This window comes from Gossypium hirsutum, chromosome D03 (genome assembly GCF_007990345.1).
Source record: "Gossypium hirsutum isolate 1008001.06 chromosome D03, Gossypium_hirsutum_v2.1, whole genome shotgun sequence".
Lineage (NCBI taxonomy): Eukaryota > Viridiplantae > Streptophyta > Magnoliopsida > Malvales > Malvaceae > Gossypium > Gossypium hirsutum.
In genome coordinates, this window is record NC_053439.1 from 26,086,441 (window position 1) to 26,158,529 (window position 72,089).

The following is a 72,089-nucleotide window of genomic DNA, read 5'->3' on the forward strand; positions in this document are numbered from 1 at the left end:
TTATTATTTTGATATAATAAGGTATTATGCATGAATTCTTTTTACAATATTTCTAAATGATCAAAGAAATGTTTTAGTTATTACTAGTCACTACAAATATGAGTTTTAAAAAATAAGTTACATTTCAAATAAATTTTTAACTATAAAGGAACACATGACTCTATAATGAAAAGTACAAGATGCTTTACAAAATAAAATGTTTTCAAAGACATGTGAATTTTCTTTTAAAATCATTTTTTCCATCTTCAAGGCCCATGTAATCGCTCAGATTGGGCCATAGTGTCTAGGCCAGTTTTAGGGGTTACAATTTCAATCATCCCTCATTTCATAATCATTTCTCACTTGTTTCCTTGCTTCCCATGAATAAGAATCCATAATCCCCTTCTCCCTTAGCCAGTAAAACCTTGAGAAGATACTCTCTTGGCCGGCCACCTTTAGAAACAACTTGCAAAGGAGCAATACGAGGATTGGAGGAAACCATTTCGATCAAATTCTACAAAATTGTTGAAACAGTTAGAGTTTATCCTTCCTTATCCTTGGTTACTTTTGATCATGTTTACAGTGTGTTTTATTATCTTGTCATGAACAATGGTAGCTTCAATTTTTTTAGCTAGAATGGTTGCATTAATTTAATAAAGTTCATTTAAATTGTGTTTATGATGTTCTGTGCTTCAATCGTTCATGTTTTCAGTTAAAATCAAGTATGTATTTCATTCATACATGACTAAATTTATTAAAATTAGTTGATCAATCCTAACCAGACAATGACTAATGGATGCATAATTGAAAAGTGCATGCTTAATTTAGATTCTAACTCGACTAAATTGAAGGTTCATAATAACTCAAAAGAGCTCTATTATCTTGTATAGTTTTTAAGTTTATATGATTAAATTATTTCATACCTGACCCGTCCCTATTACTTCACATGAATCTTAAGAAACCCTTAGTTGAATATGATTAGTAAAATGCATGTTTTTCTAAGTAAAAGATTTCGAAAGGACTTAATTTTGATTTCAAACTCATGAAAGATCGAGTTCCCTTGGATTATTTTTCTGAAACATTGTAAGCATGATGAAAATAAACTAAGTTGAATAATGTGACAATTCTTGCTTATGCATTTTATTGTTGTTGAATTTTGTGATTTTGCTGCTAAACTAATCTCATTCATCCTATTGCATACATAGCATTTAGATTAAATTGCATTAGGTATTATCTTGTATCTAGTTACTTCTTCTTTACATTCATCACTCAAAATATTGTGTTTTTATCACCAACTTGTGAACTTTAATTTTATAATTAATTGATTAACTCACACAGTCCCTATGGAGACAATAACTCTTTTACTTACTTATTACTTGGCAACTATTGTGTACACTTGCACAAACCACGCATTACATCTAATAATACAAAATTTAAAATAATCTACTATCATGCCAAATTTATAGTAAATACAATCAATTTATATACATGCTCCTAACTAAATCACTTGTATTTCTACAAGCTCAAGAAGACAATTAACAATAAAAATAAAAAAAAACATAAAAATTAAAACAAATTTCCTATGTTACCCCCTACACACACACACTTTAGAAAACACATTGTCCTTAATGTGTAACCCTTAAAGGATAAGGAAAGAAGTTACCCGATTGATCATGGTGGTTCCATAAGCTATTGGTGGGTGCTTCCTCCTTTGATCGTTGAAACTCAAAATTATTGTGCTTCTTTCATGTGAGGTTCCTACATAGAAAGTTTTGAAACAGAAACAAATAAAAATTTATTGTTGCTCCTACTCCTAATTACAATTTAAAATTGTCCACAAAATGAAAACAATTCTTATATGCAATATTTAGAGGTTCAATCCTCCTCCTCAAAATCCATCTCCTCGTCCTCTTCTCCTTCTTCTTCACTTTCATGCTCCTCTTTTTCCTGCTCAGGATGTGTTCGCCCAAACATAGCCAACATATAATTAGGTACTCTAATATTGTTTTCTCGTGCAAATTCTTGAAAAAATAGACTTCATTCTTGCATCTAGTGTATCCAATCCAGCTTTGGATGATGGCTCTTGCCAATTTCCTATCGAGTTGATGATTTTGCTTTCCTTTGAGATGACGCTGGAGTGGTCGTCATCTCTTGTTGGCATGTTTTCCAATCCTTTATTTGTTTTGCCCAAAGCTCTATGTACTGCATATACAATGTGTCTCCAATTATGCTTCGTAATGGCTTCATAGATTGGCCCATAGCTACCATCAGAATGCCTGCTCTTTTGCATAAAACCATCACTAAATGGGGAAAGAAGACTCCTACTTTATGGCCGCTAATGCACCATTTCATTTTTTGGTATATCCATGTTTCGATACATATCTATTTCTTCTCGGTGACACTTCCTAATCCGACCCAGCCTACGACCTAAGCTAACATCAAATGTGATGCCCTCGAGCTTCCCATTAGACCTATTACCCTTTCTCGAGCTAAGCATTTTAAAGATTCCTTATCAGTCCTAGCTGAACAAGTTTGGGAGAAAGCTCCAAAGGAGCTGCATGAACCAACAAGAAACATTTTCAACTTGCTAGAAGCTGAATTTGAATCAGCTAGCTCACTTAGCTACCTAGACTTTGGACACTTTAATTTCAGCTCATTTATTTATGTTTGAGTTTTCTACAGCTTAATTACATCTATTAAATATGTGTTTTTACCTTATTAAATATTTAATTGTATATTTTGATTTAAATTTGTTTTTAACTTGTCTAGATAGGAATTAAAGCAATCAGCTGGACACATTCAAGCTCAAAAGTCGATTCAATGAAGCTCAATCAATGGGCGCATGTACTTGAAGATGCATGGACGTTGGGAGCTATTTGTTGATTGAACCTACATGAATGTACAAGTTCATCGAAGCTAGCTAATGCGGAAACATGCATTCATCCATGCATGAACGGAAGGCACCTTAATTCAGCTGAATATGCATGTATCTAGCCGATACATTGTAGCACATTAAATGAAGATTTCATGCACCTGATTGTGCATGTACCTTGAGCTGCTAGGTGCATTTTCTCCAGCCGAACATACATGAACCTTTTTCAAAGATTACAAGCTGGTCAGCTAAGTGTTCATTCGTTTCTTGCTGTCCACATTCACCAAACTGAGTGTTCACACCTCTAAGACTATTCGGCTGCTAGCAAGTACCTTTAATCAGCTACTTCTCATTCGGTGCACCTCTTATTCATTACTCCATTCGCCGAATCAAGCTTCATCCAGCTCATCCATCAACATGAACCAAGACCGAATAAGCCATGGCACTTCTTCAAATTCATTGTTTCAGCTGAGCAGTAATTCAGCTTAATTATTTGCCTTTATTGCTTTGTCTATTCGGCTGGTAATATTTTAGCCTATAAATAGTTTATCGTGTAAACATTTGAAGGATACATAACTTTTGACATATATAAGCTTTGTGAGTTATTCACTCTCAATTTTCTTCAAGATTCGACTTATCTAGTTAAACTAGTGGTGTCATTCTTGTTTCTTTCTGAACTTATCACTCAACTGAGTGTGCCGTTCAACTTATATCATTGGTTCCTATCTTGCTAGATAGTGGGTCACAATCTTGTCCATCTATCCATCTTTGCACCTCGAAAATTATAAGATTTGGGTCCTTAATTCCTATTAAGGGTTCTTTCTTATTTTGAGTTCTTGAATCCATCTTTTCCATCAACTATCTTTATTTTTATCCACTGCCTATTTTAAACTATCTTCTTTAAAATATCACCTTTTGTTAAACCAAAACAAGAACTACTTAATTTTATGATCGGGCTTCATACGACTCAATTACATTCCGTAAATGAGTTCGTATCACTTCCATTCACCCCTCCCTCGACTTCCTTGAAACTCTTGTTGCTTCCCTCCGAGTTTTTTACAATCTTGCACCCAGAGAAAGCTTAAGTAATAGCAATGGAGGTTTATGAATTTAAGGTTTGGGTGGAAAGGGATTTGAAGATGGAAAGTCTTTGAGAGGTTTAGTGTTTAAGAAAGGGTTAGAGTTTGGGTTAAAATGTGTTTAAGTTAAAAATGAGAGGTTTTTAGGTTTAACAACTGGGTAAAATAAGGATTATGCATCAGGGTTGCACGAATGGATTGGGTCAACCCTATAGAAAATTGCAGCAACATCGCAACACAAGCATTTTATGTCACGACATTCGTGGCATTTTGCCATTGTCGCAACATCAGGGTTCGGTGTCGTGATATACTCTGAAATTTTGGAATTCTAGGTATATTGCCTTCGGTATCGCGACACACAGAGTCAATGTCGTGACATTGAGTTGGATTTCATAATTCCTTCAATTCTGGCATTGGTGTTGCGTTACAGGTTGCCGTGTTGCGACACTGACTATTTTTGCCCAAATATTCAATTTCTATAGCATATCGGTTCCTATAAGATATCACTTTGGTACAAATTGAAATCTAGACTAAATAGTTAGATACACAATAATCTACATAAAATTAAATATTAATCCAATTAGTCAAGTTTTACTGTCGGATTCATCTGACAGTTCCAAAGATGCTTTTCCACTCATGATTCTTTCGGTATTATCTAACGTCCATCGTGTCACTCCACCTTCCTCCGCTTATCCCTTTCCTTGAACTTTTTTCCCTCGACCTACACTGGTTATAGAACGTAAGTCCCTTGATTTAGGGTAGTTAGGTTTAATGAGATATTTCATTACAATGCTCCCCTAACTTCCTCTTATTTTCCTTACTCTGTTGCTGACGACATTTAAAAATTTATGTTTCACCATTGATCTTCATGGTTGATTCATTTTTCTCTAGATCAATGGTGGACCTTGACATAGCTAGAAAAAGTCTACGTAATAGAATGGGTATCTCACGGTCTTCCTCAAAGTCGAGGATCATAAAGTCTGCGGGAATTATGAAATTACACACCTTAACCAATACATCTTCCAATACTCCCTTAGGTTCTATTGATGATCTATTAGCTAACTGTAATGTAATCTGAATATTTTTTAGGTCCCCTAACCCAAGTTTTTCGTATATTGACAGAGGCATTAGGTTTATGCTAGCTCCTAAACCACATAGAGCTTTGCTAAAATGCATATCCCTTATATTTATAGGTATTGTGAAACTCTCCGGGTCTTTTAATTTTGGGGGAACCTGTCTATATATTAGCACACTACATGTTGCGTCTATATTAACCTGCTCTCCAACTTTAATTTTTCTTCGCCTTGACATAATTTCTTTAAGGTACTTGGCGTACTTCAAAACTTTTTCAATTAAGTCTATCAATAGTAGGTTAACATTTAATGATTTAAATAAATTTAGAAAACTTAAAAAATCATCTTTGTATCGTCTTTGCCTCTCCTTCAACCGTGACAGGAATGGTACCTTTGCGATTGCAGGTTCATTTGTTAGTTCTTCCTCCGACTCAGTTGTCAGTTCAGCTACTTCTCTCAGCTCTGGTTCGTTATCAGCTTCTGAGGGTCCTTCATTAAGATCATTGGTATTCTCCTTAGGTTCCTCTTAAGTAAGGTTTACCGGGCTACTCAGCACTTTACTCAATCGGAGCGCGATTACTTTTACATGCTCCTTCCCTTCTCTTTGGGGATTATCTTTGGTGTTGCTAGGGATACTTGTGGCAATTTGTCTCTTGATATCTCCCATCATGCTCATTAATTAGCTCATTTGATCTTCAAACTTAGTCAATGTTTTTGTTGAATTGGAACACTCAGACTGCAACTACTTCATATCCTTCCTCATTGATTGTATTTCCCCCTCTATCCGATCCAAGCGTTGACCACATATAGTATGGTCATTTGGGTTAGCCCTCTCTTGAGGATTTTTCAAATAAGGAGGTTGATAGTTAGCATTGAGTTTTTTAACTCAGTTTGAACAATTACCTCCTCCTTGATTTCCTCCCCATCTCAAGTTCAAGTCTTCTCTCCATCCGGGATTATATGTATTTGAATAAGGGTTTCCACCCCTATTCTCGATATAATTCACACCCTCATTGGGATTGTTAATATAGTAGAAGTGCAGTTTGTCCCCTCCATATATAAATGGTGCATTATTTGCAGTCTCTATGCAGTTAAGTCTATCCACAATTTGTTGGTATCTATCATCCTTTTGAACACCTTTGACCGTAGATGGCTTTTGGCCATATGTGTACCGTTCTGTTAGCCACTGGCAAGAATTCATTGCTATACTCTCTATTAGCTCATATGCATCATTGTATATCATGTTCACTAGGGATCCTCCTGCGGCTCCATCAAATCCTTGTCATGCATGTGCATCTAACCCATTATAAAAAATCTACAATCATATCCACTCAGATAACAAATGATGTGGGCATTTTTGGATCATCGTTTTAGAGCACTCCCAAGTTCTATGGAAACTCTCTCCTTCTAATTGCCTAAATGAAGTGATATCTTTCATTAGTTAGACCATTTTACTGATCGAAAAGAATGCAAGTTCATCCCATGTCATAATGGATTCTAGTGCCTGCAAATCTAATCAAGAGATAACATTATCTATTAAGGAGAAAGGGAACAATCGAAGATGAATAGCGTCATCGGTGACCCCATGGTATTTAAATGTGTTACAAAGTTGAAGGAACCATTTTAAATGCTGGTTTGGATCTTCCATCGTTGTGCCCCTAAACTACAGATTGTTTTGGATCATCTGGATCATTACAGGTTTGATCTCGAAATTATTGGCCATAATAGCTGGCCTCATTATACTCCCTTGAAACATATCAAAATTTGATAGTGCATATTCACTTAGAGTTCTTTCGTTACACACCATATTTACGGGTAACTGTGGTGGTGGTGGCGGTGGTGGTGGTGGATCTTCTAAGTTATTATTGTTAACCTCGTTGAATAGTAAATTGTCTCATGGTGCTAAATTACTAGCAGTAGGTGGTTGGTTCTACATTTGTTGTTGTTGTTGTTGTTGTTGTTTTTGTTGTTTCTATTGTTGTTGCTGTCGACGATTCCTATGAATTATTCTTTCTTGATATGTGACTGGCTTTATGGGTGTTCCTTACTATGAGTCATACACTAAATCAAGGTCAGGTTGTAATATAGTTACAACTAAGTAACGAGTGCTCTTAGGATCGCAGCCAAGGGAGGCTAGTACTAAGTTAACTCTAACCTAAACACAAATAGGTCTAATTAGTACTTTAGGTATATTATATTACGACAAAATATAAAGGAAGGTTTTTGGGATTTTTTCATAATAATAAGAGAGTAAAAATAAATAAATAGCAGGAAATCAAATAGTAGAATTAATCAAATCTGAGCATGGATGACTAACTCGCTTTAGTAATCATAACCAACTGTCGCTCCGGCCTTTTTGTTCAATCAACTAGTCGATACCCTAGCAGGATCTTCCAATCTTTCATTGGAATAACAAGTTAGCAAGAAATACCTATCTCTCAACCTCACAGTGCAGACTGGTTCGAGGATAAGTTGTTCACGCCAATTTTGGGTTAATTCCCACCTTGATGAGTTCTTAGGGTTGTCAATCCTAGGGTTTAAGTTCTTCCTCTCCCGAACAGTTGATCCGCTAAGAGAACCCTAAAAAATAGTTACTTAATCATACCTCCACTAGCTAATCCCCCACAGGAGAATTAGTTGCTCTTGGATCTCATAAACAACATAAACATGTTGTATAAAATAGACATGAATAACAATTCAAGAATATGAAGTTTAAAAGGAGCCTGATTTGTATTGAATAGATAGTCGAATCCTCATAGAGTTTGACCAAGTTCACAAATCTGATCTCCCAACAAAAGTGAATAACAAAACTAAAAATAACCTAAAATCCTAAAAAAAAAACTAAAAAATAGAATTACAAAGGAAATTCTAAACTATGAAAATTTGTGTTGCGACATCGAAGGCAGTATGCTCATCTTCAAGGTATCTTAAAGGGTCTTTCATGACATCCTCAGGCTGTGTCGCGACACCAAAGGCAGTCTTGAAATTCTTCTATTCTGCTCCCTATATTGTGACATCCAACTCTCCATGTTGCAATACATCGATTAGTATTGAGTTAGCACACCTTCTAATGGTCTCTTCCACACTTACAAAGCATATAAAGGACTTAAATTACACAATTTATTGAATTTAAATAAAGTAATAAAAACTTAATTAAAATCTAACTAAAGTGCTTGTATTCAAGATCTTTAAATGTGAAACCTAGTTTAATTTGCTACATCGAATTATGACAAATCATATGACCTTAATTGGTGGGTTATGACATCATATTGAAGAATTTAAGAAAGGTTATTGCCTAAAGTGGTTCTATGTGTGTCCCAGGACGATGAGGGGCAAACCTCACTAAGTGTGCATCTAGGTAAATCCCTAAATGTAACACCCCTAACCCGTATCCATTGCCAAAATTGGGTTATGGAGCATTACCAAAAACTTTTAACTTAAAACATTCAATTACTATCATTTATAAAACACAGCATATTCCATTCAAACACATGCATAACGTCCCTTTTTAAGCCTTCGAGGCCTTAAAAACCTTTTAGAAATGATTTGGGAATAAATCGAAAACATTATGGAAAAATTACACTGCATGGGTCACACGGCTATATGGTCAGGCCTTATGACTCACACGGTTGAGACACACGCCCGTGTCTCAGGCCATGTGGAAATTCGAAATAGGGACATACGGCCGTGTCCCAGCCCGTGTCCATGCCTATGTAATTCTCTGATTTGGATCACATGGCCAAGCCACACTCTCCTATTCCAGGCCGTGTAACTCTCGAAATGCAACTTTTAAAACCTACAGGGGACACACGGCTGTGTCGCATGGCCGTGTGTCACACACGACTAAGACACGGTCGTGTCTTTAGGCCGTGTGGACAAGAAATAGGTCATTTTCAAGCCATTTCTTTCACCCAAAATATGCTCTTACATACTTGCTGTACAACCCAAGTTTTTCCTGGGCCCAGGCAAACCCAACAAACATAAATCAGCAAGCCCAACAGGCCCAATATCACCCCAGCCCAACAAACCAAGTCAAACTAGGGTTTCAGAAAAGTTTAAACCCTAGCCCTTCTGACGCCTGCCACCGCAGCCACCTGCTTTCTACCACCGCCGCGCACCTGCCACCCGCCCCCACCCCACTTGCGCCATCAAATCACCTGCAAGAAGAAGATAAACATGCAAGTAGCAAACAGAAACAAAAATCAAAAATAAATCATGTATAAAAACCAAGAACCAAGGCTTGTAAAAACTCTCTCCTCTTTACGAAAAATGAAATAAAATTACAACACTTTTAAGGTGATCTATATTCCGTTTTAGATACTTATTAAGATTGTATACTCCTACTTTTATTTACTTTACTTTTTTTCATACACGAAAATATAAAAAAAAAGAAAAGGAAAAGAAGCCTACCGGAGTCGATCCGCCTATTTGTTGTCAGACTCCTTCTCCGGTGCTGAATCGGTCGTTGAGAGGACTGAAGGCCCTTTTTTCTTTCGATTTTGGGCGTTTTGAGGCCGGATTTGGGTTAGAGGGGGTTGAGATCTAAAAATACATTTTTTTAATCTCGCCGACCACCATGCACGGCGGCACCGGGGCCGACGACCGGCGGCCAGTGCAATGGACCTCGGTTGGACTTTAGGCCGAAAACTGGGCTGAAGGAGAGAGGGGGAGAGCATCCTCAGTTTTTTTTAAAAGGGGGAGAAAAATGAAAATTTTGAAGGATTTTTGGCTTAAATAGCACACATAAAACGACGTTGTTTCACTTGGGGGGTTTTAGTGCCAAAATGGCGCCGTTTTGACACGACCCGCGTCCGACCCGATCGGCAAGCCTAGGATCCGCGTGTTTCTGGATAAAAGGGGTTATTTATGCCTCTAGTCCTTTCACTTTTGAGGCTGTTTGCAATCGGGTCCTATCCTTTTTTTTAATTTTGCCACAAAGCTTCACCTTTCTCTCGATTTGGTCCTTAATGAAGCTATGCGTTTTGTAGGGGAAGGGAAAATTGCCCTTTCAGTCCCTCCATGTTATGCGCGCGTCCAAAAGAGTCCTTCCCCTTTATTCATTTGTGGATTTGCCCCCGAAGTTCTGTTTTAAGTTCAAATTAATCCCTTTTTGTTATATTGTTGCTATTAAATTGATTAATTTTAATAATGTTATCATTATTTTTATTACTATTATTATGATTAGTACTGTTATTACTATTGTTTACTTTTTATTTTTTTTTATATTTTACTACTACTATTATTATTATTACTCTTATTTATCTATTTATTATTATTCGTTTATTAATGTATGATTATTTATTGTATTTCTTATTTATAATTATTATCACCATGTATTTATATATACTTTTTGATCCCAAGCTTCATTATATATACATGTACATACACACCTGTTTGTCTTTTTCTATATATACATATATACGTACATATATTATAACCCACACATATATATCTTTTTATAATTTTATTCATTCTCTTTATTTGTTTAATTATTTACATTTTCATTATTACTTTGAAAGAATGTTTTAATTTTATTTTCCTATTTACTTGTTATTATATAATTGATTTTTCTCTTTTATTTATTTATCTTAATTTTGTTGTTGTTCGTATTATTTTTATTTACATTATCATAATTGTTATTCCATTACATCAATTTTTACCTAGATTCGTAAAATAGAAAATTTTGAAAATAAAGGCAATACTCAATATTTGGGATCTTCGAGAGGATTGAGCCCTAACTTATTGGGTTCTAATTTTCTTCGTTGAATCTAAATAATCGAGAATTCTCTTTAATCAAAAAACATAAATAAAAAGCTCATTATCGGGAATTCAATACGTTGTGTCCTAACGCAATGGATATAACACGTTGTTTTCTCGAGATGAGGATTTTTCTAAAAAAATAATAAAGACCGTATTCAATGTTTAGAATTTTGATAAATTGTGCCCTAACGTATTGGGCTGCGATTTTTTCATCTGAATTAAACAATTGAATATCCTTTTAAATTTTATTGCACGACTTTTTAGACAAGCTCGTTTTTGAGGAGGTGAAATATCATGCCCTAACTCATTGGGTATGACATTTTCTCTCTTCGAAATGAGAGGGTCTTAACGGCTAATTTGATTTATACAAGTTTTTTTAATACAAGGATAGTATTTTAAAATATTTTGCACATTTTTTATATTAAGACACTAATTAATCAACAAGGTACCAATTTTGGGCGTATCGAGGGTGCTAACCCTTCCTCGTGCGTAACTGATTCCCGAACCTATTTCTCTGAATTTCACAGACCAAAAGCATTGTTTTAATAAATCTAAATCATTTATTAAAAACAACCGTTTTACGAGGTGACCCGATCACACCTCATCAAAAAAAGATTAGTGGCGACTCCCACATTCGTTTTCATTTTTCAAAACCCAAGTCGACCCTATTTTATCAAAAAATTGCTATCAACACTAGCCATTTGCACCAATTTCAAGCATTCAAAATGCACCTAAAACATGCATAATAAAACTAGATCAATATGGTATTTATCCATACAACCATTTTAAAACATACCATACTTAACTTATACCTTGTCATTAGAACTTATCATTTGAACCATTGTTTTCATGCATCCAAAATACATATATATCTAACTTATATATATTTGACCATATTTCATCCATATATATTTAGCTTAATTTCATACCAAGTTATACCATAATTGGCCACAAGCCAAATTCACCTTCAAACATACCAAATGGGTCGTAATTCAACCAATTATACTTGACTAAATTTCGTATCAAATCATACCCTAAATAATCATTTTGCAAACATGCCAACACTTACCACTTTGGCTATAAAACCATGCATCAATTTGATCATATAAACAACAACCATTAAACATCAAAGTGCATAAGTTTCACAAATTCAAAGCAACATTACATGCCAATATCATTATCTAAACATTAGACATAGTTCACCTATACATGCCATTATAACCATGACCAAAGCATCAAAATCTACCGATAAAATCAATGGATAGTGTGATGGATCTCCAACTAGCTTCTAACCCGATCGAGCTTTCGATAATCTGTAAAGTAAAGGAAAATGTCTACGTAAGCAATTTATGCTTAGTAAGCTCGTATAAACTTTAAACATAATATTCCATTTCAATAATGAACTTTATAGACTAAACATAAATCAATGCCAATGCCATAAGATTCATAAATCGATATGATCATCAACTCATAAATGAGTAAGTTCATTAATGTCACATATATTTATCATTCATAACATGATAGGATTTTCTAAATCATTATACACCATCATTAAATTTTTCATCACATCACATTTCAATAATGAACTTACCGTTTCATTACCTTTTCTTACTTGTTTCATCTATATAATGCCAGACATAAGCATAAAAATCAATCATAATCTCAAGCTTGACATAAGCCTAATCACCATCATCAATACACAAGTTAGTGCATTTGGGGTCAATCAAATGATGAACCATTTTATCAGAAAAAAGACCTTTGAATCTTACCACCTTTTCATGAACATAAGCATATTTCCATTTGGTCACTTACCATTTCAATGTATATAATTAATACTAAACATGACATAATGCAACCATAAGCTTAGCATGAACCTAAGCATCATCCACAATTTTAACTGAGGAATTTATTTATGTTCAAATTAATATTCAATAAATAACAATCTTTCAAATTCATTAAAAAAATTATATTACCGAGATTTTCCATTCGAAGAATGACTTACAGATGAGAGTACATCGTCAACATAAGTTCATAAGAGCTGGTCCTCCAAAAAAAGCTAATAAAAGCTAAACAGAAGCTCATAAGAGCTGAACAGAAGCTCAAAAGAGCTGAACAGAAGCTCAAAAGAGCTGATCCACCCGAATCTCGCCAAATAGAAAGTATAACACGAGAGTTCGCAACAAATGCTAAACCTCGATTTACTTGGGTAATATACCGATATCTCATCCCAATACCATCTCCACTTCAAACCCCCATACTATACCAAAGCACAAATTTACTCTAATCCCGCGTTCAATCCAAACCAAGTATTAAAATCAATAATATATATCAATTTAGTATTCATTCTCCACAATTAAAAATAAAAATATAAGTTATTCAATGATAATCGACTCAATAATTCATATTGATATTAAACTCTAAACCGTATGAACTTACTTGGACTGAATTGTAGAAATTGCATTAGTTCAGAGACTATTCCGTTATTTTTCCTTTTCCACGAATATTTACGGGATGTTGATCTAAAATGTAAAATTCTTCACTTATTAGCATACATTTCATATTTCAATACATTTTACAATTAATACACTTTAATTTTTTGAATTTATATAATTACCCTAAACTTCTGCAATTTTTTCAATTTAGTCCCTTAACTCGAAATTCATCAAATTAACAATTTTTATCAACTCAATATTTTATCCAAATATACTAGGACCTCAAAAAGTCCCTAATAAGTAGCAAATTCACTACTAAACCCTAAAATTTTGACATTTTCACAATTTAATCCTAAAATTAAAATCTAACAAAAATCACTTTTTAAATTCATCAAATAGCATAATCAAAGCTCCAAATACATTGCATTCATCAAAAAAATAAATATTCATCCAAGGAAACTTCCAATTTTTTTTACAGAATCAAAAACGAAGGTACAGGCTAGTTGGACCCAGTTGCAATGATATCAAAAATATAAAAATTACAAGAAATGGGATTAAAACGGACTTACATGCAAGCTTCTTATGCTAGCCGAAACTTCTCCTCACCCTAGCTATGTCTTTTGGCCATTGAAGAAGAAAAATGAATAGGAAATTTTTAATTTCAATTTGTTTTGTTTTAATTTCAACTAATTTACAATTATGCCATTATCATTATATTTTCTATCATTTTTAACTCTAATTTCCATACCACTCAATATTTATGGCTTAATTATCACTTAAGTCCTTCTTCAACTATTAATTAAACCATTTCATCACCTAATTGCTTTAATTTTCAAGTGTTACATCTTTTACAATTTAATCCTTTTTCTTTAATTAGCTATCGAAATGTTAAAATTTCTTAAAGAAACTTTAATACCACCTTAATGACACTCTGTAAATATTTATAAAAATATTTACAGCTCAGTTTATAGAAACGAGGTGTGAATAGCTTATTTTTTAAAACTACTTGAATTTAAGGTCTTACCACTTGAACTTAATTAATCATTTATATAACATAAATTACCATATCAAAAAAACTTTTTCAAATCATATTTGACTCGTAAATATTAAATAATAATATTTACAAACTTACTCGTCAGATTTGGTGGTCCTTAAACCACTGTTTCTAACACCACTGAATAACGACTATTACATTATCGCATAAAATAGTAGGACACAAAAGCATTTGTGACGAGTATTGGATTTAAAGAATAGTCTTTGTGGAAAAAATCTTGACAAGAAAGCCTTTGTAGCGAGTACTGGATATAAAGGATAGCCTGTAACACCCCTAACCCGTATCCTTCTCCAAAATAGGGTTATAGAGCATTACCGGAATTTACAAATTAATTTTCAAACATTTCATTTCATCAAGCATTCATATTTATAACCAATCAAAATTAAAACTTTTATGAGCTAATATTAACCAATTTAACTTATATAAGTCATTATAACTAGAATCAAATCATCCAAAATTACCAATAGAACCAATGGATAATGTTATATATCTCCAACAAGCTTTCAACCTAATCGAGCTTCCGATAATCATTTCAAAACATCTAATAATTATACCTATTACCAATAATAATTCAATTCCAATAATAAAACACACATATATATAATATTCATTATTAAAAAGCATTCTCTATTAAAATTATACAAAATATAGTTCATACGAACTTACACTACACCAAAACAGGCTTTTAGCGGCATTTGGACAAAAAACGCCGCTAAAAATCGAGCATTAGCGGCGCTTTTATGAAAGTGCCGCTAAAAATGAGCATTAGCGGCGATTCTCAGATCTTTAGCGGCGTTTTTGGAAAAGCGCCGCTAATGCTCAGATCTTTAGCGGCATTTTCCAAAAAGCGCCACTAATGCTCGGGGCTTTAGCGGCATTTTTGAAAAAGCGCCGCAAAAACATTTTATCTGTCTATTTACTATTTAATTTGTTTATTTATATTAATTAAAATTTAATTTATTTTTAATTGAATATTTGTTAAAAATGGATAAATTTGAAATAATGACATGTAGAAATAATTTGAAATAAAAAAAACATAGAAAAATATTTGTTAAAATGGAGAAATTAAAATACTATTATTTAAAATAATTTTAAAATTTTTTGGGTACATGATTGATTAATTTTTAATTTATATATTAAATAATTTCAAATATAATTATAGAAGATACGATAGTATTAATTTTAAAATATTTAATTTAATTATCATTATAGTTTAGGGTTTAATATATATGGTTTAGGGTATATATATGGTTAATTTAGGATTTAGGGCCGGTTTAAGAGTTGCAAATTTAAGGTTTATAGATTATGGAATTAGAGATTATGGATTAGGGATTCTGATTTAAGGGTTGTGATTTAAGGTTTATGGGTTAGGGGTTAGAGGTTAAGAGTTAGGGATTTAGGGTTTATGGATTCAATGTTAAGTTAGGGTTTAGGGTTTAGATTAATTAGTGTGTTTTAATTTATATATTAAATAATGTTTAGGGGTTAGGGGTTAGGGATTCGGGGTCGAGTTAGGGTTTATGATTTAGATTAATTAGTGTTTTTTAATTTATATATTAAATAAGGTTTAGGGGTTAGTGGTTAGGGGTTTGGGGTTTGGGGTTAAGAGTTAGTGATTTAGGGTTTAGAGATTCGGAGTCGGGTTAGGGTTTAAGGTATAGATTAATTAGTAATTTTTAATTTATATATTAAATAAGTTCTTATATAATTGTAAAAGAGATAATAATAAATTGTAAAGATTATTAATTTAAAATTGATATGCAATATACAATAATTGAATATAAAAAATTGTAAAATATGCGAGCTTTGGCGGCGTTTATAGCCAAAACGCCACTAATATGATTTAGAATTTTTCAAAACAGTGTCGTTTCATTACAAGAATTTAATTTATTAGTGGCGTTTCTTTTGTAAACGCCAGAAAAGGTAACATTAGCAGTGTTTATGACTAAAAAATATTTAATCTAAAGCATTTGATATATTTAAATATTAGATTTAAAAAAATTAATAAATAAAAAATATAACAAATTGATACGGATAGGTAACTATCTATTTTGGATATATAAGACCAAATTATAACAAATAAAAATAAAATACAAAAACTAAAATCATTCCACATCGAACATCTAGCAAAATAATTATATTTTAGTTAGGAAGAAATATCTCTAATAAAATAGAGATTAGATCGGAAATGAATAATATAAAATCATGATTAACGTCTCAATCTTTAATAGAAATTTGATATGTGAGAGATTAATTGCTTACATTGGATAATTCTAACTTAATAATTAATTACAGCCATTTAATCATTTTTTTCTTATTAAAATATACGATATTTATTTTGAGAGTACTTGATTTTTTTTTATAAAAATTCAATTTATAAAAAATAATAATAAATGTTTTATAAAATCACTTAACTAATAATTTTTAACAGACAAAATAAAAGATTTTTAGCATAGCAAAACAGTCTCGTTTTATTCCAAATGAAATAAGTTTTTGCGGCGTTTTTATCATAGCAAAAGGTAAGCAATAGCGGCATTTTTATAAAAACCGCCACAAAAAATAATTTTACTTTAAAAAAATAGTGCAATTTTATATAGCAAAATAATGTCGTTTTATTCAAAATGAAATAATTTTTTGTAAGCAATAACGGCGTTTTTATTAAAAACGCCACAAAAAATTTACTTTAAAAAAATAGATCATTTTATAAAATCCACTCCCCTTAAAATCCCCAACTTTCCCGCCTAAAATCCCTAATTTCCCCCCTTGAAACCCCCAACTTTACAAACATACCGTCCTTTAAAATTTTTAAATCCATGCCCATTGCTATCTTTTCTTCCTCAACCCCAGTTCTTAAACGCCCAAAAATCTCTCTTCCTCCATGGAAGCTGCTTCGAGGAATTTATTGAGCTTCATTTCCATGCTACCGACATGTTTCATACTCGTAAGCACTCTGATATCTCTACTTTCTCGATTTATTTTTTTAAAAATCTGCTTAAATTAGCTTATTATTCGGTTTTTGTTTAGAGTCCTCCGCCTGAGAATTCTGTATTTATTGAAGGATCCCTTCTGGGTTTCTCAGCTGGTGATTCTTCAATCTTCTATTTTGTTTTCAGGTACCCTTTTCTCTTTATGTTCCATTTCTCTTCTTTATTGGATCTTTTAAAAAAATAAAGAAGAAATTTTGGGCTTTAGGGTTACTTTTGAATAATTATGGGTTGTTTTTAAGTTTATAACTTGTTTGATTGAAAGTAGAAATATGTGCAGTATGGAAGTTCATGAAGATATGTATACGACAGTTGAATCAGTGGAGATATGTCTAGTGAGCCCTCCAATGGACGGGACAGGGAAGAGATTGTGGGAAAAGGTGAAGTTTCAGCTAGTAAAGTACCACTCATTGCCTAATCTTATTTGCAATCTATTCATTTACATTTGGGACTTTGGTACTTTTAGGTGTTATCTACAAAAGCGTGTTCTTAATGTTTCAAGAGGTCCTGCTGTCCGGGCATTGTGTGCACAAATTGACAAACGGGAATATGCAATGCAAATGAAAAATGTGGTTGAGAGGCAAGTTTCTTTCTTTCCATTCCAATTTACATATCCGTTTGTAGCAATTAGCATCTATTGCCATTTCTTTATTAGAAGAATAATTAATATGTTTTAGTGGAATCTTGATTTTGTAACACCATTAACACTATCTGGCTAACTGATTAATTTTCCTATTCATGATATTTCTAGCTTATAGTTAGGTGCCTATATTATGTAGCATTTGTGATTGAATTGTGATATTCAAAGGCAAATAGATAGACTTTGTAATTCTGATATAATAAAATCGATAAAGAAACATAAGGTCGCATGGAAAAGATAGAAAATCTGTAACTATTTTATTTACTTTTGCAACATCACAAAAGAATTGTTGCCTTAGAAGTTAAATAATAATTATAGACAAACATCCATCTAAACCCTTTAAGAGCAACTAGTTATAGGGCTGATGATAACAAAAAGGTCTCAGATAAAAATGAAAATTGTGCTAATAATAGTTAGTTTAAAATGTAGCTTCTCCTTCTTTCAGTTTTAATAAAAAGGGAAATTGATTTCTGATGAGAAAGCATAAGAACTTAGAAAAACTTATGGATTGGCTTGAACATAGGTGAGAATGTTTGATTTACTGTTAAATTTCTTAGACTATGGTTCTGAGCTAAAGTGCACTCATGGATTGGCCAGTAGATTTTTTACAATATGTTAGAATCTCTTCTCTTCCTTTTTTTTCTTTAAAAAAAATCAATATATTTTCATGTTTCAAAAGAAATGTGATAGCTTCCCTTCTCCAGGAAAATGGAAACCTTCTAGTCAAAAAGAAATGTCAAATTCTTTAGGATTGATCTACAGAATAGTTCTCAGGTCAGCCTTATATCCTGGATTCCAAAAGTGTTAACGTGGATTTTCTTTCTTGATGTTATAAATATATATGTTATTCAATAATTTTTTAAAGGACCTGGATTTATGGTATATCTTTCCCTTTCCACTAATTTCTTTTACTTTAATTGTTACTACGAGTGTTGTATGCATATTCTTTTTTTTTCGTCTTTCTTTAATAGTTAGACTGATAATTTTTACTATGAGTGTTATATCACTTTTGATACCCTTCTGTATCATGAAGTTTGTTATCTGACAAAAGAGATGAGAATTTGGGAGTTGAGTTATAATTTAATTTATTAATGAAATCTTCAGTGCTCAATTTATGGATTTATTGATGTTTTGCTTGTATGATTTTATGAATCTTGTGCACACAAGTTTCTTATCTGAACATAAGAGATGAGGATTTGGGAGTCGAGTAATAATTTCATTTATCAAAGAAATATCAATTGAGCATGTGCCAGTTTATAATTGTTGTAATATTTATCATTCAGCAGATATTTCCTTTATTTTGTTTGATTTTTTTTATACTTTCCAATTATTTTCCCTTGGTTTAAGGCTTTAATTGGCGGCATGAATCTGTTGGCATTATACTTAAGCTTAAGTTAATAATGACATTTATCAAAGAAATGATTCTTGGGATATAAAGCTGGAATGACCCATATAGTGAGGGAGGTTGAAAAGCCTGGTTCAAGTAATTTTTTCTCTTCTGACCCATCATCTGTAAATTTTGGAATACTAGATAGTCTGTTGCTTATTTGCTGCTATATGAAATAAAACCATGTGCCTTTTATGTGCTTTCTTGCATTGTTTACTTTCCTCCATGGTTAGGTGGATAGCATAATGTATTTATATGTTATTTTCTTCTAGAACTTCACAAGAAGGAGACATGTGAAGCAGTTACTATCGTTGAGACACCACCGATGTATTTCGGCTTCTTTTCATCTTTCAATGGCTGGAATTGCTACTACTTGTTATTATTTGACCCTCTCTTCTACAAGGTAAACTTCTTTTCTTCTCAAATTTGCTTAATTTCGAAACCTGATATTTGGGTCTACTGTTTGGTTTCTGAGAAAATTAGAATGCTCCAATATTGAGCTTTATTCTGAGTTTGGATGTGCTTTATTTTTGGTTTCTGATATTTGAGTTTGATTTATTTTGGGTCCAAAACTAAATTATTACTCGTATGTCAAGAGGGGCTGAGGTTAGTTCTTACCATGCTCTGGATATTCTTGATTTGCAATCTGATTTATTAGTATACATCCGAATCCGATTCATTCTAGATCCGATTAAAGGCTATTCTGCATTGAATATACTCAACTGATGAATGGTCTGAATTTATTTCGATGCCCTTATCTTCATTTTAGCCTCAATGTGAGTAATCATTGATGGAACTGAACTTCTTTTTAAAATGCGAAGGTCTACTGCTGCTGCCAATAAATTGGAGCAAGTTGGTTTCTAGAATATAGCTGGTGAACTAGCTTCTTCCATGTCTTTATTAATTCTTTGTTTTGTTGATTTCATTTTTAAATTAGTGGTGTTTTTCAAGATCTGGGTTAAATTATTAAGTTCTAAATTGTTTAACAATAGGTTCTTTGTTTTCATAAGCAGGGATGATGAAGATGATACTGTTGCCAAGATGAAGGCAGTTGAGGAAGCCTTGGACGCAAAACAAAAAGTAACAAATAGCTTGTCTGCTACCTGTTCTTTTTTTTTATCATGTTTTATAATTTTGTGACAAATTGTTCTTGGTACTCTGAAGATATTTATGCAAAATTACCCTATGATTCTATTGTATTTATACTGCATGGTTGCGCCATGTATTTCTTAACTAGTTTGATAAATTTTATGTGTGGTGTTTAATTTTTCGTTATCGTCTGTGTAACTTGCAGCAAAAACCTACATTTGAGCTATCTTTCCATTGTTTATTTTAGTTTTGATTCAAAATTTTTATTTTTACTTTAATATTACGACAACTTGAGTTCTAACTTTTAGATTTTAATTGTGTTATTAATTTATTATTTTAAATTCTAAAACTAAATTCATTAATTTTTATATTTAGTTTTAAAGTTAAAATTTTCATAGAAAATTTAATTTAAATAATATTTTTTATTTATCCTTAAAAAGTGTATTTAAAGTTCAAATTTAAAAAATAAAACATAATATAATATTTATCATAAAAATAAATATTATTTGATTAAAATAATTTTTTTTAAAGATTATGTTTTTAGCGGCGTTTTAGCTAGAAGCACTGCTAAAGGTTTGTTCTTTAGCGGCGTTTGTGATAAAAGCGCCGCTAAAGGTCTTGGTCTTTAGCGGCGTTTGTAGGAAAAACGCCGCTAAAGGTCGTGGTCATTAGCGGCATTTGTGGGGAAAGCGCCGCTAAAGGTCATGGTCTTTAGCGGCGTTTGTGGGAAAAGCGTCGTTAAAGGTCTTGGTCTTTAGCGGCGTTTTTTTCTGAAAACACCACTAAAGTTAGCGACGCGTTCTTTAGCAGCATTTTTTCTGGCACTTCTCAAAGCGCCGCTAAAGGCCTAAAAAAGCGCCGCTAAAAGCCTATTTTGGTGTAGTGTTACTAGGCTAAATTGCAAAAATAGTAAAATTCAGGGACATTTTGGAAAATTTCTATTTTTCTCGAATTTCCACCCAACCTTGATCTAAATTAATATTTCATTCAATTTACTAATTTAAATAATAAAACAATTCATTTCATGCAATTTGGTCATTTTTTGACATTTTTACAAATTTACCCTTAAAGTTTCACATTTGTTCAATTTAGTCCCTAAACCTAAAACATGTAAATTGGTCATTTTTGTTGAAAACTCATGCTAGTTGAATAATCATATATTTTCCTCCTCCTCTCCATTCCACATTCTTAATGTATATAACATGCTTATATGTAACATTATCTATAATTTCACCATTTATTTATATATTCATTCAAAGCTATCCACTTGAGTCATAGTCACTAAATTATTTATATCTTGAGCTACAGAACTTCAAATTGAGATCTGTTAATTTTATCTAAAACTAGACTCGCATATCTTCTTACCATAAAATTGTCAGAATTTTTGGTTTAGCCAATAAGTACAGTTTATTCTTTAAATTCACCTCTGTTCTGCTATCTGACAGTTTCGACCCTTCTTCACTAAAACTTAATTATCTCATTTTAAAAAATTCAGATTATATCCTTGTTTATTTTTATTGAAAATGGACTCTTTAATTATTTTAAACATATAAATTATAATCCATAATTATTTTTTTACAATTTTTTATGATTTTCCAAAATCAAAACAGGGGAACCCAAAATCATTCTGACCTTGTCTCACAAAATCTATTATATCTCATGATTTACAATTTTATTACTTACACCGTTTCTTCTATGAGAAACTAGACTCAGTAAGATTTAATTCCATTTTTTTCATCTCTAATTTCATTTCAAAAATTTATGGTGATTTTTCAAATTTACTCTACTGCTGCTGTCCAAAACTGTTTTAGTGCAAAATGTTAATTACTAAGTTTATAACTTCCTTATTCCCTTTCTCTATAATATTTCCCATCACTTTCACTTATTTCTCTTCACTAATATATCAAGAACATAAGACTTTATATAAGAAAACTCTACTATAACATCTTTTCCATGCTATTTCAATAATATCAAACTTAAAAATATATTTAAATCTCAATGTTCTTACCTTGTCCTATTGATTTCAATCTTTAACTTGATTTTCTCTCTCCTCCAGCTTCAATTTCTTGAATTCAACTTGATATTATAGCTCCTCATAGTCTCCTTGTTATCTTTTTCTCTTGATGGATATGAAAATTCTTTTGATCTCTAGGTGAAAATGGTAAGTTTTTGGAGGAAGGACCAAATTGTAAAGAAAGCAAAACTTTCCTTCTTTCTCTCTTCTCCTCACGTTGGATGCATGGAAGATGATGGGTTGGTTGCTTTTCATCTTTCTTTCCACATATATATACTAAATCAATTAATAATAAAATAATAAAATATCATTTAAAAATCAAATTAAAATATTAATAAACTAATATTTATTTAATTAATTAATCTAAAATATCACCAAAATCATCATTGCCTTCTAGATTTCTCTCTCTTCTAATTGACCATTTTACCCTTTATGTTCTTTTAAAATTCCATCCTTGAGTCATCCTTTAATTTGGTAAAATTACGATTTAGTCCCTCAAAATTCTTCACCTTTTCAATTTGGTCCTAATTCATCCATTTTCCTTGCTTTCTAGATTATTCTACCCTTAAAATATTTGCACTATTGGTCCTTCAAATTTTTCATATTTACACTTTAACCCCTTAAATTTTGAGTATTTACTCTTGGGCCACAAAACTTTTCTCACTTTTGCGATTTAATCTTTTCTTGAATTAATATTTCGTAATATACTTCTCAATGTTGACATAACTCAAACTTACCCTTTTTATCACTTTATTTCCTTATTTTACTATATCAGGAATATTATCTTACTTTCTTACTGTAGTAATTTTTTTTGGGGGTATTACATAGCCTTTGTGACGAGTATTGAATGTAAAGGACAGCCTTTGGGGCAAAACTCTTGCCAAGAAGTAAAAGATTGATGTTCCAATTAGATCATCATCAATTACCTTGAAACAATTTTATTAGAGGGGAGAATGACACGTCGAGATCTTGATTCAAATGGGAGGAGTATCTATGAAAAATAAAATTATCATTCCAACAAATCTCATAAAGTATTAGTATTTGATAATCATTTGAGAATGAAAATATTTAAGAAAGAGGAGTAAAATTTTATTATAATCGGTGGGTTGAAAATAGGATAGAAAACGGAGAAGAATGGTGTTGGCACAACAATGGTGCAATGGCAGCACGGCGGTGGTTACGGCAACGGTTGGTGGCGCAAGGGTGGCTCTGAGGTGGGGGTGGTAGCGTTAGGTGGTGGTCTAAAAGAAGGTCTCAAAAAATTAAAGAAATGAAGCAAAGTAGAGGAGGAGAATAACCAAAATAAGTGCGGCACAAAGTGGTGAATGGGAGGAGAAAAGAGAAGAAAGATGAGATAAAAGTAAAAATGAAAATCAAATGGGGTTTAAGAGTGTCTAGGTGTAATGGACAATAAATGTATGGTAAAGGAAAAGAAATTGTAACAAAGGGAACAAGAGGAGCAAAATATTGGCTATTGGAGGAAGGTTGACTATACAAATAATGAATGAATCTTTCTTAGTATGGCAACATAGGGTGCACGACACAAGGGTTTTGACCCATGTTTCATGTGCCAAAAATTCTAAATAAAAATGTGGATAAGGGAATTTGAACATAGGATCCCCTAAAGATTAATTAAGCTCCTTACCACTTGACTACTTACTAGCTTGATCATGAATTGATGAAATAATTAATAAAAATATGGAGCGTGACATGATGAGTTTACAAATATTTTTAAATTATTGAAATCTTTTCAATTATTTATAATTTTTACTTGATTTTAAATAAGCTTATAAATTTGTGATTTTCTAAATATTTTTAAAAGTCAACTGCGAAAGATTTTTATCAAAATCATTTTAAAGAAACAATGAAGAAAATTACAAAACCTTTGCTTAAATGATTTAACATGTATCTTGATATTATAATAAACTTCTCAAATATTCATGTTTTAATAAGTGTTTTCCAAAAGAAAAATTAATCGATATTTAAAATTTTGAGTTTTCGTAAAAACAATTGAAGCTTAGCTACCTTCAACAAGTAAATGTTTTCCAATGGTTTTAATGTGGCTTTCGAGATTTGGCCATAATGTTTAGGCTGAGTTTTCAGGGTTACAGTTTTCTTGGCGGATTAGCTATTTGGGAGAAGAAGAACTTAAACACTAGGCTTGACAACCCTAGGAAGTCATTTAGGTGGGAATTAACCCAAAATTGGTATGGCCTATCTGTGAACACCTTAGCCCCAAATTGGTCTGGACTATCGGGTCAAGAGTTAAGTAGTTCTTGCTGACTCATTAGTTTAGTGGAAGATCGAGAGATTCTGCTAGGGTAATGACTAGTTTATTGAGTAGAAACCCGAAATAAGAATTAGTTATGACCATTGAAGCGAGCTAATCACCCATGCCTAGAATGTATTAAGTCTATAAATTAGTTTCCTGAAGTCCTTTTTATTTAAGTTTTTTTTATTTCTATTTCATTATTTATAAAAAAAACCCAAAAATATTTATCTTATGTTTTATCGTAATATAATTTATTTAAACTACTAATTAGATCTATTTGCGTTTAAGTTAGAATTAATCTAGTAATTCGCCTCCCTTGGGTATGATTCTCAGAGTATTCACCTACTTCATTGTAAAAACTATATTACAACTTGGCCCGTATACTTGTAGACACAACCTTGATTCCATATCTTTTAGTTGTAGTACTTACACTTTGGACGTTAGTACGTTCGAAGGCGGTCAAGTTGTTGGCATAGTTGTCGGGTAGGCAACACTACTAAATTGATTTTAAATTTTACGTTCTAATAGAACATTTGAAAATTAATAAATTATAGATACAAATTTTATTTTTTTACTAAAATCTTTTATTTTCTTTTTGGTTTCAGTATATGACTCGTAGTAGGGGAACACCGATAGAGCCAACTACTAACCTAAAGAGACTAATTCTCCAAAATCATCGACATCAACAGTAGAAATAGCATATACAGAATCAACCACCTGTTGTAGGCAATTTACCACATGATAATTCGCTGTTTGACGAGATTAACAATAATAACCCACAGGACTTACCACCACCACCACCGCAACAACCTGGAAATATACATATGGCGCAAAACGAATGAAACCTAAGGGACTATACATTACCGAACCTGGAGATGGTACAAGGAAGCATCACAAGGCCAGCCATCACGGCTAACAATTTTGAAATAAAACCAGCCATGATCTAGGTGATCCAGAACAATTTGCAGTTTAGAGGCACAATGACAAAGGACCCAAATCAACATTTAAAACGGTTCCTTTAACTATTTGATACATTTAAATACAATGGGGTCACCAATAACGCTATTCATCTTCAGTTATTCCCCTTCTCCTTAATTGATAATGCCTTTTCTTGCTTAGATTCACAGGCACTAGGATCCATCACAACATAAGATGAACTTGTAGGAAAACTTCTAGAAATGTTTTTCCCTATTAGCAAGACAATCCAACTGAGGAGAGAGATTGCAAGATTGCAACGTTAAAATAGTTAGAAGGAGAAAGCTTTCATGAAGCTTGGGAGCATTTTAAAATGATAATACAATGATGCCCATATCATGGATTACCTGAGTGGCTGAGACTACAAATGTTCTATAATGGGTTGGAAGTGCATGCACATTCAGGACTAGATGCAGCCGCAGAAAGAGCCTTAATGAACAGAAAATACAAAGATGCGTATGAGTTAATAGAAAACATGGCAATGAATTCTTGCCAGTGGCCAACTGAATGTTATACATATGGACAAAAACCATCTACGATAAAAGTTGTCTAGAATGATGATAAATACCAACAAATTGTGGATAGACTCAACTGCATAGACCTCATCTAGTGTGTCATCTAAATATGGAAAAGACAAACCTCTCTTTCATTACATTAATAATCCAACTGAGGATGTTAACTATGTCAAGAATAGGGGTGAAAACCCATATTCAAATACTTATAATCCTGGTTAGAGAGATCACACAAACCTAAGATGGGGCGAAAACCAAGAAGAAGGTAACAATGTGCAACCAAATAAAAATACTAATTGTCAACTTCCTTACTTATAGAAGCCTCAGGAAAGGGATGACCTAAATTACCATATTGTATATGGTCAACACTTGGATAAAATAGAGAGGGAGATGCAGTCAATGAGGATTGAGGTAAAATAGGTGCAGCCTGAGTGCACTAATACTACGAAAATATTGACTAAGCTGGAAGATCAGATGAGCCAATTGATGAGAATGATGGGAGAAATCAAAAGACAAATTGGCACAAGAATCTTGAGCAACATAGCAAACAATCCTCAAAGAGAAAGGAAGTAGCATGTGAAAGTAGTCGCACTCTGTTCAGGCAAAGTACTGAGTAGCCCAAAAAAACCAGCTCACGAGGAGAATAAAAAGGATTCTGAAGATCTTCAAGAAAATCCCCTGAGAAACTTAGACTAAACCAGAACCAGATAAAGAAGTTGAGCCAGTAGCTAAGCCAGAGTATGAGCCAATCAAGGAACGTACACTGATAAGGGTACCATTCCCTGCATGGTCAGAAGAAAAACAAAGATGGGATGAGGCAGAATTTGTAAGTTTTCTAAACTTATTTAAATATCTGAATGTTAACTTGCCTCTAATTGATTTCATTGAAAAAGTTCCTAAATATGGCAAGTATTTAAAAGAAATTATGTCTAGGCGTAGGAAAATAAAAACATGAGAGCAATTTAGCATAAGTGCCTCATGTAGTGCGATTGTTTTCAAACAAATGCCCTCAAAACTAAAAGACCCGGGGAGTTTTACAATACCTATAAAGATAGGCAATATACATTTTAGCAAGGCTCTATGTGATTTAGAAGCCAGTATTAGTTTCATGCCATTATCTATATATGATAAACTCAGATTAGAGGAGCTTAAAAATACCTAGATCACACTACAGTTAGCTAATAGGTCTTCAGTACGACCGAAGGCGTACTTGAAGATGTGTTGATCAAGGTGAGGAGCTTTACCATCTTGGCTGATTTTAGTATTCTAGATTTTGAATAGGACTAGGAGATACTCATTTTGCTGGGAAGACCGTTTCTAGCAACATCAAGGTCAACCATTGATTTGGAAAAAAATGAATTAACAATAAGGATGGTGAGACATAAATTTTTAAATGTGGTCACCAATTGAATGAGACAAATAGGGAGAAAGTAGGAAAACAATGCTTTAAAATATATGTAAAAATCCCTAATTACTCTGAGTGAGGGGATGTGTTTTCTATAATCAGTGCAGGTAGAAAAAGCAAGTTTAAAGAACGGGACAAACAGAGGAAAGTGGAGTGGCAAGATGGATGTTGGACGAACACTGATAGAAACAAAATAAGAAGAGCACCACGGGCACATTGATTGAGCTAACGGATGAATCCGATGCAAGACTTGACATTTTAATTAAATTTTAGCGTTATGTACACTACTATATTCTTAACTAACAAGTAGCTTAGAATCTAATTTTTATTTAAATTCTTGTTTATTATAAACTGAAACACTTTAGAAATCAAGAGTTGGAGCTGAAACAAAGTCATTTTTTGCAACATGGAACCTCCATGTCGCAACACCGAAGGCAGACTAGAGAAAAATCGAGAAGACCTGCTCGATGTCGAGATACAACACCTTTCTGTCGCGGCATAAAATTCAGTATACTCAGGGTTCAAAAATTCCAAAGTGTGTTGCGATATTGCACCCCGATGTTGCGACATCGAAAAACTGTTAGGGGTGTCACGACACAGAACCCTTATGTCGTGACATCACTGTAAATTTTTGCAGGGTCGACCCGACCGGATTATGCAACCCGCCATTTTTAACTTAATTTTACCCAATTTTTAACCTTAAAAACCCTACTTTTAAACCAAGAAACACCTTAAACCAACATCTAAACTCATCTTAACCCCTCAATCCTCTCATAAAACCTCTCAACTTTCAGAAACCCTAAAAACCCTCTTTTACCTTAAAACCAATTTTTTATTTGGGTTTCATATTTTCTTCTCTTGGTGATTTTGATTGTGAATTGCAATGTAGCGTATAGTAATCATCATAGAGGTGAATAAAGGTTTTATGTTATTCTTATTTTGTTATCCAAGAGAAGGGTATATCTAGTAAAGTATAAGTCGAGTGAGTTACCGTCATATGCATAGTACGCCCAATTGTCTAAGTATTGTGTTAGTTGGGTTTTGTAATGAGATCTGGTTAGAAGTCAATTGGATTGACTGGTCAAATATCAATTATACAATATTCTCATTTATGTTTCTCTTGAAATCTGTATGCCATTAAGAAAGAAAAATTAGGATTCAAGCGACACTTGTTAAGTTCCAATAAGAGAAGATTGGTTAAATATATGTGGGTGAGAAGTGTTTGTAAGGGAGTTTTCTTCTTCCTTCAATATGTTACTCTTTGTTTCTTTTTCTTAAATCTAAATATTATCTCTTCCTCATTAAGTTGGAAGTTAAAGTTCTTGGTTTAATCAATAATTGTTATATGTAACAACTCATTTTTTAGTAGTGTCAAAAATGGTGGTTTCAAGACCATAATTCTGACTAGTGAGTCAGTAAACATGAATTATTTAACATTTACGATTCTATTATAGTGTCGTATTAAAATTCAATTAGAAAATTTTAACGTTTAGATAGTTACTTAAGTAAAAAGGATTAGATCATAAAAGTTGGAAAAGTTAATTGCTAATAGTTTATGGTGCTAAACGATTATGAATTTATGTTTTAAAGGCGTGAAATTGTAATTAGACCAAAATGTGGTAGCGTGGACAATTATGGGTTGGTAAATTGTTAATTTTTTATGTTAATAAAAAGGGTAAAAAGGTAAATAAATAATAAACATAAACAAATAAGCCAAAAGGGAATCATCATCTTCCTTAGGCTCCATTACTAAATTTTATGAACTAAATCACCATAGGAAGAGCTTGAACTTCAGCTAAGCTAAATCCATTTGCATGGTATGAAAATTTTATCCGTTTTTAGTGTTTTTTATGTTTTTTGAGATCATTGTAGCTTAGTTTAACTAACATGGGACTAATTTGTAAAATTGTTAAATGTTTAGTATTATGCCATTGATGACTTTGTAGTGTGTTTGAAGTTTGATGAAAGATTATTAATCTTGGTTGTTAGATAGGACTATTTTGTAAAGTGATTTTTAGTTAGTTTTAAGTTTAAGGACTAAAATGATAAAATAATAAATTTATCATGAAATTCTTGTAATTTATCAATAGTTATGGGTTGTATATGCATAGAGGAAAATTTGGTTTGCCTTGTTTGGGTAAAGTTGTGATTTAATTGGAAGTTTCGGGCTTAGTGACTAAATTGAATAAAATGTAAAAGTTTAGGGTAAAAGTGCAAAATGTTGTTAAAGGGTTAAAAATGCAAAATTAAATATTTTATGATATTGAATTGGTTAATTGAATAAAATTATTATATTTATATCATGAAACGGATCAGTCAGTTGATAAACGTAGAAAAGGAAAAGTTGTCGAGTAGTCGTCGTCGCACGTTGTTAGGTACCGTATTTTGGTAAGTTCATATTACGTTTATTATGGTGCCAATGTTTCAAATTATTTTGTAATTGATTATTGAAATTGAGTGATGTTATGATTTATTGAATATTAATGGAATGGAAAGATAAAGTGAGCGTGAAATGGTCTCAAAAAAATAAAGTATACATGGAATGGTCTCAGAGAATAGAATAAGCTCGCGTAGCAAGCACTCTATGTTGGTATTATATTTAGCAGGCACTAATTGCTAGTGATCTCATTAGCAGGTACTTTGTACCGGTGTTGTATTAACGGACACTATGTGCCAGTGTTATATTTAACAGGTATTATGTACTGGTGATGGATAATGTACCAATGGCTTGAGATCTTACATGTGTTGCGGATTCTATAAAGCTTGTGTGAGCAGCATCGTGTATCATTTAATGTCCTTATGTTATCTCGTGTGAGCATTACCTTCCCCTGTATCCGAAATTAATTCACTATTGTTCTCCAAGCAAAACAGTTAACTATAGAAATGGAAATGGAATGAGAAAATATGATGAATTGTTCTGGTTGGTTATATCTGAGTATATGATTATTGACATGTGTTTTGGTGATATGAATCATCCAGGTTTAGTTAATTTGAATTTTTGAAATGATGAATTATGACAAATGATTGTTAGTTAATATTATGTATGATTTATAATTAAATTTTACAGGTCTGTGATGTTTTGATTTTTATGGACTTACTAAGCTTTGCCTAAGCTTACTTTATTTGGTTTTACTTCTTTGTAGATTGTCAGACTTTTGCTGTCGATTGGAACGTCATTGGAGATAACACTATCCAACAACTCATTCAGTATCTATTTGCTTCTTTTGGCCTAGTTATAAATGGTATGTAAATAGGGTTTTGGTTATATATGGTATAAATACTATGGTTATATGTTGTGCCTTTTGAAGAATATAGTGTATGTTTTGATACAAATCTTATTGGTATGTTGGTTAGTTGAAGTATGTGATGGTGAATGAATGATCTTGTATTTAAAGGCACTTTTAAAGGTTATTTTGGTATGTTTATGTAAATAGGAAACTTGGAATACTTTGTGTTTAGTTGAAATGGTCAATTTGGTTGTGGTAAGTTGTGAACTTAGGATTAGATATATGTGCATTTGATAATTTGGAATTTGGTGTTTACAATTTGGATGATGATTGAATGAGTTTAACTTGTGGTATATGTTTTGGTTGAATGGTTGTTGTTTATGTTTGAAATTGTGGTGCCAATGAGGGCATATTGGTTAGGCACATAGGTTGATTCTGAATTGGTGTATTTTTGCTTGTTTTGGCACATTTTGAATAGGTTTGAAAGTTGGTTAATACATAGCTTGGAGTCTAAGTTTTGGTATGTGAAATGGCTTGTGTTTGAAGGTATTTTTGGGCACACACGATTGTGTGTCCCATACAGTTGCATGACATGACTTGGCGATACGGTCGTGTGACCATGAGTTACACAGGCACAAATTATTATACGGTTTGGCCACACAACCATGTTCTTGAGTCACACAAGCTGAGCTTTGTCACACGATCGTGTGACCCCTATTTTCACTTTTTGCTCAAATTTTTTTAAAAGTTTCATTTTAATCCAGAATTGCTCCCAGTTTGTTTTAAATGTTTTGTAAGCTCGATTTAGATCCCGAGTTTATTGAACAACATGCAAATGAATGGTTATGATTTCTTTATTTGTGTTTTATTGATATTATGATAGATGTTCAAGGTTTAATGTCATAACGCCTTATAGCTCGAGTTGTGTGACTGGACCAGGTATAAGGTGTTACATTATACCTCTTGGTAAGTATTATATCTTTGCATGTTAAGTTTTTGAAGGAGAAAAGATGTTAAGGATTTTATGAATAGTAAGTTACGAATGCAAGGTCTTGTATGGGGGTTATCTATGATTGAGGTGTCAGCAATTTGTGTGTAAATGAGTGATGGATCTGTGTTCCTTGAGCAGATATTGCTGTTAGGTCAATATAAATGTCTGAGTTTGGAGTTTCGAGCTAGAATTTAGGTGGGTATTAGGTGACTCTCTATCCTGACTCCTGCATGTTGATTGTTCAGGTAAAGACTTATATATATAATGATAACACCTCAGATAATGGGTAAATAGGTGAAGCATAGTAAAAAATTTATACATGTATGGTGACATTATGTATGAACTACTACATGAATAGAAAGTGATCGATAAGTATGCAGGTAAAGTTTGATATAGGAATATATGAATTGATCAACTATGCGTGAAAAAATCTGGGTCGGTAAATTCTGGGTAAAATGTCTCTTATGATGCCTCTGGTAGGGCAGTTATATCGCTAACCAGACTGGCAGACCACGATCTGAAAATAAGTGTAAGACCTTGTGGTTGAGACCCATGGCAATGTATGATATGAAAAAACTCATGGCGTAGCCTTCATCAAGATAAAAACTAGATTGGCAGATCACGACATGAGAATGTGTATGTCTATGTGGCTGAGACCCATGTCAGGATATGACTGTATGAATATTTATGAAGATTCCTTCGATAATGTGTAGATCGAACTGGTAGATCATGACATGAAATTATGTATAAAACCATGAGGGAGAAACCCATGGCTTCTACTATGAAAGTTCACTGGGACAGTAAACACGTGATTCTGTATGTCTAACTGTGTGGCGTGATCTGTTAAGCATTTCTGGTGATAAGTTTTGTATCATCATATTTGTGTATTCAATGATATCTATGTGATACAATGTGGTTATCCGCCTTTGTGGTAAGTTCTATATAAATTATGAGAATTTTTTATAGATAAGTATATGGTAAGGGTATGTACATCTAAAGTTAATTTGGTTGAATTAGTTTTATGATGTAATCGAAAGAGTCTTAAGGGAAGTCTCTTGAAAATAAAGTTGTATTTGTATGTTCAAAGAGAGTATCTGTCATGGTAATCTATTAGTCTTGAACATGGGCATATTTGTAGTCATGAAAGGTATAAGCATTCGCCAATCTGAGTTCGTTTGAGTTACATAGTGCTAAAACTTGAGTATTTAGCATCTGTCACATCTGAATGGTATCCTGACTCTTTTTGAAATCTTATGGAATCTGAGTTGATTGACATCTTGGTTTATCCTAGTATTTTGTAACAAGGTTGCGTTGGGATTCTTCTAAATAATCTATAATAATTCTCATCGGTATGAGTATGCATTGGTCTAAGTCAAGATATGTTATGATTATCAGACTTAGTAAGGGTATCCACCAAATGAATGATCTATAAGTAGTATGCGCCAAGAGAATAGTACCAGTGATCAATTATTCTGGAATAAACGTTGAATGTTGTTTGATGATAATAGAAGAGATTGTATCATCTGGTAAGATCTAAAGATAGCCAAAGAGTTAAGTGAAAGATAATAAGTAAAGAACGGTAAGTGGTGTGTAAGTAAGTATAAAGTATATATATATATCTAAAGCTATGAAGGTATCCACCAAAGATAGGAATGGTAATCCAAAGAGACAAAATGTAGAAATTCAGCAAGAAAAGTTTAAAGGTATTTTGTGTTTAAACTCACTAAGTTTGTATAACTTACAAATGTTTTGTTTATGTTTCAGGTATTGTTGTGAATGATTATACCAAGAGGGAAGATGCCAGGAATACACCAAGGAAGGGGTGAATTGGGTTGTTATGCATATAGCGGTCAATCTAGAAAAGTGGTCTATAGTAGAATTATGTCTTTAAGAGTTTGTCCTTAGCAAACTTTTGGTGTTGTAATAAGTGGTAACCAATTTGATGTAGTATTTTGTTTTAAAATACCTTACCTTATTTTTTTTTATGTTGAGCTTTTAATAAATTGACAAGAGAAAAGTTTTAAATAAGAAGTAATCGTCCATTATTTTTGAGATTTTTCTAAGTAATGTGTGGTAACACTCGAGATCCAGACCCTATGAATCGAGTCATGTTGAGGGTGTTACACAACGTATAGTATGCACTCCACACCTCGTTGATATAAACCAAAGTATAATCTCGTATTCTAATCTTATGACATGCCAACTATACCTACCTTTGCTCGAGATCGTTAATAAGGTAACCAATGTTTCAAACATATTTGTATGTTTCATGTATCAAATTTCAATACATAGCCAAATCATTTCATGCTCAAATCAATTCATCCCTGTAACACCCTATACTCAACCTAGTTTACAGGTCCGATTGCAAAATGTCACATCATCTCCAAAATAAACTATGAACAATTTACAACTAAATTGTATTACTAACATGACTAAAATAGCCAAATTTGTCTTCTTTAATCATATTTAACTTCGTTTGTTTTTTTAAGTAACATTTTAACATGTTTAATTGGCTAACTTGCTAAAAGGAAGTACAACTATAATTTCTAGTTAATAATCTCAACAGGTGGCTTATGAAAAATTAACAATAATAGCTTTAATATTTTGAATCAATTTCTCTTTGTTGTAAATAAAATACTATGGTTTAGTTACAAAAATTCTAACCCTGAGGCTCAGCCTCTAGGTCACCCCACTATATATTTATGTTAAAGTTAAGAACACAAGTTCACCTAAGCTTGAACGAATTCTGACTTGATCCCTCATTAGCTCCTTATATAAACCATTATACCTAGAAAACATAACAAAAAATAAGTAAGCTCAAATGAACTTAGTGAGTTACTAATATAACATACCATTTATGAATTTATAAGTTAGAACTTCATGGGTCTGATCTCCTGTTAAACATCACTTGCACCAGTGTAGTTCACGCATCTTCCTTGCATACTCTTATCCTCCCTTGCATTGGCTCAACTTGAAAATTTGTACACTTTCTGTATTATCACAATCTTTCATTTCTATTGCTTGTTTTATAGACTACAATGCAAAATGATTTTGCTTACCCATTTGCACCAATTTCATACAAGATGGATTATTACCTCCATTGCCAATAAAACATATGTGAATTACCTTAACAATTATTATCCTTGCAGATTAACATATGGTGGATTGATTCTAGAAAACTCATCATGCATGGAGATTCATACTTAGAGAATTTTTACATCTGGATTTACACATAAAGTCTATATACATGGTCTCAAGCTTTGCGAATACATACTTATGGACCTTACTTGCGAACCTTTACATACAGAATCATAATCACAGATTCATAAATATGGATTCTTACTTGTGAACTTATTCTTAAATGATAATCACTCTCAGACTTTTGTTTGGCGAATAATCACTGTCAGACTCTTGTTTTGCTAATAATCACTATGACTCTCGATTTAAAGATAATATTTGGCAGAGACTTTTACATGAAAGAAGATCCCTGCGATGTTGGCTTGAGAAAAATAATTTAATCGAACTCTCGTAGCTTGAACATAAGGACAAACCCATGCGATCTCTTGCTTGGATAATAGTCCATACTGACTCTTATGAAAGATAGTCTTTTTGAACTCTTAAACTTGAAACATGAATATAAGATCATCGGACTACCATAGCTTGAATCACAAAAATAAATCCAGTGAACTGTCATACATACAAATTCATATAGAAGATTCATGGATATGAACTTATACATGGCGCACTCATACTTGTGGATCCATAGACAAAGATTTACATATAGATGTTGATGCTGATTCACATACGCAAGTTGTTCCGCGGGCTTTATATGGAGGAATTCCACATGTAACTTGTATGAAGCTTAGAGAACAAGGCCAACGGATAGTTGTAACTTGAATCATGAGATAAGTCCAATGGACCGCCACATCTTTCCTGTGCCCAAGGCTCTGGAACTTGCTTACATGCATGAGGCTTTAAGCCTTATTCTCCGAAAAGTCTCATACTTGAAAGACTCATGTAGGGTTATCATAAACATGTACACATATCTATGTACAATCTAACCAAACCTTCACAAAACCAAATATCATACCTATAAATTCTTTATACAACCCACCCGAACCTTCACAAAACCAATAACATGTGGTACAGAGTGCACAACATGACATTTCTTCATTTTCCATGACTGACATTTAACAGGAATTCAACTAGACATACTGCTAATAACACAACATAGATCATACCCAATATATCACCTATCAGACCATCTCAATGATAACCTCTTTAATAATTACTTTACCAGTAACAACTCATCAAAACAACAAACTTATATATAAAACCAAACATGCATCTGTAGATTAACACTTTGCATGCTTCAACAGTACAACAAACATCCCACAACAACACAATACTAATATAAATAATACAAACACTGAGGATTTGAGTTTAGAAACTCACCAGCAAAATACCGAAAAGCTAATACAGATTACATCTGCTTAATTTTGCCCTTATTGCTTGATCCTCCTCTTTCTCAGTTGGCTAAGCATAACAACCATATCAGAATCAAAAGGAAAGCATACATAAGAAAACCATTATTCATTTGCAGGCTGAGAAACTTTAAAGGTTAATTATAACCTTAATCATCACAGTACAAATTTAATGAATTAAGCTGAAATCCTCTATTTTTCTTCTGTTTTTCCTCAATCCAAAGATACAGAAGAGTTAAAAAGATTTTTAGTTTACTAAATTCTTAATTTCGTAAGCTAATACGTTAGTTTCTCCCCCCTTCATGTAGACCGCTCCTTAATTTTTCTCTCTTACAAAACAAACCAGAGAAGAAGATAGAAGAAAGAAAATGAATACAAAAATGACAGAGAGCTCTCCAAAGAATGACGTCCATCTCCTATATAACCTTCCCGAACTTGTTCACCAAAACCAATTCATCAGTATCCGATTAATGTTCTTTATCATAATGTTTTCCACTAAACAAAATAGTCAGTTCTAATGTAACGAGACTAGTAGTTGAAATCTAACCAATTACCAAATCAATTTGCAAGATTCACAAAATTACACTAAAACCCTCATAAACAGAAAGTTTTATAATTAAATACTTAGAATTACTATTGTACATATCCCTTAACATTTTCGGGTGTGACAATACCATTACATATCATCACTATGTTTCGATATTATATAATATTTGTATGGCAATCTCACATATCACATGGATACCTTGTAGATTTTGGAACCAAAATTGGAAGATGGAAACAAAGTTTATTTCTTCCTTCTTTAGCTTGGATGGGACAACTAAAGGAAAAAGATGATAGGTTTCATCTTTTTCCACTCACATATATTATATACTTAGATTAAGGAATGTAATAAAGCTTAACTAACTTTACTTTTTAACCATTAACCATGTTTAATCTAATGATTTTTTTCTTAATTAAAAGTGAATGGATGACCATCAAATTCCACAATCTAAATTAACTTAATGGTTAAATAACCATTAAGTCTCTTGGCTAATTTCTATTCAAGTCCCTAAGAATTATTTAAATTAAAAATTCAATAGCGATAAGATTTTTTTTTTACAATTTAGCCTTTGTACTTTAATTAACAAGTTTCTCAATTAAATTACTTGACCGTTTATCGTTATATTTTGATACTAACTTCAAAAATTCTTCTCGAATAATCTCACTGACTTGGTTTACGAAATTGGGTTCCGAAAGTGCACTTTTCGATACTAGCTACAATAAGGTTGTTATAATGCAAATTCAACCAAAATAAGAAAAGCGAGTTATTATTGATTGGTTGACATGAGAAAAGCTAGAATATGTATTGTTATGATGAGAATCACATTCAAAACCTAATTGGAACAAATTCAAAAGTACAGAGATTAAATTCTAAATTTACCAATTTTGTCGAGAAAAGGGTAAAAGTATAGTTTTCAGTACTCAATGATGTTTTTTTTAATATTAAATGAGAAATATAAACTTTTTGTTGATTAATAACCGTTTGATTTGATGAAATTGTATTTTGATGCAAAATGAGCAAAATGATAATTTTACCATAAATGATATTTTGGTCATTTCTTAAGCATTTTATATTGAAAATATTAATTTGTTGATATAATTGATTTATGTAATTATTACGGATCATAGGATCAAGGAAATAAGGAAAAAAGTCCTAAACTTTAGAACTTGGGCTCATATGTGGACTTAGGCTTTTGGCCCACTTGAGTATTTTTAAAAGGATGAGAAGGGCCTCCCTCCTCCCTCCCCCCTCCCCCCTCCCCCCTCCCCCCAATCAGTCTTTCATCTTCTCCAGCCGACCAACCGCTCCCATGGAGCTTCCTCATTTCTTTTATTTTTTTCATGCTTTTTCATGAAATTTCTCCAACACCTAAAATTTGAGATTTATAATAGTTCGGCTCCAACTGCCTACCTCCATTACTTTAGTTTTCTACCATTAAGGATTTCTCAATTGAATACTAAAATTGATACCTTTCAAAGAAATGGTTAGGGTTTCTCAAGTGACTACTGAAATTGATATCTTTCAAGTAGAAGGTATAACATTTACAGCACTATATTTAGGCTTAGATAGAACCTTTCGCCTCGAGCTTGGCTAAACTAAAACTCTTAGTTTTTATAGCTCAATTAAAACTCTCCCAATTTACAAAATGGTGATAAAGATGAAGTAAACAATAAACCCTTTAAGAAGGTAAGCATTTACAAAGTTATGTTCACTAAATAAATGAAATAAGAATGATCAAAGATTTTACAATATCAACTTTGAGACTAGAAAAATGAGAAATGAAGAATTTAAAGTTTTTCTCTTGACTTTGATACTTAAAATATGTCTCTTTTGAGTTTGCAGTGTTCTTGGTGAATATTTATTATCAATGAATAAGTTTGTAGACATTTACTTCTCATAGAGTGCTAATTCAACATATTTATGTGCTTTATTTTGATAAATTTTTGGGCACGATACTATTAATTTTGGTGTTTATTATCTAATTTCTATGTAGGTGCAGTGCAAGTCCAAAATATGAAGCACAAGTGAAAATATCGAGTCAAATGAAAGATTTGGGTATGAGAGTAGTAATTTGACATACAAAGTTTTTAAAATTTTATGATTATTTTATTTTAATTATTTTTATTTATAAATATATTTATTAGGACTTTAATTAGGATTAATTTTATCCCATATATTTTATTTAGATAAATATTTAATTTTATCTTGAAGAGTTTTTGTAGAAGTGGAATACTAATCGTTATTTTTTACCTTAAAAACTGAAAGTAGGAAAAAGAAAGTACGTAATTTGCTTTTGGAAAATACGGTAGTAAATTTTTCCTTATTTTTAGTTTGGCTTTTGCGCCAAAGCATACCGTGAAAGTTTCTTTCATTCTATTAGATTTTATTTTGATTATTTCGTTTACTTAATTAATTATTATAACCAACTAAGCTATGTTCTAGACAAAGATGAATCAAAATTTGGTATTAGAGTTCTGAGATCTGAAATTATATTTAACATTTTTTTATTCTTTTCTTTTTTCGTTTCAAGATATGGATATGATAATTTCATAACATTGGTTTTAGCATTGTTTTAAGAAAGATCTCTTGTACGGTGATGGAAATAATACACGGTTGGTATAAATAATTCGACATCGAATCATTTTTCTGAAGGACAAGTTAGCATGATTTGATTGGGAGTGCAGTTGGATGATGCCATAGGATTAATTAGTGATTAAATTTAAATGATTCACACGGTTGAGATCAATAACTAGAGTTGTATTCTTCTAATTTGTAAGGCTGTCGTACTTTCAAGGTTATTTGTTTGGTAAGATTAATCGTTGGGCGATTCTCGTGGTTAATTTACAATTAAGGAAGAATTGGTGGTTGAGGCATCCTCAATCACTATAATCGACTTACCAGTGAGCGAGAAGACATCCATAATCCGTGATCAATTTCGAAATTGAGGCTGACGTCATACCCGAGGCTGGAACATTCATCAATTCGATTTATTTTATTAATTTCAAAATTAATTTTTATTTATTGTTTTACTGTCTTTCACTTTTTATTTATTTAATATCACAATATTTTAATCCCCTTTATTTATTTTAAGCACAATTGCAAGAGCGTGGGCGTGAAATTGCCCACGAAGTCCTTGGTTGTGAGAAAATCGAGCACTTTCAAACCAATACCTATTTGATTTGTTTTTAGGCATATGATTTATTTTTGGTGGATTCGGCACCCATCAACGACTATTGGGAATGAAATCTAACAACTGAAAGCATTAAGTTCAAGTTGTGCCCTTGCAACTTATCTCTCGAGACATATCAAAGGTGTCAAGCCATGCATATAGCAGTCATATAGCAGTTGGGAGACTAGATCTCAAGACATGCATGCCACGACATATTATCTATGTCTCGAGACTTTGCATCATTGAGTAAAATTTGGCTACTGATTTCCTTGCCTCAAAACTTAGAACTATATGTCTCAAGACGACTATCAAAGTGCATGTTAACAATTTAGTATTGGCTCAAAAATATTTAGATAAGTTAAAGCACATTTAAAACATATTTTTAAATATATTACAAGTAGAGATGTTCATGAGTTAGGTCAGACCTAAGCATAATATTAACATATTTTATCTTGCCCAAGCTCGGTCCAATCGAAAATATAGGCCTAAAATTTTGCCCAAGTCTACTTATATTTGCAAATGGCTAACTCAAGCTCATTTCAAACCAGACCATACTTCTTATTTTTCTTAAATAATATACATTTATATTATTTTAGTTTAATATTTAATAATTTTATATAGTAAAAAAATATATAAGCATCTTAGCATTTTTTAAGGTTTACGTTATAGTAGTGTTATATATTTAGTATAAATTCTTTTTTGTGTTTATATATTATATAATATACAAAAATAACATAATATAAAGTATTACAAACTTTAAAAACAGGAAAAGTCAAGCAAAGCTCAAGCCTTTAATATTTAAGCCTAAACCCGACCCATATTTTAAAAAGACCTAATGTTTTTGCTCAAACTCATTTTTCAGAGCTAATATTTTTGTTTAAACCCTTTCAAAATTAAAACATGCCTTCGAGTCTAGATGGATAGTTCAACTCATATACAAGTCTAATTACAAATCTTTGAAAATGCTTTAAAAATGTTAAAAGTTTTCAACTATATTTTCACCTACTAATTTTAAAAACAAATAATTAAAATTTATCTTAAAAATTTCCAAATTCATCAAACACTAGAGTAGGGGTGAGCAAAATTCGATTCGACTCGAAAAAATAAAAAAAAATTCGAATTTCAAGTTAAACGAATCGAGTTATTCGAGTTAATCGAGTTATTCGAATCAACTCGAATTTTTTTTTCGAATTTCGAGTTCGAATCGAGTTAAGTTTTTGAATTCGAATAACTCGAATAATTCGAATATCAAATTATAATATTTTACATTTTTACCCTAAACTCCCAAACTTTTTTACTTTTTCCTCAAAACTTTTACTCCTTCTCACTTTCCCCCAAAACTTTTACTCCCCTCCCCTCCCAACCCCCCAATCTACCCAAAATCCATTTCCCACCAAAGTTTTACTCTTCCATTTACTTTTTCTCAAAATTTTACTCCCAAAAACCCTCAAAACCTTTTATTTTCCCCCAAAATTTTTACTCCCTCCCACTTTTCCCCTAAAACTTTTATTCTCTTCCCATCCCACCTCTCATCTACCCCAAACCCTCCCTCCTCCAATTTTTTTTTAATATTTTCCCTCCAAAATTTTACTCTCCCTATTTACTTTCCCTCAAATTTTATTCTCCAAAACTTTTTATTTTCCCCCTAAACTTTTACTTCTCATCCTTTACTCTCAAATAAAAAATCAAAATTATTCAAAAAAAAATCACTAAACATAAATAGTAATAATTTTATTTATATCGACTATTTATATTATTAAATTAAATTTCACATTTTATATTATTTATATTATTGAATTGTTGTCATATTGAATATTTATATTAAATTGAATTCTTAATTATGCCATAAAATATTCGTGTTAAAATTTTATATTGGTATCAATTTCACATTTTATTTTTAAAATAACTTTTATTAAAAAATCATATTTTTATATTTAATATATTTTTTAATTCCAAAATACATAGTGACAAAAATCTGAAGATAATTGAAACAACTAAGCAAACAAATAAGCTAACCAATATATAAAAAATTAATAAATAAATTATGAGGTGATGAAAGTTAATAAAAAATTTGATTAAAGTAGACATTTTATTACAATAGGTGACGATGGTTACAAGGACCCAAAATTATTTTTTAAAATTTAACTCAAATAAATATATTCGATTCGGTTCGATTCGAATTCCATCTCACTCGACTCGATTCGAGAAAACTTAAAATAAGGTTAGGATGATAAAATGAGATTCAAAAACTCGATTAACTCGAAAATTTTCGATTCAATTCGATTCGATAAAATGCTCACCCCTACACTGGAGTATTATCCAGTGGCTCGATACTGCAATAATATATTAAAATTGAATGGCTTGATGATGAGATGCGAGTTTCTATCACGAAACAATCAAATCAAATTGGATTGTTACAAAATAAATCATGCAAGTAATAAAGAAAATTCTGTAATTGGTTAAATTATTTTGTACTTTACTTTCTGCCCATGAAAAATAAATACAAATTGACTCTACCCAAAGTCGTCCAGTTGCAATCTCTACTGTGTTTTAAAGAAACCAAGGAGCTGCAGCATCACTAGAAAATATATTCTGTAAAAAAGAACACAACACTAGAAAAATATAATCTCTGATCCGTTATATACAATAGTGCAATCAATTTCCTCGACTACAGAAACATCCAACAAAACAGCATCAGCATAATTAAGTTAAAAGGACTACCTCATCTCATCTCTCCTTCAAAATCAATATAATGAAACAAAGACAAATATAAGTTTTTATATATATATATTTCTCAAACCATGAATTATCCATTATGTTCAAACAAATGCAAACCATATACATCAACCAACCTTGTTTACCAAACTAAAACAAGGAAAAATAAAATAAAAACACAACTGAGATGAGATACATGCCAACCAAATAAAAGAATGTTGACCTGCCAAGTCCAACTCTCCTTGACTACTACATGTGATACATTACAAAAGCCAGTGACGCTAGGAGGTGTGGAACCTAAAAAATCACTCTTTCAAACAATCAGATATTAACCACGACATGAAAAAAGGCAAATGAGATAAGGCAATCCAAGCTATACCAAGAAAACCACAATTTTCGAGCGGAAGTGAAGATCAAATTCAATGAAGGCATTAGAATGCAAAAGAACAACATACATGCATTCATTCTCTAGAATAAATCAACTTTCTTCTTCAGCATGTCTTGTTTCCACTTTGGCAGTTTATAAAATGCTTCTTTTTCCATCCCAAATACGGCCTGGAACTCTTCATCCGACAAATAAGCCTGAGAAGTTGATGAGTGAGAACAAGAATATATTGAGGAAAAGTTAAGAGTGAACTTAAAAATATAAATGGTAAGACAAACCTCTCTCCGTTTGAAGTCAATTCCAGTTACAGGATTTTCGGATTTCGCCTTCAGTTGCTCATAACTGAAAGTACTTTGAGTGCTTCCATTCCCATTCTCATCCTGCTCTCTCTCTTGCTTTGGTTCTGAATCCTCCCCACTGGTTTCAGATACTACACCTGTCTCCTTGGCTTCAGGAACCTCTTGAGAATCTGCTAGTTCAGAAGGGTCCACTTCACTCTTTGCTTCAGCTGTACAATCTCAATGCATCAGATACACTTTCAAAAATATACAATAAAACAGGTCAAATTTATTTATCAGTAGATGCATCAAGAATATTTAGCAACTTATGTTGATCAGTCTAAGGCAATGGTCCATGTTTCTAGATAACATCTTCCAAAGAGTAGAAAGGGATTCTTACGAGGCGGGCTGGTTACTGCAGGAGTGCTGCTAGTGGATTTTATAGGGGATGCATCAGGTGATTGTTTCTTCTTTTCAGCAGTAAGAACCGAGGAAAGAGCAGCGACAGCTGCTGCTCTTTGTGATCCCTGACTAGTGCTGGAAGGCTTTGGAGTAGAGGCTTTGCTAGCTGATGATGGATTAAATGCAGATGATAAGGCAGCTAAAGCTGAAGCTCTTTGTGTAGGTCCTCCTTGATTTCCATTGGATCGATCCTGGGCCTGCAACAATTGCACATATCAAATACTTGACTAATAATGCTTCAAATTTTGATATCTGAAAGCAATGATACAGACGAGGAAATGGAAACTAAAGCAGAAGGAAACAATAAGAAACTCCATCCAGTAACATACAAAGACAAAAGGGTCAAACAAACTGACTAAAATTAAAACTTCCTGATGAAAACAAGCAAAACTTATTCAACCCATTGAAAAGGGGGGGATGAAATCCATTAGAAGATAACTGAAAAAGAGATGGAAGAAAACAGAAGTAACTTTGAAAAAAATATAACATGTAGATAACACCGCAAATAAAAGAAAAAAAAAACCTAAACAAGAAATCTAATTCATTATTCTCCTCTTTTAGAAATATCTTTTTTTTTGTTTTGTTTTTTTCCTGCCTTTATGAATCCCACCATAGCAGCAGCAGCATAGATGACAAACATTATCCAAGAAAGAAGAATGCATAAACATTCAGAAACCAAGTATAAAGCAGCTTGTCATGTTTAGAATTCGATCCACTCGTTCTTTGTTGATAGAGAATTGGACTCTTGGTTCCCATGACAAGAATCAACTGCAAGCAACCTCAAGTATAAAAAAGTTTAAAAGACGAAAGTTACAACACATCTCATCTTGCTTTCATTACATCAAAACTTCATATATTGAAAATAATTTATTTTCCTTGCAAGTAGCCTAAATTAACTCCCACAATTTTTATGATCCAAGTTTCTCCGTACAGACAAAAAATTAATATAATGAAAATACTCACTTTATGAGAATTAAAGAAAATTTTACCTCTACAGCATGGCTAGCCCCAAAGAGCAAAGCCACCTTCTTCTGGAATGAGTTTCCTTGCACCTGCATCCACGGAGAACATCCAAGTATAAATATCAAACAGATGAAGCAGAATGCAACATACATGACGGAAGAACCGTGTCCATCAAAGAGCAGTTCAACCTTAAAAAACATATAATGGTGATGTCATTGAAGATATGAGAAGCTCTCAGAGGTATGAGCCTTAAATTTTAATTTTGGAAGACTTCCATCATATTTCATTCAAACACAGCAGACTGTCCATGAACTCCCTCTCGGTTCCATACAACAATATACATCTACTATCCTACTTTTCCATCATTGGGGATCTCTCATTGCAATTCAAATTTTAGAGTCCTAGTGCTTTGACTTCTAATCTTCTGCATCTCACACCTGCTCTACAGTTTTTGTTTACTTTATCCTTCTCATTTGTTCTTTGTGCAGACAAGGAACTTGTCAAACCCAGGATAAATTTGATGGCTAAAGGTGTAGTTAAATGGTCATTTATTCTTATACAGGTTCTTCATCAGAGTTACATTCAAAGATTTCCTCATCTACAAAATAATGTGTTTGCACAGAAAAGATGGGAAGTAACTTCTCAAATTTTGTTTCTGAGGAAGATAAGAGTGATCTAACATTAATTTAAGTGACAGTAACTTAGGGATAAAGCAGAAAAATCCAGTCATGAACACACATACAGTAGCTTGGGTGGAATCCCATGAGAAGAATGTTGTGAAGAAGCAAGGTTCATTTCCTTCAGTAACTTTGTAAAGTGGAACATGTGGAGACAAACCTTCTAGAGATGCAGCCATGTCTATATATTTCTGCAAAGAACTAGTAAAATGAATAATAAGCATCTTGAAAGGATAAAATAAAGAAAAAATGTTTTATTTATACCTGACCAATTTCAAAAGCATTTTGCTTTTCTTTGGGCTCTACGCACTGACCGACCCAAACAAACACTTCAGCATGTGTATCGAGTATCAAAATATCTTCTGTCAAGAGATCATCCTGAGAGAAATTGTAAACTTCCTCAACCTGTACAACAGAATGTAAACTTGCATAAGAAGAAACTTGGATACCTGTAGGAGCGAGATTCAATTACATTAGAAAAAGCTCACCTCAAACTTTCCTATGGCATCCATGTGGAACCAGACAAAATCAGGGAAAGAACAGTTAGAATGGTTATAAGTTTCATCAATAACTGCGGGAAAGACAAAGAAATCTAAAGAGTACAAATATGAAAATAAAGCAGATCATATTAGAAACAAGATACCTTTATTAAGAGAAAAAGTGAACAAGTGGGGATCCCTGACAATCTCTGTAGATGCAGTTTTGCTGGTATAACTAAGCTTCCCCCCAAGTGCAAACCAGAAGGCAGAGCTCTCCTTTCCTTCTTTAGCATGTTTAAGAGCAACTCCAGGCTGAATGCAAAAGAAAATTATTAGATGATTGCTTGACAAGGGGGAAGCAGTTGTTTGAAAGAGCTAATAGTGCTGCTATTGACTTTTATTAACAAGGCACAATCAGAAGCAAAATGATTGGTTATGCAAAACAAGAAAGACAGCCACTTCAATGCTTAATATTCAGTATATTTTACTTTTTCCTGGTATTTATTCACAATAGATTATGTAGAATTATGGGAAAAAAGAGATTATTGACTAGGATAATTAACACAATCCAATCAATAAGGGATTTGCAACTGTCAATTAGGGGTTTGGACGTAGTTTAGGAAAGTACATTTTATATTGAGTATTTAAAATTTAGAAAAATAATATCAAAACTAAGAGATGCCTTGAAATAAGGATTTCTATCAATTAAGGGAATCTCATGCAATGTTCAGTAGTATGCTTTCTCTATAAATTATGCTGAATTTTCGGACTGAGGTATGCAGAAAAGTTACAACCTTATTTCCTATGCTTTCTCCTAGTTTTCTGTTCTAAAACTTTAGTTTTGTCCTCAACTTTTTGTCCTAAAACAACGTGGTATCAGAACCAGTTCAATTCTTATTCTTTTTTGGCTGAAACAGCCATTATTGAGGAAAAAACCTTTGCGGCAGAAAGCTCTATTCTTGGTGGAACATGCAGAAGCACCATGTCTTACGGGAGTGAAAATGCTACCCTTGTTTCAAAGGAAAATGAAGCTGAATACAGCAAGAAAAAACCCTAGTGTGACCACAGACAAAAGCATTAACAGAAAAGAGAAATGTGCTGGAAAATTCACGGGAAGCCTCAGAACTGGAAGGGAAAAAAAACAGTTTTGAAAACCGTGCCTTCTTACTGTCAAACAAGGAACAAGGGCAGCAAAGTACTCCAGAATTGTCTCATTTCACAAAGGAACAACTAGAGAACCCGTAAAAACCTTTCCAATCTCTTCCAAGTATATTCCTCAAATTTCTTCTGCTCTTTGGCTCAAAAAGGGGAACTTTGTTTCTGCACTCAGTATTGATCCTAGCCAAACTAGTTCATTGATCATAGATTCTAGAGAAACTGAACATATGACAAGCTGCTCCGAATTGTTTTCTGCTTTTACTCCATGTGCAGGGAATAAAAAATCAAGATTACTTATGGTTCTCTTTCGGGAGTTGCTGGGACCAGATCCATTGTGCTATCCATCTATAACCTGCATGATGTCCTTCATGTCCCTAAACTCTTTTGTAATCTTTTGTCCTTCATGATGTCCTTCATGTCTCTTGTAATCTCAGTATGAGTTTGAGGAAATGGTCTTTTGGGGAGGAGTGACAGTGCTAGGGAAAATGGAGGTCTCTATTTCTTTGAAGATGGAACTAACTCCAAACCCGAGGTTAGAGTACTTGCTATAAATATTTGTCTGTTTTTGCTGATGTTATGCTTTGGCATTAAAAATTAGGATATTTATTATTTAAATTATTTTCTTCCTAAATTAAAAATAAAAGCCCGTCTTCATTTCAATGTGAGATCTAAGAATTGACTAAGCATCATCGTTCATCCTTAGATTTCTGTTCTAAGCTTTCTCTTAGCATTCCGTTCTGAAACCTTAGTTCTGTCCTGAATTTTCTGTCCTAAACCACAGGTTCAACAAAACCATAAAATAGATATATTCAGCTTAAGAATAGTGATAAATGAAAACTGCATCACTCAACAAAAAAGAATTATAAACATCATATAAGAATTACATCTAACTATTTGATTGATACAAGATATGTAGGCATATATACATGTATTACATTCTTTAGCAGTATTAATTAATTGATCAACTCAACTAGTTGGAACTTAGATGCTAGACAATAATATAAAGTCATTACCGTATCGTGCTTTAATCTAAGTCGCAACAAAGCCAAAATGTAAAGCTCTCCAAAGAGTATACCTTCAAAAATTCAGCAACTCGTGCAACTAATTGCTGCTGTTCATAGGTGCTTTGATTTCCATGCCAAGTAAACATGGAAGATCCAGATTGCAGGAGGAAACAATCAATCGAGTTCAATGATGTTGCTACCTGAACAATAGTTACAAAAACAAGGAGGTACTGCTGTGAGCATGCAGAAGGAATAGGTAGTCATGCTGCACCACCATAAAAACAGACTGTAGAATCCTGTTATCGCTACACAAGTAATGTCAAATAAAAGTAGCTTGCATTTTGCAGTAGAAGACTTTAATGTTGCTATTTCATGATTTGAACCAATTATTCCTTTTTTCTGGTACTTAAGAGTTACAAGGCCTTGAAGCTTTGAACCACAGCCTAGAGAAAAAACTTATATCTTCTGTAACACATCCTAATTGATTTGACATCAACTAGTTTGGTACTTTAGTTGTAAATTTAAGACCACCTCAGAGCAAACATATCTTCATCTAATATTTTCAGTATTCTAGGCCTTCATTTCTCCAACAATGCTAGCATTGTAGTAACAAGTTCGTTTCAGTTTTCACAGTTGTTTAATCCAGAACTTCTGAAGAAAAATCACATCTTAAGTAAGTTATGATACCTTTTCAGACTAGTTTCAGATAATCGATACCTTTTCAGTCTAGTTTCAGATAATCACAGCACTAGTGAACAGCAAAATACATGAGTATAATTCTGTGCTTAAAAACAATGAAATCCTCAGAAGACTTGGCATTTGAAATTTTCAACTAATGCAAGGCAGCAAAAAATTCAGTTTCCAGCAGACATAAATGCATAATCAATCATATGTGTATTGGAAAATAAGACTGACTTAGCAAGGGAAAACAAATTTCTTTTATGAGACTAATGAACAAAGAACCAAGACAATTATGACTGGAGATTCATTGACTAAATAAATGCTACATCATGTAATAATATGTATGAAATTTGGTAAAATGACTGCAAAAAGATTTTATTTTCATCTTTTCGGAAAACAGCAAAAGGGAAGGGACTTCAACTAGACAAGCAACTTCATGGTAATAGATATATATATATTTTTGAATAAATGGTAATATATATTGGTAATTATACTATACTATGAGGGCCAGACAATTCTGGACAAGCACTGGAAATGATTAATTCCCAAGAAGAATATAATAACACATTTGGAACTATGATAGGAAGAGACTTTTCTTACCACTTACAGAACCGAAAAGGAAAAAATAGAAAAAACACCGAATATCTCAAATTATTTTAGAGAGGAAAGGTAAAAAAAGGGTTACTAAAGCAATGAGATATCATTTTGATGGATAAATTTTAACAATGAAACAACAACAAACTTCGACAATGAAAAGACAATTCCCCACAATTTGTAAAAAGAACATAGAAGTGTTCCATTGTTTAGATGTTTACCTTCCAGATTCCTCAAAACCAAACAAAAGTTTAGATTACAAACTTCTCAGTGAAAACTGAAAAAGGTTTCAATCATATAAAGATTCTACTCTGGGGTGGCAACAGGAAATGTTAGGATCTAGAAAATATTTGAATATAAAACAAAAATAAACTAGTCATTTTGCATGTAAGTTTTATGGAAAAACAGTCTTGCTTGGAAATTCAAAATCAACCAAACATAAATTTAAAAGGCAAAAACTGACAAAATAACCAAATAATGCATACCGCATCAACTTGCAATGTTTTGTTATTGTGCACTGAGGTTCCGGAAATTCGAAATAAAGAAACACAATCTGCAGTGTAGGTTTCATCTGTCAAGCCTTTGTCTGCTATACTCTTTTTGTAACCAGTGCTTAGACCACCCTGGATAGGGATCACGCATAGGAAATTAGCTGATACCCGCCAATTCTACCAAAAAATCAAAAGCAATTGGAAATGATATTCTAAAATATCAAATTAAATACCTTAAGGACCACCATTGGTTGAAAAAGTGCAATGAACTGGGGTGGCTCTTTACCATCAAAAACTCGACCCTGCAATAATCATCTATTAGAAACACAAGCATTAGAATAATTGTACTCAGCTGAAGGTATTATGCTACCTGAACAGGCCTCCCCTTAAGTGAGTTACACATTGTATTAGCCAGTCGAGTGGCCATCTTCTGGTCCTCCTGAATTAAGAAATAGATGAACTATTTAGAAAACAAAGTTTTAAGTAGCAAGAGTGACCACCAGAATGAAGTCCATCAAGTTGGCATGTGACCATATAAACCTCTTTCTTCTATGCAAAGGACATTAAGAATGAAAAAAGAAGGGATATAGATTCAATGCAGCAAACAAGCCGAATGAAGTACATATTGTCACCAATGTATGACCTAGAAACCAGTTCCCCAACAAAGTCAGCACAGCAAAGTATACAGAATTTGCTAAGTTCTGAACAATCAACAACGGCAATGTAGATGAAACTTTTTGCAAAGAAATTTAGCTAGTAAAAATTACATTTAAGAAACAAAAAATATGAGAGGCACTAAGTGTCACAAGGAGAGATACAGATGATTGAAAATGCACTATCATCTATTCAGGAAACTACAGCAGCTTTCAAGTTACTTCTTAATTTTTCAATTTCTTATTAGAGATTTTGGGTTTCTTTTTTGCTTTAATTCTATGTTTAGGGTACAATGAGTGCTGTGGTCTTGTCAGATTCTAAAATGCTTGACGATTACAGGCCTTATGTAATTTATCTTCTTTTATTTGTTAAACTTGTCAAGTAATCTTAATTCCCAGCCACTAATTACTTTACTTTGTGCAATGAGGAACTTCTCCCTATTGCAGATGCATCCAGATCAGGACTTGCTAACATATAAGTTTCCAGCACCAATTGCTAAAATTTGAATTAGCATGGAATTCTGAATTGTACAGATTTTCAGATTTTTACCAAATATATTTGTTCTAAAACATTTATGACTGCAACTGAAGTGCTGCAAAACTGTATTTTATATGTACAACAATGTGCATTCACTATTTTCATAGCGTCATCTTAAAATTATAGAATTCAATAGGTGCAACCAAAATTCAATCCTCTATCAATAGTTCATTTGCAGGTTAGGAATCCAAGTTAGGAAGCAGTCCAAGTCTACTATATGCATGAAATTAGGCATGTTCTAAATTCCATATTAGGAAGCAACACTTATTGGAAACCATTATCATGAGCAAAAAATTATTATTAATTCGAACTCAGATAAGAATGATGTAAGTTACCTCAATGCTATCCTTTCCAATCCAACAGCAAAGAAAGTAATCTTCTTTCCTGTCACCTGAGTGGTAGGTATAAAGGACAATGTAGCAGTCTCCGCTATAAAATTTGCCAATATCCTCTTTTGGCAACGGTGTCTTGGCACTGCCATTGATGCACCATACCTGCAAAAAAGAAAACCACCAACGGCACCACCATATTTGTGTCAACAATTTGTGTCCTTAAGTCAAATGCCAAACACCAACAGAAAGCAGACAACTAACTCGACCTCCATCTTTCCACCGCCATCAAGCAAAGGAGGAACTTCTTCATTCATAGGAGCACTTTTGCTCATTCCCTTGACACCAACTCCTTGTTGCTTCAGCAAAGCTAGTAAAAGGATACCATTCAATAATGTCAACCAAAAAATATAATAGTTCCATTTGTAGCTTATTAAGTGATCCTACCGGCTACTTTTCCTCTTCCTTCCTCAGCACCAGGAGCTGCAGATCCCGCCGGCCAAGAATCAAAGTTGCTCTTGAATGAATTGGTTTCATACCCTTGGATAACACGGGTAATGCGTGTTGTTTTTGGTCTATTCTGGCCAGCAATAAAGTCCTGGAGATAAAAGGTTGGGAATGAGAACTCACTTCCTAGAAAGACATGAAGAAATCAATGTCATGCCTCTATCTCTACCTCAGCAACTTGACTAGCGGCTTTTCTGTCCTCTACTTGTGTCACCCGTCCAACCCAAACAAAAATCTCCGCACCACAGTCCAGTAGATAGCATTTGTTGTTTTCCAAGAGACCTTTCGATAGTTCACCTTCTACAATCTTCACCTCACCATCAGTTATGCTACAGGAACCAGAGATTCAAAATTATCAATTGATAGATACACACCTTTAGAAACAATATAAACTAAAACAAAAATCAATCAAGAATGCTTAGTCACTTAAATTTTCCCCTAAAAAGAAGATTCTCTAACTCAAAGCAAGCATCCAATGAAAGAAAGTACAGTTCATCTATATTACCCATAATAATGGTGACTAGAATACACTTGAAGCAGTCTGGAAAGTAATTTAAAATAAGTTTAATATGTTATTTTATTCTCTCCAGAAAATTTGCCTACATAGAAGGCTTTCTCATGTCCACTCATCTTTTTCTCCTTTTCCTTTTTGATAAGGAAAGAAGGAAATTGACATGGAGAATATATTAAGACAATGCTAACCTTATAATGCTGCCTCATGGCTTCAAAACTAGTTATAACATTCTTGATAACACATTAAAGTACTTGATTTTAGATTTCTTGCACCATAAAGATAATAAATAGGAACACTCCAAATGAACATGTGAGAAACATATGACATTGAACCAATAGGACAAACTGAAAAGAATGTCTTTTAGATCTTGAAATGATAGATAAAAGTTCTAGAATCTGGAGTTGGTTGCTTTTGAACTAATAAGGTTCCATACTTGCATTGGTTGAGACCTGAGACTTCAGGGTTGATATTAGCCGAATTGGAGCAGCCGGACTATAAGAATTGTTATATTAAAGGTAATATTGTGGAAAATACCATGTATTATTATCTTTCCGTTTCTTATATATATCATGTAAATATCTTGTTCCTAAAGTTTAGGTATTAGATCATTTACATTTAGGTAGAGTTTATTTCCTTCCTTTTATCTCATCATCTCTTGTACGTCTAGTTATAAAATAGACGTGAAACTAAAGGAATAAAAGAGATACAGAATTTCAATCTTCTCAACAAATATATTAAGGACAATACAAAAATGTGGAATCTTAATGATTTCAAGCACACAAAAAGAGCCTTTGATGTGGGCTTACAGAAAAGGGGGAAAAATGGTCATGAGTGCTGTTTCAGTCTTCTAGACCAGTGAACAATGTCTTAACACAGTTGCTTTATTTTCCCTAACCACTTCACTTCGGAAAGAGGTTGGGGGCTACAAGTTTATAAATCAGGTTTGATCACTAAGAAACTGAAACACTGTTACAACATATAAATCGAATGCAAAGTATTTTATTTAACTCTAGCAAACTTCATTGTGCTACTTTTAGGGAAAAAGCAAAGGAGAAAAAAAGAAAAAGATACGGTTACCTATAAAGTTTAGCAGGAGTTGTCTCAGGAATAACATCATCTTCACTGGTGACCTTCTTGCCTATTGGAGCAAAACCACCAAAGAGGACCCAGAACTCACCTGAGTCAGACTCCGTGTCCAATTTCCCATCATCTGGCAAGGTGATTAGATTAATGCATATATGAGTGTAGATTCATGAAGTGCCAGTTGTAGATAGGGTAAAATAAATAAACTTAGTACACAGTTCAATAAATAATTGTAGAGAAGTAGAGAGCTTAAAAACAGCATCTTTGACAATTGACACTGTAAATGCATGCACCCTTACCAACTATTGCAACATTGCACGTTCCCTCGTGGTACTTTTCCTTTAGAAACTGAATTACTTCTAATGCCTTTGCCCTTTCTTGAATATTAGAATTTGCACCATTGAACTGATAAATCTTATTTTGAGTGTCCAAGATAAACACATCATCATGATTCAGTGAAGAACGGGCAAAAGGAACCTGCAAAGTGAATAATACAAACTGGTATTTCCCTGACCCACAATAATCTCATATTGAATAGTTTATAAGTAATTCATGGAACTCCTTGTTTCTTGCTCCATTCCATCCAGACTCATTAAACTTGGGTAAAGAGCATCAGATACCTGCTTCAATCTGACAACTCGTTTTCCTCTGCAGACATACAACCGTGTTTCAAACTCTTCTTCTTCAGCCGTTTTAAATCCAGAAGCAACGCCACCTTCCAGCGGTATAATGCAAGGTTTGAAGTATGACAAAAATTTGTCAGATTCATGGCCTTGAAGTTCCCTGTGCTGCACAGCACGCCCTCCTAGTACTGCATCTAGCTCAACGGTTTTTATAGCAGCAGTTCCAGCTTCATCCTGCATGTAACAAAATGATCTCAAAAAAGATGTTTTAATTCATGAGAAGTTACATTTAAATCCTCAACAAATTAAGTAAAAATAGATGCAGCAAAAGCACACCTGACTAGTATCTTTACCAATCCAAAAGTGTATGTCATACAGATATGAACCACCCTTGCTAGGTGTTGTCTACAAAAACACAGAAGAGAAACCAAATGAGATATTAAAAATAAAGCAGTGATTCAACTTAAATGATTTATCCTGGAAAAGAATAAGAGAGAGCAATGTCCAGTATGAGGGTGAGCATCCATAGAAGAGAGACCAAGTGAAAGAGAGAGTTTGCACCTGTAAGACAATATACGAATCCCCCAAGTAGAACTTTCCATAGTCTGACTTTGGCAATGGTACTGGCTGAAAATTCTCAATACGCCAGATTTCAGTCCCGCTATAAGATGTCAAGTGCAACAGCTTTTACCAAAAAAAATATAGCAGGACATACATGCAACATGATCAGATATCTTCAAAAAAAATGTTATTATTTTACCCTGCTGGTATTGAAAAAAAACTTAGACATTGATTCTGGTCTCTCTTATTGAAAGGTAGAAAATATAATCTTACTTAAAAGAAAAGGTTAAGAACAAATTAAATCCATAACTTCACAACAAATATGCCTTTCGATTTAAGGATACGGTTTTTGACCCACTCCCTGAAATGCAGAATCCAAAACTTTTGAAGAGCTAGACATTTCTTGGAATTCTTCTTTACAACTGGTTTCACAAGCGAAAAATGTAAAGCTCAACTTCAGAATCCAACCTTCAGCAGTCTGTAAGTTGCAGAAAAATATCTGGAGAAAACATAGGTATTACATCATGCAAGGAAAAATTAAGTTACAGTTCAAATCTTTTAAAAATCAAAAACGAAAAGAAAAGCCTTTTTGACCAAATCTTATAACAATTTAAGTCTAACAAAAATACTTTACTCTTTCAAAATGCTACAACCATAATAATAACTGGAAAAGATAAAATCAGTTTTGCTCCATAAAACAGAAGCAATTCAAGAGAAGCCACAGCTTTTCACAATCTTCAACAACAAGATAATGTTGGCGACACTTAGTACTGTCAGGATCCAGCAATAAAAAAATTTCAGAAAATGTTTTTATGCCTAGCATGCAAATTGCAAACCAGCTCACTTGACATGTATTGCTTCTAATTAAAACAATCGTAAATAACCGTAATAATCTTAGAAGCAATCTTGTCTTCTCCAGGATCTTCTTTCAAGGTCAACATGCTGGCCAACTTCCCATAATAAACTGCCATTTATTAAATTTGCCAATTAAACCCACCATATATCATCACAGAAGCATGCTGAAGAATCCTTAAGAGCAAGGACAGCTGATGGGCATAAAAACTTTCCCCCTATTATGTTAATGCTTGGAAGTTGATCCACATGAGAAAGAAACTCCCTTTGAGATTGATGCACTAAAATCTATATCATCCATCCATCAAAGCCACATATCATGGTGCTCTCAAAACCAGATCTACTTGTCCACTCAAAATGATCCATGAATTATTAAATCTACTAGAACTAATTGCATCTGCAGTTGCTGCTGATAAATACCTATCCTAAGGCTAACACTTAGCCAATCCTAGTCTTAAAACTAGAGATAAGAAAAAGTAAACTCTTACTAAAAACAATACATGTTGCACCACTATATGAAGGTTTAGGAGCAACTTTTCGGTTCTAAAAAAATCAAAAGTGTTCAGTCCATGCATCTTGGATTGCGGAATTTAAAAAATTCATGACGAAGTTCACAAAATTGGCTAGGGATCTCCAATCAGCATTCTTACTTGAAGTGAAAATAATCATATATTCCATACATAGACAGATTTGCCAACTCGACATGTTTCGGAAATTAATAACTTCTATTCTTCCGGCCAAAAAAATTAATTGAGATAAACTCCTATTCTTTAAACCGATCATCCGTCATTTTCATAAATATAAGAAAACAACTCTAAACATGCCCAATCAAGCCTCTGCTTGTAGCTCTTCAACGCGCTTAGGAGAATACCCTCTTCAATAGTGCTCAAATATCGGCATGGTAAAAACCAACCAACACTAAGCACTGTAAGGAAAGCAAAACTGTTTAATTTGATCACGCATATAAACAAAAGGTACCAGAGCAGCAAAGGATCTTAGCACTAGTGTCATTGATAAGCAAACCAAGCAGCACTTTAACTCGAGCAATCAAGGGATTAAAAGGCAGAAGTTGACGAAGTCAACAACCATTCAAAACTTGGCTCAGAGCTAAGATCTTTTAATCTCTAATGCTCAATTACAATAACAAATTAAATCATTTCCATAGCTTCTGTCATTAAACTGAATCCAGATTTCATTGCACTAGCAAATTGCAATTGATAGTTGAAGGACAGATTTAAAAAGCAGAAACAGACAAAAACAATCATGATCAAGTCGGACAAAAATAAAACAGAGAACAGTATGAAAATCTGACATCACATCAGCATTAGACAAGCAAATCAAAGAAGAAAGAAACAAAAGGCATTAAAAGTAAGACAAGATCAAGCATACCCAGATCAACAAACATCAAACAAAGACGACAAAAAGAGGAGATCCAAAGGAGTTACAGCCCAGAAAAACTATCAAAGCAAAACGGTCTTTCCATTGATCATAACATGTCAGAAAAGGAGACAGAAATAGATGATGATCAAAGAAGAAGCAAAAAGGGTACCTTGAGTTTGAGAGAGAGAGAGAGATCTTTGAGGTTGAAGAAGGGACGAGAAAGAGCTAAGCAAAGCTGGCAAATTAAAGGTAGGAACGAAAAGGGAAGAAAATACTGGGAAAGAAAAAGTGAATTATTGCAGTGGTATGTATGTATGTATGTATAGGGTGAAGCGTCTCTCTCTAACTTTATCTCTATATTTTTTGAGTTTTTATTTTCTTTTCTTTTCTTTTGAGAGTTGCAAATTGAGAGGTGGAGAGAGGGGTAAAAATGAATGAATTAATGATGGTGAACGGACAGCAGAAGAAAGTGTTTTTTTTTTTTCTTTTTTCCCTTTGGTCTTGTCTTGGTTTTGGTCTTAACGAATTTTCGTTAAGGAAAGCAAAAAGACGTAGCGGTTATTTGAGGCATAAAAATGTAAGGCTCCGGCCAGGTTGGACTCTCTCTTTCAACTCTTTTTTTTTCTCTTTTTACCAATTAACACTACGAATCTTTATTTGTTTTTCCTCTTGATAGCTGAAAAAAAAATGTCTGTAAAACAAAATTTTGGACAAAACAAAAACCGCACGTTTAGAAACAGTATGTCCTAACCCTACAATTTTGTCCAAGTATTTCAGACTCCTATTAATATGATTAAAAAATAAAAATTTTATAAAAATAAATTTATCAAATAAGAGTACAAAAATCATTTAATGTAATAAGGCTTTTTTATAAAAATAATTTTAAAAGTTTAATTAAATACAAAAATTGGGTGGAGAATAAATTAATTACGAAAATAGGGTGTTTATTATCATATTTCCTGGTGTCATCGAATACATTGGCAACACCATCCCACTTTTTGTCCAATCATGCAACAATCATGATGTTTTTAAAAAATATATATTTTTATTAGTGTCGCAGCTGTGTCAATCGAAACCAGTATGTATTTTAAAAATACTCATAAAATACGGGTATACATGGTGGGAGAAAAATCAAAAAAATTTATTGGTGCCAGCGGTGAGTCAAGTTGCACCACTTTAATTTAAAACAATAGCTTGCCAAAAAAAGCAGCTGAAGCAAAAAAAAAATATTTTTTATTGGTGTTGTTGTATTAGGTGACACCGCTTTAATTTTTTAAAAAAAAACAAATTGACTGTTAAAAAAAAGCAGTTGAAGTGACTGTAATAGGCCCAATTTGCCCGGGCCCAAAAGTACAAACAAAAATAACCTAAAACCAAATTCAATAAAAGGGCAAAGCCCATTTACATAGTCCAGTCCAAATTACAAACCAATTGACCCAAAAAGGCCTAAACCCTAACCCGGTTTAACCCAAACTCTAGCCTAGCCCAAAACCCAACTTAGCCCAAGACTGTACCCAAACACTGAAAATCCTAGCAGCAACAAGAGCCTCCTGCGCCACTGCCACGCACGGGCTCCCCTCCGAGCCATACCTCGCACGTGCGCCATCACGCACGTAGCACCACCACGAGCCTCCAGCTGGCCTCCGTACGGCTGTACCTGCGAATACAAATGAACACAAGAGCAGCGAAATAACAGAAAAGGAGAACGGATTGGATTGGAATTTTTATTCTTATTTATTCTGTAATTTCGGATATAAAAAGTCGATACAAAAAACACTGTAAAAGGGACACAGTTGAAGAAATAAAAAAAACAAAAGATTCAGAAAAAGAGAATTCTAAAGGTGATTTTGAATCGTTCTTTTACTTCTTCTGTTTTCTTTTTCCCTTTTTCTTTTTTTCGATTTTCTTTTCTATGTTTGTTTGATTCATTTTTGAATAAAAGAATAAAAATAGAGATTAGAAGGTAGAGTAGTTACCTTGCGGCCGAATCCTTGCTCTCTCCGTCGTCATCGGAGTGTGGGCTAGGTTCGGAGAGTCCTTGAACGGACGATTCACAGAGCGGCGCAGGGACTAATGGCTTCTCTTTAGGTTTTGGAAGTGAAAAGCTCTTTAGGTTTAGGCCTTTAAAGCACGGTTTTGAAACGTCGCCGGATAGAGCCAGTGTAATGGCTTTGAAACTGCAGCGTTCTAAGAACCCGACCCAAACGGTGACCCGATTCGGGTAGGATCCGTGCATTTGGGGATTGACTGGTCTATTTATTCAGCGAGTCCTTCCTTGTTTCCAATAGTTTTATTTTAACCTACTTTTTTTTTTAATTTGTATCGCATACTTGACTGCATTTTCATTTAGACCCAATTTAAAACGGTGTTGTTCTGTGTGTATAGCATTGAATATTCAGATGGGGTATAATTGCTGATTGGGTCTTTAAACGTTGAAATAAATTTCAATTCAATACAGATTCGGTTTTCTCTTTTTAAATTCAATAATATTTTTAATCGTACTTTCATATATTATAGAATTCAATATTACTTATATTATTTATCTTTCATGGTACTTAAATTTAGTATTATAACTTAAAGTGTAATAAACTATTATTTTGGTTCGTATTTTATATTTTAAATTCATTACATGCTAATATTTTGGGTCAATCGAACTTTTATTTAATTTTACTTTCGTTTAGTGTTACTTTAATTTTATCAAAGCTTTGATTTAAGAATTGTTGATTATTGTTCTCAATTTCAAAAGGAAAATGCTTTCTACAATTAACTTTGATTCCAAAAGTTTTAAAATAAATCATTTTTATATATTCATTGTTTTCATATTATTTTAATATTTAACTTAATATGGTTCTCAAACCTACTTTAATACCAATTTAGAAACAATACACAAATCCCTTCAAATTATTATTTTAATATGTTTTAATTTATTAAATATCATTTTAAAATTCCTATTGTATATTTTGTTTTCAAATTTGATATAATTATTAGTTCTATTGATCTTGGCATTTTTTTATTTGATACTTTGTACCTTCGAATAACGTGTTTAGAATATGATTTAAATCTTATTTTCATAATAATGTTACATAACTCTTTTGCGTATATATATAATTTATATGAAAACACCTTTAGCATCTACATATATATATATAAAACATAGTATTAACTTGAAAATTTTTTTTATCATTTTAAACAAACATATTTTGTCTCTAAAACTCTATTTATTTTATTTTATTTAGTGATTATTTACTTATTAGTATTTACGTTTGTATAGCACAATTGAAATCAATGTTGATATTTGTATAACACCTATTTCATTGTTTTAGTTTAAATTTAGATTGTATTTCATATTTTACATTGTATGTACTGTTATCCAATTATGTTCCTTTTATGAGAATTGTATTTTATTAAGGCACTATAGTTGTTTTATTACTTAATTCCTAAAAGCTCGATGTTCTTAAGTTCTCGAAAGAATCGCGCCTTAACTTACTAGGCTTCGATTCTTCCCGATGAATTTAGATAATCGAGTGTTTGATTTATTAAAATCATTCAATTTTAAAACAAAGCATTTAAGATTTCAAAATGTTGAATCCTAACTTACTGGATGTGACATTTTGCTATCTCAATTTTAAAATAAATGCAATGTTGGATGTTTAGGAACTTCGAGAAATTGAACCCTAACTTACTAGATTCTGAGTTCTCGTTTGACTTAAATGACCAAATAACCTTCTCAAACTACATGAATTTTAAAATTTAAAAATTTAAAAGATAAACTTAATTTCAAAGATTAAATTGTTGCACCCTAACTCACTGAGTGTGACAATTTATTTCTTTGAAACGAGTATGTCTTATCATCCAAATTCGCTTATTCAAGTTTTTTTTTCAAAGGATCGGATTTTAAAATCTTTTCAAATTTTCAACACTAGGACATTAAACAATCAATTCGGTACCAATTTTTCGGCGTTGCGAGGGTGCTAACCCTTCCTCGTGCGTAACCGACTCCCGAACCTATTTTCTCAAAATTCGTAGACCTAAAATCGTTTTCAAGGTGATCCGATCACACCTTCAATAAAGATCGGTGGTGACTCCCATTTTCATTTTTTAAAGTCGATCCCCGTTTTTTTCTTTTTATAAAAGAGGTGGTTTCAACAACTTGGCGACTCCACTGGGGAATATAGAGAGTCAGGCCGTAAAATTGATTGTTTTCTGTCTTATTATCAAAAATTGAAAATTTAATTTGAAAAATTACGATCCTCTCATTGCATTTGTTTGTGATTGATTACTATGGATTGAACTCTATATTTTGGCATCATATTGCATAAAGACTGTTTAGTCTTACCCTTTTAAGTGAGAGTGAGAAGCTACTCCTTCGTGAGGTTTTCACCTCTGTGCAGGATAGTGGATCACTTTCGGAGTACATCCGTACCCATGTCTTCGTGAGATTTTCATCTCCGTGCAGCCATAGGGAAATGTATTCCCCTGAACCGAACTCGATCTGTATGAGCCTATAATGGGTGAAGATCGAGGAATCTGCTGGTTTGGGTACCTTGACTTTAGAGCCAAACCGCATGTAGAAGACCTTACGAACCCATCCTAGGTAGAGCCACTCCAAACCCCTAGTGGTACCCGACTAGGTACTTTTGTTTTCCTTGTTTGCTTCTGTTTTGTACTAACCTATCTTGTTTTGTTTTGATTATGATTGCATTGCATTTGCATATTAAGAAAGAGATATTGATTCAAATCCAATTACTAAATTAGAAAGCTTGTCATGGAATATGGATCTCTTGATAAAGTGGAAAACAATACGGCTGCCTGAATATATTCTGAGAAACACAAGAAGAGCGATGGAAGAATTCGTGACCTTGCTTTGTGGCCTGAAGATTCAAGGCGATCGTCTAAGAGCCTTCGAAGTTCCAACCCCTTAAAGAAGCTGACGAGCCTTATGAAGATGGGCAGAGGATGGATCGCGACCAAGATCAAGAAAAGTAGCTAGCAGTTGCGTCTATTGGAAATCGGCGAGATTATCACAAACATGCGGATGAAGAAAAAGATCGATATTATTTCTTGGAATATACGGGCGAGGTCGTACATGCATCTGCTTTATGTAAAGGAATTTCCTTTCTAGAAAAGTTTCCTAAATGTAATTGAATCAAAATCAATGTCTCTCTAGGCATTCATTTTATGCATCTGCATTACATGCATTAAAATCCATTGAAAGAGTCTAAACGAGTAAATTTATTTCAACTAATCTGGAAAACCAACCAACCAAACACCCTTACGGTATCCAAGCAAAGACTAGAGAAATGGAACAAAGGTTGGAAAATTAGAGCGAATGCAGATACAGATGCAGGAGCTATTGACCGAATTTCAACAGGAGATGAGAGATTAGATGCTAGAATTACAGAGAACCATGATGAGCCAGTTCAACCGATTGCTAGCTAGAGAGTTAGAAAAAAGGAAAGACCCGGTGTCCACTTTAGGGTTGATAATGAGGATCTGACCTATTCCCTAAATTGTACTCCGACAAGCATCCAGGTCTAGCCAGATGGGCGTCCATAAGTGGCAGTTTTTATCATCAGATCACAACAATATCAGACTGGTACATCGATACCAGTCAGTTACTTGACAGGCCTAGGATCCAATTTAAGGAACAATTTTCCTGATAACCCAGCAGAAATAAAGCAGTCGAGGGTGGAGTACCCAGGTATTACAAAGGCCCCAAGGAAGATGGGGAATAAGGAGGATAATAGAAGGTCAGTCCTAAAGAAAAAGGAGAATGAAGTGAACCATGTAAGTACATACAACAAGTCAATTACAGTGAACCAACCAGGGAAGGTGGTTACTAATCAACAAGGTTTATTGAGACAAGAATCTGGAATGAAACCAGGTACTGAAAGGCTTCAGTTCACACCTATACCAATGTCATATAGTGAGTTATACCAAAACTTATTTGATGCATGTGTGGTGTCCCCCTTCTACTTAAAACCCATACAGCCTCCGTATCCCAAATGGTATGACACGAACGCACAATGCGACTACTATGCGGGAATTACGGGGCATTCAATAGAGAATTGCATTGCCTTCAAGAAACTGGTTGAAAAACTCATTAACATGGGCGTTGTCAGATTTGATGACTTGTCTAGCGCAAAAAATACACTTCCCAATCATGTTGATAATGGGGTAGACGTGAGGGTAGGAAGGGGACTAGTTATTTCTTATTCAGGAGGAAACCATGGAGAGACAGGGAACAGTTGTGAGTTCCATCACGAGAAGGGGTACGAGACCCAAGAGAGTGTGAAATTCAAGGCCTTGACTCCGGGCATGATGGACGACAAGGAGATGAAGCTATGTGAGGAAATTAAAGAGGAGAAAAACATACACACAATGTTGGCAAGTGTTCACACCAATGACATATATGAAGACACAAATGAAAAGAGACCTTATTAGATACCTGCCCTTATAAATCTGGAGTGTTCTAAGGAATTAGCTTGTGGAAGAAATCCCTGTAGTTTTTAGAGCTTATTTAGAGTAATGTTCAGAACATTTTGGTTGTTTTTAGCCTAAAGTGATAGAAATTCCTTTGTGAAATAGGCTAATGTCTGAACGTTATTATTCTAATAAAATACATCTTTGCATTCATTTTTGAGCCAATATTCTTTCTGCTTGTTGGTAGAAAAGCTCAGTCTAGCAACCACTAAACTTCTACATACTTACAAGCTTCAATAGCTCAACAATGGTGGTGAGCTGAAAGTTACTAAGCAAGTTGTCATCACTTTCTCAATTGGCAAATATAGTGGCGAAGTTCTTTGTGATGTAATGCTAATGCATGTTGTCACTTATTGTTATGGAGACCATGACAATTTGATCGCTAAGTATTGCATGATGGATATACCAATCGGTATACCTTCAAACACCAAGGAAAAACGTTACTATGGCACCACTTACTCCCAAAAAAGTTTATGAAGATCAGCTCCAATTAAGAAAGTCTTATGAAAAGTCGAGAGCAAAAGAAAAGGAGGAAAAAAATGAGTGTGAGAAAGACAAGAAAATACAAAAGAAGAAAAGAAAGAATAAGTCAAAAACAAAAGACAAAAATAAAGAGAGTGAAGTAAAAAATGAGAGAAAAATGAAGGAAAAGAAGATAGTGAGTTGGGAAAGTTGAGTGTTTTTGAAAAAGAAAGAGAAATAAAAAAGTATTTGCTTTTGAAGCATCATTTTCTTATGCTTATTTACAAGGAAAGTATGTTTAGTACTAACGATTTAGATAACACTTTTCCTTCTTCTATCATGTCTTTACTACAGGAGTTCGAGAATGTGTTCCTAGAGGACATCCCGAGTGGGTTGCCACTCACTAGAGGCATCAAGCATCAAGTAGACTTTATTCCCAAAGCCACTATCTTGAATCGGCCTGCTTATCAAAGCAACACTGAGGAAACCAAGGAGCTACAAAGATAAGTTAATGAGTTAATAGAAAAAGGGGTATGTTCGAGAAAGCCTAAGCCCATGTGTCATGCCCGTGCTGTTGGTACCTAAGAAAGATGGCTCTTGGTGCACGTGCATAAACTCCTACATTTAGATGACATTTTAGATGAGCTAAGTGGGGCTCGCATTTTCTCCAAAATAGATCTAAAGAGTGGGTACCATCAGATAAGGGTGAAAGAAGGAGACGAATGGAAAATCACGTTCAAAACCAAGCACGGTTTGTATGAGTGGTTGGTTATGCCCTTCGGCCTAACTAACACACCAAATATCTTTATGCGGTTAATGAATCGTGTTCTTCAATCCTTTATTAGTAAATTTTGTGTAGTGTATTTTGATGATATATTAATCAAAGTAAATCCGTGTTGGAAGTATCAAGGAAGGAAAATTTATTTGCAAATCTTCAAATGTGTTCCTTTTGTACTAACAAACTTGTTTTTTTAGGTTTTGTGGTTAGCTCGGAAGGCCTCGAAGTCAATCAAAAGAAGGTAAAAGCAATCCAAGAGTGGCCACGACCTACTAGCATAAGCCAAGTAAGAAGTTTTCATGGTCTTGCTAGTTTTTACTAAAGGTTTGTCCCTAACTTTAGCACCATAGCTGGTCCTTTAACTGAAATTATCAAGAAAAATTCAAACTTTCATTGGGGGTGAGGAGCAAGAGAAGTCTTTTACTTTGATTAAAGATTGCTTGACAAATGCACCACTATTATCTTTACCTGATTTTACAAAAACTTTTGAGATTGAATGTGATGCTTCAGTAATAGGGATTGGAGTCGTTTTAACATAGAATGGGCATCCTATAGCTTACTTTAGTGATAAATTGAATGGTCCTGCCCTTAATTACCCAACATACAATAAGGAGATGTACACATTAATCTGAGTGTTGGAAACTTGGCAACACTACCTATGGCCCAAGGAGTTCTTCCTTCACATCGACCATGAGGCACTAAAACATCTCAATGGGCAAAACAAGTTGAACAAGAGGCATGCCAAATGGGTGGAATTCCTTGAATTGTTTCCTTACGTGATTAAATACAATGTAAAGAGAATGTCGTTGCGGACGCAGAAGGTACGCACTTCTCAAGAATTTAGACTTTAAATTGCTTGGCTTTGCGTATCTTAAGGAACTTTATGAAACTGATGCTGATTTTAGTGAAATCTACAAAGCTTGTGAAAATAGGGCATTTGAAAGGTACTATAAGCATGATGGATACCTCTTTAAAAAAGGTAAATTATGTATCCCCTTAGGTTCCATTCGAGATGTGCTCGTGAAAGAGGTGCATGGTTGAGGTCTCATGGGGCACTTTGGAGTGGCTAAAACTTTAGCCATGCTCCATAAACATTTCTTTTGGCCCAAGATGAGGCGAGATGTCGAGCGGGTATGTGATTGATGCATCACTTGTAAGAAGGAAAAATCTCGTATTAAGCCCTATAGATTGTACACCCCACTACCTATTCCCGAAGAACCATGGGTAGACATTTCTATATATTTTTTACTAAGACTTCCTAGGAATAAAAGTAGGAAAGACTCGATTTTTATGGTAGTTGATAGATTCTCTAAAATGGCTCATTTTATTCCATGCCACAAAACTAATGATTTGAGAGTAGCTAATTTGTTTTTCAGGGAGGTGGTTCAGCTACATGGAGTACCAAGAACGATTGTATCAGATCAAGATGCCAAATTCCTTAGCCATTTTTGGAGGACTTTATGGAGCAAACTTGGCACCAAGTTACTGTTTTCCACATCATGCCACCTGCAAACGGATGGGCAAACCAAAGTTGTGAATCGAGTTCTATCCACCTTGTTGAGAGTAATCAATCGGAAAAAAATGAAAACATGGGAAGAGCGCTTGTTGCGTATCGAGTTTGCTTACAATCGATCTATGCATTCGACCACTAAGCACTCACCATTTGAAGTTGTCTATGGTTTTAACCTTGCGACTCCCTTAGATTTAATTCCCTTACCTACTAATCAATTTGTGCATGTAGATAGGAAAAAGAAGGCTAAGTTCGTGAAGAATCTGAACCATAAAGTGAGGGAAAACATCGAGAAGAGAACCAAGCAGTATGCAAGCAAAGCTAATAAAGGACACAAAAGAGTAGTTTTTCAACCCAGGGATTGGGTTTGGCTCTATAACAGCCCATTTTAGGGCCACAAATCGGACGAGTAAGTTCGTAAATGTTATTATTTAATATTTACAAGTCAAATATGAAATTAAAATAAATGTTGAATGAGAAATTTATGCTATTAGAATGAATAATTAGGTTCAAGTGGTATGACCCTAAAGTCAAGTAGTTTTAGAAAATGAGGTATCGAGACCTCGTTTCTATAAATCGAACTGTAAATATTTTATTAAATATTTATGGAGTGTTATTAAGGTTGTATTAAAGTTTCGTTAAGAAATTTTGATGTTTAAATGGTTAATTAAGTGAAAATGACTAAATCGTAAAATGTATAAAAGTTGACTTCTATTAGTTAAAAGTGTCCAATGGCTATAAAATCTTAAATTGATGGACTAATAATATTGAAATTATACCAACTGAACTATGGGTGGACGGTTTTGGGTAATTAAATTCTTGAAATTTGATTGATTTTAAAAGGGAAAATTTATAATTTATAATTAAATGAAATTTAAAAGAAACAAAAGGCCTAAAATGCTATCATCTTTTTTGTCCTTCTTTAGTACAACCGAAACCTCCATGGATACCTTAAGGAAGCTTTCGATCAAATTAATTTTGGGTGCATGGTAAGTGTTTTAATTTCGTTTTTAATGATTTTTATGTTTTTAAACTCGTGTTAGATTAATCTAGTTAACCCGGGGGGTCAATTTGTTAAATTATTAAATGTTTGAGATTTTTACATTGATGAATTTGTGATGTTCTTGAAATTTTATGGTAGAATCTTAAGCATGGTTGTTAAATATAAGTATTTTGTTAAGTAATTTTTGATTATTTTCAAGTTTAGGGATTTATTTATGAAAATGATAAAATTAAAGGAAAATATTGGAAATTAATGATAAATATGGACTATTATAAAAATCGGTTAGCATGAATTTTAATTAAAAAGGATGAAATTGCAAGTTTCGAGTTTAGGGACTAAATTACAAAAAGGGTAAGGGTAATTTTGTAAAATGTCAAAAAGGACTTAATTGCATAAAATGAATTGATTTTTCTGTTAGAATTAGTTAATTGAATGGAATTATTATTTTAGATCAAGAACGAGTGAAAAATCTAGGAGAAGAGAAAATTACCAAATAGCTCATATACTTAGTTGTTACTGCAATTTAGTCAGTTAAGTTTGTATGAACTGTAATCGTTATAATATTAATTAAATCAAATGTTTACTACGTTGGTTTTAACGTAAATGAGTTAATATATATGTGAATGTATCAACATTAAGAAGAATTGATCGATATTGAGTCCCGGTTGAACCTTAGGAATTCTTAGGATACAAATGACATGTCATTAGGAATTTCATGTTTCGGGTGTTGGTCTTGAATGTACTACCGATAGCCGAGGTCTTGCATTTTTTGCAGATTCTCCACAACTTGTGTGAATAGCATTGTGTAGCTTACATTTCGACCCACAGCTCATTTGAGCAGGTACATTTCACAACTCGTGTGAGCATTCATGTAAAGGAAATGTTACGGTTATATGTAAAGACACTTCATGTGAGTTTTCCCGAGTATCCGATGTAATTTTGGATGGTTCAACGGGAAAGAAAAGGGAATGGAATGGTAAGTGACTTAGGCTTCCTTTGGATTGGATTTTACCCATGGTGAGATGGAATATTGGGTGAATATTCCTTTTAACTGCACTGGTTTCTTGTTTGGAAGATTTGAGGTGCGGTGCAATTGAGCACTCTCACCACACTGCCGCCCTCAATTTTTATTGGAGCCAAAGGTACCAGTGGAGAAAAAGCTAAGGTCAGTTTATTTATTACCCTTGTTTTTTTTTTTGAAATTTATAGAAAGTAAAATATTATTAGATATTATTATATAATTTTTGTATAACAATTTAATAAATATATAAATTTATTATCATAAATAATAAGTTTAATTATTATTTAATATAAAATAATCTAAATGTATTTTATTATTTATTATGAATACAATTTAAAAATATTTAAATTTTATTGCATATGATTTTAATATTTTAATTATCATTTTATAAAAAATAAAATTTTATTTTATGTTATATTATTTAATATTAATATAAATTTAATTATTTATCTTATTATAAATACATTGTAAACTAATGTCTATAATGGTCATTTTTTATTCTCATATCACTGCTACAGCTGCATTTGAATCCAAATACACATCCACCACTATTTCTAATCTCACTGCTACAGTATCCAATCTCACTGCTACAATATCACCACTATAGTAACTAATCTCACCACCACCACTATTTTTAACCTCACCGGCAGTAAACACACCGCCTATCCAAACTAAGCCTTAATGGAAAGGTTCATTACTATATGAAAAGGTTGATGCTTATGTATTGTATCTTACGAAATCCATTGATGTTATAAATGAATTCATATGATTGTCAATGAATCTACTAACATGTGAGCTTGATGATGCTTGAATAGGTTTATATTAAACTCATGGTATTGGAAACGGTAAGTAAGCAAATGGAATGAAACATGATCGTATGGTAACAATGATAACTTAAATGTTATGTTTATACATATATGGTTGATTTAATATGTATTATGAACAAGTATGCTAATTTGTGAGTTTGATGGTGTTATATAGGCTTTATTAAGCTTAAGGCATTGGTAAAGGTTTAAACTTAGTCTATAAAGTTCATTATTGAAATGGTATATTATGTTTAAATTTTATACGAGCTTACTAAGCATTCATTTCTTACATAGTTATTTTTCTTTCACTTTACAGATTATCGGAAGCTCAATCGGTTGGAAGTTCATTGGAGATCTATCACACTATCCAGTGGACAATTTGGTAGTTTTTGAGTAATTTGGTTAAGGTTTATAATGGCATGTATAGGGTGCTTTGTGATGATATTATGGTGTTTATGTTAATAGTGTTTTGGCATGTATAAACTTTGGAAAGCTAGGTTGGTTTGGTACATTTTGATGCTCTACCAAGTTATGTGATTTTGGTGACTTTGATGTGCTTGTTTTTAAGGTTATCTTTGCATCTTGTTAATGACTTGAAATTAATTACTTGAGATATAATTAAGTTCATTTACGAGCTAGGTTATCATGTATGGAAATGTCAATATTATCACGTATATGCCTTTTGTATTGATGGCTCATGGATGTACTAAATGGTTGAATTATTATGCTTATGTCTTGAAGTTATGTTTATATGATGGACTTGTATGGCTTGATATATAATGTCATCTTGACCACTTATAGTGATTGAAAATCATGATCTTATAGTATGTTTTGAACGGTTGATGATGGTTAAATATGGTATTTTTAGTACCTATATGTACTAAGTTGGTAAGCATGAAATGTAGCTTACGAGTATGTTATGTAATTGATGTGCATGGTCATATGGTATGATAATGATGGTTTAGAAATGGTGTTTTGTTATGTGATCTAGTTACATAATGAAGTTAGGTATTCATGCTTGACATAAGACATTATTGACATGTTAGATAGATCATGTTTGGATGCATATGTGGTGTCTTTGAATGACACATTGGTTAGTTAACTTAGAACTTTGAAATGGCATTTTGGTGTATGTGTTGGTAATGTTTAGGTTCCTTTGAAGTATTCTTAAATAGGTTGAAAGGTCATGTATGATATGGACTGGAAATGGTTTGATTTTAGGTAGATTTGGGTCCACACGGCTTGAGACACGGGTGTGTGACTCAGGTGTGTCACCCCTGTTTCCAAATTTTTATGACTTTTTTTTAGACTTTTCAAATGATTTCAAATTGGTCCCGAATTGCTTCTATGGTGTTTCTAGGGCCTCGAGGGCTCAATTTAGAACGGTATATATGTATATGATTTGATTATGTTATTGAACGATATTAAGTTTAAATGTGCCCGATTGTACGGTCATGCTCTGTAACCCTAATCCGGCAACGAATATGGGTTAGGGGTGTTATAGGCTCCACATGCGAAAAGAAAGATTCCTTGCTCAAAGAAGATCTAAGTTGTTACCCCGAGGTAATGGTCCTTTCCAAGTGTTGGAGAGGATTAACGATAATTCATACAAATTGGACCTCCCATGTGAGTATAATGTTACTACAAGTTTCAATGTTTCTGATTTATCTCCTTATGACATAGGAGACGATTTGGGGACAAATCGCTTCGAAGGGGGAGGGGATGATGCGAGCATGAACCCAACCAAAGGCTTTGATGTGGAACAAGGCTTTTGGCATCATCAATGTCTAGAAACTCTCAAGGGATGCTTTGAACGAATTAATGGACATCAAGCAAATTTATTCTAATTGTTATCTCATGCCTATTCGGCTGGTTCCTTGTAAAGCCTATAAATATGAGGCACAACTTTTGCTGAATTTTAATCTTATTGTGAGTGTTCACTCTCTTTGTTCTTATTTGACTCAAATTGACTTATCAAGCGTTCTTGTGGCATCAATTTGTTTCATTCGAACTTATCACTTCTTCGAAGTGTGGAGTTCATCCTTTATACCGATTGATTCCTATCTTGCTAGATAGAGGGTCACCGTTCTTGTTTCCTTTTTGTATTCGTTCTAAGTGCTAATATAAGGAGTGGGTCAGTATTATTATATAATATTGGTTCATTCTTGAGTCCTTAAATCGAATTCAAGCCTATCCTTCCATTTCCCTTTATTACCCATCAAATCACCTTTCCAAATCCTGCCATTCACGTGTTCAACCTTTACAAATACCATTACATTCGATACTTCTTAATTTTGATTGGGAACTCTCACGACTTGTAATCATCCTACAAGGATAAGCTCTCATCAAGTGATTCCTGGTTTCATTTTTTTTAATCTTTTGAATACATTTAAACTAAAACGAATTATAACATGTCTTATCAGAATACATATGTAGGGTACGAGCTAGAAAACACCATTTTAGACAGAGGATGATGAGGCTTCATGCTAAAATGAATGATGAAATGAACTGTTGTACCACTCAACAGTTGAAAAATTCAACACAGATTTGTTAACGCACCACATGAGTGAATGGTTGTAAGCTAACGGGGGAATTACACCCGTAACGTCTAACGCAAAATATAACATCCACACGATTATAATGACATGAGTGAAATAACATAACTAAAGTAATTACATGACATGAATATAATTTTATTTTGAAAAAGAATTTACCACCTCCCTGGCATAAGCCTCAATCATTTGTCTATAGATAATGAGGGTTTCAGACTTCCCGATCCCCAGACAAGTAAACCATCTTAAAAGAAATCAAACTTGTTAGATAACATATTTGTAACACCCCTGATCCGGTTCGGTCGCCGAACCTAAGCTATAAGGTGCTACAATAGTTAACAAAATATAACACATACAAAATTGGCTTTAAACATTCAACTAAACAATAAAACATTTCACAATCCAAGCATGATATGATTTATAAACAAAGATAAGTCCCAAATGAGATTACGCAAGCTCTTAAACCAACCTAGGAACAATTATGAGTTAATTGAAAACTTAGCAAAAGACATAGAAATTTCGGCAAACAAGGGTCACACGACCATGTGACAAGTTGAGATCATGTGGTATGAGTTACACGTTCATATACTTAAATCATGTATCTC

The 72,089-nt window shown here is 33.1% G+C and overlaps 1 protein-coding gene and 1 pseudogene across 2 annotated transcripts; both read right to left on the reverse strand.

The window, feature by feature from the left end:
* Positions 1–25,840: 25,840 nt before the first annotated feature.
* On the reverse strand, positions 25,841–25,955 carry LOC121215778 (uncharacterized; annotated as a pseudogene).
* Positions 25,956–42,708: 16,753 nt separating this feature from the next.
* LOC107945380 (villin-2) lies at positions 42,709–57,407 on the reverse strand. 2 transcript variants are annotated; one of them, XM_016879353.2, is made up of 23 exons: positions 57,039–57,407; positions 54,982–55,136; positions 54,638–54,737; positions 54,413–54,481; positions 54,074–54,310; positions 53,753–53,930; positions 53,448–53,580; positions 52,026–52,185; positions 51,797–51,947; positions 51,619–51,719; positions 51,356–51,514; positions 50,200–50,268; positions 50,063–50,131; positions 49,824–49,961; positions 48,135–48,263; positions 46,066–46,213; positions 45,911–45,921; positions 45,687–45,827; positions 45,488–45,613; positions 44,772–44,834; positions 43,721–43,979; positions 43,321–43,550; positions 42,709–43,239 (listed from the first exon to the last, which is right to left on the reverse strand). In XM_016879353.2, the coding sequence occupies exons 2-23, from the start codon at positions 55,035–55,037 to the stop codon at positions 43,126–43,128; spliced, it is 2,841 nt and encodes a 946-aa protein (XP_016734842.2). In that variant the 5' UTR covers positions 55,038–55,136; positions 57,039–57,407; the 3' UTR covers positions 42,709–43,125. The 2 variants fall into 2 exon arrangements, with proteins under 2 accessions (XP_016734842.2, XP_016734843.2); XM_016879354.2 differs by having other exon boundaries at positions 56,879–57,050.
* Between the last annotated feature and the right edge of the window lie 14,682 nt (positions 57,408–72,089).

Bases quoted from the DNA above. Each gene is read 5' to 3' on its own strand.
- LOC107945380 (XM_016879353.2), bottom strand. From the start codon at position 55,037: ATGTCTAGCTCTTCAAAAGTTTTGGATTCTGCATTTCAGGGAGTGGGT. The intron at 51,948-52,025 runs GTAGAGATAGAG...TTTTATCTCCAG, and splicing joins CCGCTAGTCAAGTTGCTGAG to GACTTTATTGCTGGCCAGAA. The intron at 51,720-51,796 runs GTAGGATCACTT...TCCTTTTACTAG, and splicing joins AGGAAGAGGAAAAGTAGCCG to CTTTGCTGAAGCAACAAGGA.